The sequence below is a fragment of the Urocitellus parryii genome, chromosome 15 (genome assembly GCF_045843805.1).
Source record: "Urocitellus parryii isolate mUroPar1 chromosome 15, mUroPar1.hap1, whole genome shotgun sequence".
NCBI lineage: Eukaryota > Metazoa > Chordata > Mammalia > Rodentia > Sciuridae > Urocitellus > Urocitellus parryii.
The window spans coordinates 147097-216585 of NC_135545.1; the positions used below are offsets into that span (position 1 = coordinate 147097).

The 69489-nt window shown below is 47.2% G+C and overlaps 4 protein-coding genes and 1 non-coding gene across 11 annotated transcripts; 3 read left to right on the forward strand and 2 right to left on the reverse strand.

The window, feature by feature from the left end:
- The first annotated feature begins 25457 nt into the window (after positions 1-25457).
- On the forward strand, positions 25458-38505 carry Mzf1 (myeloid zinc finger 1). 6 transcript variants are annotated; one of them, XM_026379725.2, is made up of 6 exons: positions 25458-25898; positions 27421-27856; positions 28282-28465; positions 29149-29219; positions 29335-29455; positions 35345-38505. In XM_026379725.2, exons 2-6 carry the CDS (start codon positions 27461-27463, stop codon positions 36781-36783), a joined length of 2211 nt encoding a protein of 736 aa, XP_026235510.1. In that variant the 5' UTR covers positions 25458-25898; positions 27421-27460; the 3' UTR covers positions 36784-38505. The 6 variants fall into 6 exon arrangements, with proteins under 6 accessions (XP_026235510.1, XP_026235508.2, XP_026235511.1 ...); XM_026379723.2 differs by lacking the exon at positions 25458-25898 and adding an exon at positions 26033-26216; XM_026379726.2 differs by lacking the exon at positions 25458-25898 and having other exon boundaries at positions 27735-27788.
- On the reverse strand, positions 32279-32382 carry LOC113175509 (small nucleolar RNA U13). The gene has a single exon (XR_003299981.1). It is a non-coding gene; the product is annotated as a small nucleolar RNA U13 (small nucleolar RNA).
- A 2299-nt stretch (positions 38506-40804) lies between the features above and the next one.
- Positions 40805-44049, forward strand: Ube2m (ubiquitin conjugating enzyme E2 M). The gene is made up of 6 exons (XM_026379772.2): positions 40805-41505; positions 42645-42739; positions 42842-42880; positions 42982-43085; positions 43385-43448; positions 43532-44049. Exons 1-6 carry the CDS (start codon positions 41397-41399, stop codon positions 43670-43672), a joined length of 552 nt encoding a protein of 183 aa, XP_026235557.1. The 5' UTR covers positions 40805-41396; the 3' UTR covers positions 43673-44049.
- Positions 44050-44632: 583 nt separating this feature from the next.
- Chmp2a (charged multivesicular body protein 2A) lies at positions 44633-47777 on the forward strand. Of its 2 annotated transcripts, none has more exons than XM_026379768.2 (6): positions 44633-44769; positions 45363-45554; positions 46944-47123; positions 47200-47330; positions 47419-47480; positions 47565-47777. In XM_026379768.2, exons 2-6 carry the CDS (start codon positions 45387-45389, stop codon positions 47690-47692), a joined length of 669 nt encoding a protein of 222 aa, XP_026235553.1. In that variant the 5' UTR covers positions 44633-44769; positions 45363-45386; the 3' UTR covers positions 47693-47777. The 2 variants fall into 2 exon arrangements, with proteins under 2 accessions (XP_026235553.1, XP_026235554.1); XM_026379769.2 differs by lacking the exon at positions 44633-44769 and adding an exon at positions 44778-44801.
- A 588-nt stretch (positions 47778-48365) lies between these two features.
- Trim28 (tripartite motif containing 28) lies at positions 48366-54229 on the reverse strand. The gene is made up of 17 exons (XM_026379715.2): positions 53806-54229; positions 53420-53532; positions 53102-53234; positions 51401-51536; positions 51204-51320; positions 51016-51130; positions 50793-50939; positions 50585-50699; positions 50397-50503; positions 50278-50314; positions 50143-50188; positions 49817-50069; positions 49406-49725; positions 49202-49325; positions 49030-49116; positions 48800-48937; positions 48366-48708 (listed from the first exon to the last, which is right to left on the reverse strand). The coding sequence occupies exons 1-17, from the start codon at positions 54140-54142 to the stop codon at positions 48532-48534; spliced, it is 2502 nt and encodes an 833-aa protein (XP_026235500.2). The 5' UTR covers positions 54143-54229; the 3' UTR covers positions 48366-48531.
- Between the last annotated feature and the right edge of the window lie 15260 nt (positions 54230-69489).

The window sequence follows — 69489 nt, forward strand, 5'->3', positions numbered from 1 at the left end:
AGCCCAGTCTGAGTAGAAGGGAACTACAGGCCTACTTGGAGACGTGACCCAGGAAGGTCCACAGGCCTGGCATCTCCCTCAGGCTGCTGTAAGGAGGAGACCCCCACAAGGGTCCCCACACCAGACGTCTCCCTCAGGCTGCTCTGAGGGGAATGGATCTCCAGGAGTCCCCAGAGACACGACGCATGAGGGGGCCCACACCAGGTGTCTCTCTCAGGCTGCTGAGGAGAAGGGAACACCGGGCATCCTTAGAGACATGACTCACAAAAGTCCCTAAGCCAAGAGTCCCCTGAGGCTGCTCTGAGGAGAAGGGAGATCCGGAGTCCTTGGAGGCATGACCCACGAGTGTCCCCAACCTGGATGTCTCTCTCAATTTGTTCTGAGAAGGGAGCTCTGCCCCTCTCTGTGGAATGACCCAACACTCCCAGGACTGAGGCTCTCCTGGGTTGGTTCTGAGGGGGAAGCCAGCTCCTCAGTCTCAAGGAGATGGCAGTAAAAATGGTGGTGAGGCCCCGCCCCTGGTTGACCACGCCCCTGAGCAGGAGCTGCTCATGGCTCAGAGGTGGGGCCTCTCCCGGCTCCCTGGTGAATGTCAGCGCCTTCTTCCACCCTCAGCAGTTACTGCATAATAAAACATGTTCCCACTGCTCTAACTAGGTCTGCTATGGCACCATAAGGAGTGGTATGGTAGGAGAGGAGAAATGGAGTCCAGGAGACTCCCTCCCTGCATTCCACCAGGCCAAGTTCTACAGCAGCCTGAGACAGGCAGGCAGAGGCATACAGGTAGGCAGATTCAGGAAGTCTAATCCCTCTGCCCAAGGGCAGAGGCCAGAAACAGACCACCTCAGAGGCTTTTGGGACATGTAGTCTTTGAGACAGAGTGATTTAGCCAGGGACTGCTCCATTTTAGAATCAGGGGTTTTTAGGAAAATCTGTTAATTCCCAGCCCAGGGGGACCACTGTAGGAAGGTAGAAGAACCTGAGCTCAGACCAAATTCCCAGTAGCCTCTGAGAGCATTCTAGATCATTCAGTCTGTCCTGTCTGTCCAACTCTCACCATGGATGCCTCTGGGAGCTGCAGGCTACACAGATTAAGGGTTCTCAGGGATTCTGGACAGTGTAGTCTGGTGCTCTGCCCACACAGTCTTTGCCATTCAGGATCATGGAAGCTGTGTGCCATGTGCTGGCCCAGGTACCTTGGAGGACCCTGGCAGTGGAATCTGGTGTTCTACCCATGCAGCCCTCACCCCAGAAGCATAGGGGCTGCAAATAGCACATTTACCCTCATACCCCCAGGATTCTGGGTAGTGCAGTCTTGTATTCCATAATGCAGCCCAGCTGCAGAGGTCTCTGTGAGCTGCAGGCTACTCAGGCACACCTAGTGATTCTGAACAGTGTAGTCTGGCATTCTGCCCATTCAGCCCTCACTCCAGAAGCCTATGGGGACTTCAAGTAGCACATTCACCCTCATATCCCCAACCAGGATTCTGGGTAGTGCAATCCAATCTTCTACAATGCAGCCCCCTCTGCAGAGGTCTCTAGAAATTATAGGCTACACAGTCACCCAGGCATCCCTAGGGATTCTGGACAGTGTAGTCTGGTGTTCTGTCCATGCAGCATCACACTACAGTGGATTCTGGGAGCTGCAATCACGCAAGGATCATGGATATTATAGCCTGGTGCTATGTTCAACTATACAGTGACTACTTAGAGCTCGGAGCCCCCAGGAATTCTGAGTATTATAGTCAGTTCTACTCAGTCAGCCCTGACCACAGAGGTCTCTGAGAGCTATGAGCCATTGATTATTCTGGGTAGTGCAGTCCATCCTACCTAAGTGGACTTCACCATCAAACATCTGGGATCTGTGTTGCTCAAGCCTGCCTAGACACCCCTGAGGAGTCTGTGTAGTGCAATACAAAGCTTGCCCTGGCAGTACTCAAAAGGAAGGCATCTGGGAGCTGCAGGCCCCTAGGGATTCTGGGTAGTATAGTCTTGCCTTCTGCCTCCATAGTCATCACTGTGGAGACTTCCAGGCCACATGGACATGGGGCACCTCCAAGAATTCTAGGAAGTGTAGTTCAGCTCCCTGCCCAGCCACCCTCACTATTGCAGATCCTGGGGACTGCAATTCCCCCTGAGAATTGTGGATAAGGTAGTGCAGTGTTTTGCCTGCATGCCCCTACTGCAAGGACTATGAGAAATGAAGGCCACATGCTTGCCGTGGTACAGAAGACCTCACTGTTGAAGTCTTCTAGAATTGGAGGCAGCACATTTACTAGTGTGTCCCCAGGAATTGTAGGTAGTGTAGTCTGACCTGCATAATGCACAGCTCTCACTTGGGAGGCCTCTGGGAGTTGTAGTCTGCATACTCACCTGGGCAACACACCCCACCAAGGATTCTGGATACTGTAGTTAAGTTCTCAGTCCAACAGTCCTCACAACAGAGGATCCTGAGAGCTGCTGACACCGAGATTTGTGGATAATATAGTCCTGTGTTTTTCCTACTCACTGCAGAAAATTCTGAAACTAAAATTCCCCCTTAGGACTGTGGATAATGCAGTTCAATGGTTTGCCCACTCACCACAGAGGATTCTGGAAGCTGCAGTCCCTGAGGGTTCTAGATAATGCAGTCTTTTGTTTGGCCTGCACAGTCCTGCTGTGGATCACAGGAGCTGAAGACCCCATGCTTTCCCTGGTACCCTGGAGAGCCTAGGTAGTGTGCTCTACCAATACAACCATCACCATAGAAACCTCTGGGACTTACAGGGTTACAGGGTATGCAGGCATCCCCAGAGGTTCTGAGCATTGAAGTCTGGTATTCTGCCCTTGCAATTCTCATCCCATTGGCTCCTGGGCAGAGCAGGCACCCAAAAGTAATTGGCAGCATAGTTTGATGTTTTTTTGTCAGTACAGCCCTCTCTGCAGAGGTCTCTGCAAGCTGCAATTCCCCCAAATTATGGATAGCACAGTCTGTCATTTGACCCATGCTGCCCTCACTGCAGAAGGTTCTGGTAACTGCAATGAGGATTCTGCAGTTAACAAGGATTCAGGGTAGTGTAATCCATTATAATCTTTGCATCTCTCACCCTAGAGGCTCCTGAGAGCTTCTTGCTGCATTTTCATGAGCTCGTGCCCTCAGGCCCCTGTGAGACTCCAGGCACTGGGCCCTCCCTGCACCATCTTGAGGGGGCATTTGTGTCCTCAGACACTCAAGCCACATACCATGATAATGAGCACCAAAGCCTCAGTAAGAAATACTGTTGTAAAATAAGTTCTGCTAAAATATTACCTGAGAAAGTAAAGAACATGGCAGAACTTCCTTCTCAGCATATCAGGCAGTGCACAGGAAGCTTCTTCCTCATGTTTTCCTCACATGGACTTCAGTCATCCTGAATCCACAGTGGAGTCTCCATGGGTAAGTGCCAAGGAGAAGGAAGCTCTGGTCCTTACCATAGATGTATCCACCAGGCATCCCCAGGCCATGGTATCTTTCCAGGTGTGTCCCCAGGTAAAAAAAAAAAAAAAAAAAAAAAAAAAACTCTGGTTTACATCATAGATAGAGCCCCTAGGAGTCCCTAGATGTGGCATCTCTCAGGTGGGTCCCCAGGAGAAGGAAGTTTGATTAGGGCACAGAACACAGCCCCCAAAAGCAGTTGATCAGAGAAAGTTGTTCTGAATGCCCCCCTGCAGGCCACCATGGGCAGTGCAGGATGCTGGGTGTTCACTGTTCAGAGCTGCATCCCCTTGTGCTAGGCACAGTGAAGCTCTGAAATTCATAGTTCTGACTATTCCAGGTCATGATTTTGGAAATCAAAAAGCAATAGAGCCTACCATCCTATGTCTTGATTAGAATGGATGGAGATAGCAAGCAGCAAAGTACACGGCCCATAGACAAAGTTTCATTGATTTCAGCAATCATGTAGAGGAAACAGTGAAATTTGTAAACTGGAATAAGAAAAATTTTAAAGCATCAATATTTAAAACAGAGACCCCCAAATTAAACTACTTTCATGTAAGTCTTTTTTTTTAAGAGAGAGTGAGAGAGAGAGGGGGACAGAGAGAGAGAGAGAGAGAATTTTAACATTTATTTATTTTTTCTTAGTTCTCGGCGGACACAACATCTTCACCTGCATGTGGTGCTGAGGATCGAACCCGAGCCGCACGCATGCCAGGCGAGCGCACTACCACTTGAGCCACATCCCCAGCCCCTCATGTAAGTCTTAAAGTACAATCATACTTTCAGAAAATCTTGAAATGTTTAGAAAGAAATCAAATGAAATATAAATAAATGCAGTGATACTCTGTTCAGGTCTCAATATAATTAAGATGAAATTATCTCAAACCTGACCTGAAGATTCAGTGCAGTCCAGAAATTCTAAACAAGCTGTTTTTAAACCTAGACTAGACAGCACTGACTGCAAAAGGACATACTTCAAGAAGCCACACATATGGACACCAGAACCTAACAAAATACTCTCTAGAGTTGAATTTAAGATGGGAAACTGTAAAACTCTAGAAGATGTGCATGATCACATGTTTCATGATGAGGTTCTAAATACAGCTCCCCCCAAAAAAATCCATGAAAGCTGGGCATGTGGCTCAGTGGTTAAGCACCCCTGGGTTCAATCCCTGCTACCAAACAAACAAATAATAACAACAAAAAATCCATGAAAGAAAAACCTGATAATGTGGACTATATTAAATTACTCTATAAAAATCATATTAAGGAAATAAAAAGATAAGTCAAAGACTGGGGGAAACTTTGGAAAGTATATGTCTAAAACAAACTTGTGTACAAAATATAGTAAGACACTCAACAATAACACAATATAATGGGCAAAGATCTGATCAGACAATGCACAAGAAAGATACAAAATGGCAAAGAAGCATAGAAATGACTCTTAGTATACTTGTCATGAGAAAAGCACAAACTAAGACCCCAAGGTGTACTGCACAATTGCTAAGCTGCTAAAGTCTTTACTAAGTGTAGTACCAACCATGAGGATGATAAGCAAACACAGGCACTCTTGTACATTGCTGGTAGAACACACAACAGCTCACCACTATCAAAAAACTGGCCATTTTCCCCAAAGTTAGACATGGTGTCACCACAGGGTCCTAAAAATATAGACAACTGCCTCAAAAATGTATATCTACATAACAGCATGCCATTACATATAGTAGTTTTCTATTCACAATGCCCCAATACCTTAAGCAATCAGGATGCACTTCAATGGGTGAACAAATAGCATAACTGCTATGAATCTATGCCATGGAGGCCCTGGTTTCTCTGAGCTCCCCCATGTCTCTAGTCTGGTCTGGAACCTGGACTGCCCTTACCTTTGTACACCTCACAGAGGAAAAGTGAATTCTGAATAGAAACATATGTATATGCAGCTGATAAACTCAGACTCAGTATGCAGTTGCTGCCTATCGAAAGAGATTTCAAAGTTATGGATGTGGGTGGTAAACTCAGAAAAATGCAAGCACAACAACCCAGGCCTGCATCTTTGTCCAGCAATAGGAGCTTCCAGGGATACAACAGACAAACATGGAGGCAACTCCAGGATCCCCAAAGAACCACATCTAGGGGACCTGGATGTGGCTGCCATTAGGGTCCCTGTGACCCACTTCTGATTAGCTTAGAGGACATTAGCTTAGAGGACATACCCCCATCCCAACTTTTAATTTCATCTCTTTTCCACAGGTAGCAAATGCATCCTAAGCTTGGATTCTGTTGATTGATTAGCTTGTTTTGTGTTGTAGAGAGAGCTATGCCACTACCTAGTCCTGATGCACAACCTCTGAAATTCACTGTTCTGGTTATTCAACATACGTTTGCATATTTTAGCTAAAATGTAGTCCATCATCCCATGTTTTGATCTAAAAGGATGGTGCTATGGTTTGAATATTTTCCACCCATATTTTATGTTCTCAAAGCCCTGGCACCCAGAAAGTCCAGGGCTGAACAAACCACCCCTCATATTCTCTTTCAGCTCCTCTCTTGCCATCCACACCTTGGAACAGACCAAATATCTATTTTAATCTCAGCAGGGAGAGTCCATCAGGAATGTACAGAAGATGATACTCTACTTGGTCATGGTGTCTCACCTGTGCCCACTGGGCCCAGTTGGCCCTTTAAGGTTGTGAGCATAGAACAGGCTGGGAGACACACCCATAAGAGTGGTCCAGGACAAAGTCAGATGGGTGGAAGGTAAGGGATCTGGCTGTCAGTATACTGAGAGTAGACACCTTTCCCCATAGGGGCTGAGCACAGGGACTAAGTAGGGACCTCCTGCCTCCATCCAGATGACCTCTGGACACTGCACAGTTACCCCTTCCCAGGAGGTCCTATCCTACTCAAGGGTCAGCTGCAGGCACTTTAGTCCATTTTCCCCAAAAATTGTCATGATAATTCATTAGAAAAAAATCAAATCAAAACTACTCTAAGATTTTACATCATGTCAGTCTGAATGGCAGTTATCAAGAATACAGATAACAATAAATGTTGTTGAGGATGTGGGGGAAGAGGCACACTCATACACTGCTGGTGGGACTGCAAATTGGTGCAACCAATCTGGAAAGCAGTATGGAGGTTCCTTAGAAAACTTGGAATGGAACCACCATTTGACCCAACTATTTCACTCCTCAATCTATACCCAAAGGACCTAAAATCAGCATACTATAGTAATGCAGCCACATCAATGTTTATAGTAACTCAATTCACAATAGCTAAATTGTGGAAGCAACCTAGATGCCCTTCAATAGATGAATGGATAAAGAAACTGTGATATATATACAAAATGGAATAATATTCAGCATTATAAGAAAATAAAATTATGGTATTTGCATATAAATGGATGGAGTTGCAGAATATCATGCTAAGTGAAGTAAGCCAATCCCCAAAAAACAAAGGCCAAATGTTCTCTCTGATAAGTGGATGTTGATCCATATGGGATGGGGATGGGAAAAATGAAGGAACTTTAATTGGGCAAAGGAGATGTAGGCTTGGAGAGGGAGCATGGGGGCAGAAAAGGTGGTGGAATAAGGTGGACTTCATTACCCAAGTACATATATGACTGTACATATAGCGCAAGGCTACATCATATACAACCAGAGAAATGAAAAGTTTGTGCTGCAATTGTGTACAATGAATCAAAATGCATTTTGCTCTCATATATATCTAATTAAAATTAATTAATTAATTAATTTAAGAAAAGAAAAACAACCTTGTAGGTTACTAGCATCACATAAACATTTACATTTAGCCTGATTTTGTTTCTTGATTGTCATTCACTCCTGCATATCACAATCCTGGGAATCCAACCCCAGGCATCACATACTGTAGGGTAAGGCTCCACAACTGAGGTCCATGCACAACCCTGGGAGGTGAGCAGTTCAAGAATTGGAAGAATCCCACTGGGTATGGTAGCACACACCTGTAATCCCAGCAGGCTCAGGAGGCTAGACGGGAGAATCTTGAGTTCAAAGCCAGCCTCAGCAAAAACGAAAGACACTAAGCAACTCAGTGAGACCTTGTCTCAAAATATACAAGATGGCTGGGGGTGTGACTCAGTGGTTAAGCACCCCTGGGTTCAATCCCTGGTATCACACACACAAAAAAAAAGTATTGGAAGAATCCTTTTTTCCCCAACACCACTAAAACCAAGAGATACAACCTGAGGCACAAAAATTTATATAGCTATCAACAAGAGAAAGCCCATACTTCCTGTGGTACCTGTGTAAGCTGAGGCTAGCAAAAGGGAGGATGGCAGGTTCCAAGTGATCCTGGGCAGCCTCACAAGACTCTGTTTCATAAGGGGCTCAATCTGGTTCAGGCCCCTTGGTGGCTGGTGCAGGGTGGTGACCTTTTGTAAATTTGTGCACACAGTGCTTGCTGTAAGTGGTATAGAGCATGTGAGCCTCAGCCCTGGTGCTATGCCCAGGACCACTCTGCTTTCAATGTGAAAAGTCACAGAGAAACATGAGTGGGTAACAGAAAATGGCTTAAAAACAGTGGGAATCAGCAGTTTTGCACAGGTAGCTCTGGGAGATGTTATTTACTGTAGTTTATGTGCAGTTGAGACAAAAAAAAATTTTAAAGGGGGTTAATTTGGTGCTTTGGAAAGTGTGAAAGCTGCCAGTGAACACTGTTCCCCTCTATCAGGAGAAGTAACTGAAATTAGTGAGGCACTTGCAAAAAACCCAGGGCTTGTGAACAAACCTTGTTGTGGAGATGGCTGACCAAGGAAGATGACAAGTGATCTTTCAGAACTAGATGACTTAATGAGTGAAGAGGCATTTGAGAAATATGTGAAATCTATTGAGGAATGAAAATGGCACCCTAAATAAACTCATGTGAAATAGCTTCAGTACAGTTGTCATAGTTGGGGAGAGAATATTTTAAAAGGAACAACTCTCAACACTGCTACTGGGAAAGATACTCCCTTAACTTCCCAAGAATTGCAGATAAATACAACAATATGCATCTTTTTTACAATTCCTTATGATTTTATAGTAGGCTTTAGGCTCTGATATTCAGAATTCATGACATTGATCTATGGTTAAAACTACTTCTAAAATTATATAATCCAAGAACAATCTTGTTATAAGCCTTTATAGTATTGTATATTGTTGACAACCATCCCTGGATTGGGGTCAAGATACTTAATGATCTTCCCTTTGAAAAAAATTTGGGAGTGGAAAAACATGTTTGTCATACAGTGTAAGAAGAACAATACTGTCCTAATTTTATAATAGGCTGTATTTGCTGCTATTATTTTTATTCACTGAAGCAACAGATTTGCAGCAAAATAAGAACAAATAAAATATTCAATTTCAAAAAAAAAGCAAAAAGAGGCTGGGGCTGAGAGTGCTGAGGGCCATTACCAAGTAGGTATGACGCATCAAAATCTCCTTGCCAGCGTACCCCATGCTGCTTAGAGGACATTCGATGGGACATTGCATGTATGCTTTAGTAAGATGACCCTGCTCAAGGTGATCGAGGGTGGATCCAGGTTTGAGGAAGTATCCTGCAGGTTTGAGGAAGTATCCCGGTCCTTGGGTTTAGGGTGTTCCCGGTTTAAGGCGTTTCCCGGTTTAAGAATATGGGTTTTAGGGAAGTTGAGGTTGAAGATTATTGCTGCTGGGATTAGGGTGTTCCTGCTGCTTGTTCCCGTTGAGTTCTCGTGAGATTAAAATGGGATTTGGAAAAAGCCTCGTGGAGTAGGTGGATTGTGAGGGAGAACGAGACTGCCCCTGAACGTGTGTGGAGGCTGGTGTGAGATCCGGAATAAAGAATTGCTGTTTGAACCTACAAAGCTGTGTGGTGGCTCGTGATCTTGTGCCAAGCCGAGACATTGCACTTGGCTTCGGCATGAGAGGAAGCAAGCTCCTTGTTTTCACCCTTATTCCTTCCTTCCTTCCTTCCTTCCTTCCTTCCTTCCTTCCTTCCTTCCTTCCTTCCTTTCTTTCTTCCTTCCCTCCTTTCTTTCTTTCTTTCTTTCTTTCTTTCTTTCTTTCTTTCTTTCTTTCTTTCTTTTTTTTGTTGGGAGGTGGTACCAGGGATTAAACTCAGAGGCACTCAACCACTGAGCACTGAGCCACAACCCCAGCAATTTTTTGTATTTTATTTACAGACAGAGTCTCACTGAGTTGCTTAGTGCCTCTCTATTTCTGAGGCTGATTTTTTTTTATTGATTGTTCAAAACATTACAGAGCTCATGATATATCATCTTTCATACATTTGACTCAATTGGGTTTTGAACTCCCATTGTTACCCTAAATACAGATTGCAGAATCACATCTGTTACATTGTAAAGGTAAAACTTCTAAGCTGATTTTAAGCCACAGAGCCTGAGTTAAAGTGTAAAAGACCAGGCATCCTAAAGTTTCCAAAGTGCAGAGATTGGGTTAAAAAGTAAAAGACTAGGTATTGTTAGAGTCCCTCTGCTACCCCCAAAACCTGTAATCCCTGTAGCTGTTAGGACAATACTGGAACTGCCCAGTAAATATTTCCACTGACTTTCTGGTTGTTTAATAGCTAAGCGTTCCGAGTTGCTTGGCACGTAGGCATTGCAGGACCTAAACCAATCAGTTTGAATGTGTACCCCACTTAGGAGCACCAATCACCCCTGTCCAATCTGTTCCCGCCAATGTATGCACTAATCCTGACTCAGGGTTGTTGTTCAATTTTCCTGCGCCTCATGATGATTTGTTCTGATGTATGCAAAGCCCCCCACCCTCTCCAAAAAGTGTACTTAAGCTCTGCTTGAACTCTGCTCTGGGCTCTGGGCTGCTCTCCCTTCTTGAGTGAGCACAGAGTCCCAGCGCGCTGGAATGGATCCCCAATAAATCCCCTTTTGCCAATTGCATGGAGTCAGTCTCTTGGGTGGTCTCTCCCTCCAACGTTTCGCCGGACCCCCCTTACAACATACTCACATTTTTACATAATGGCATATTAGTGACTGTTGTATTCTGCTACCTTTCCTATCCCCTACTATCCCCCCTCTCCTCCCCTCCCCTCCCATCTTCCCTCTCTACCTCCTCTGCTATTGTTCAATTCTCTCCCCTTTTTCCCCCCCCCTTGCCCCTCATAACCTCTTATAATTTTGTGTATCATTGAAGGTCTCCTACCATTTCCATATGCTTTCCCTTCTCTCTCCCTTTCTCTCCCCCCATTCGTCTTTGTTTACTGTTAGTCTTTTCTCTGAGGCTGATTTTGAACTCACAATCCTCCTACCTCAGCCTCCCAAGCCACTGGGATTACAGGCATGCACCACTGTGTCCAGCCCATTCTTTCCTTTCTTTAAAGGCTGAATGAGATAAACTTGACTTTTCCTTCTCTTTCCTTTTCCTTCTCTTCCTTTTTCCATGACCTTTAATTCCTCTCAGCCCTTTTTTTCCTACAAAGTGCCCCAGCTGTGTTCCCCAAGGATGAGCCAGAACACCTGCACTTAGGTCAAACCCCAGCCTTGGCTTCTGGAATCATGGGTACCACAGACTGCCACACCTACCTCTTTCTGATTTGGGGGGTCTGAATTATCTTCCAAGTTATTCCTCCAGATCCCATAAGAGCCTTCTCTTTGAATATTTGACTGTCCACTTGAACATGTTTCTTCCAACACCAACCAGAGTAAACATCTCAGCTAGAAAACAATTTTGTGTTACTAGCTTCCCATACATGTTTTTGTTCTGACTGATTTTGTTTCTTTGGTTGTCACTCACTCCTTTGTTCATTCACTTTTTTATATCACAGTCCTGGGAATACAATCTTGGGCTTCAACACTCCAGGGAAAGCCTCCAGCACTCAACTCTATTCCAGCTCCAAGAAGTGAGCAGTTTGAGCGACAGAAGGCTTTGTGTTCCCATAAATATGGTCCCAGGGAATACAGCCTAAGGCACAAAGAATTTGGTTTTCTTCCTTAAACAGGGTGCAAATTTATTTGATACCCATTTTAAAGAAACTTCCCAGTGACTAGGGTAACTGAGATGGAAGAAAATTATCCTGGGCAGCCCATGAAACCCGGTCTCAAAATAAAACATAAAAGAGCCTGGAGCTGCAGGTACTGTGCACCTGAGTTCATTCCTCAGCTTCACAAATCATAAATTTATTTTGTGCTTCCTTTCCTTCCCTCTACTACTCTTTCTAGTTTTTCTCTTTAATGCTGCCTTTATTCCAGGAAGAAAAAGAAACTAGACATTCCCTTTTCTGTTTGTCCATAACTTTCTGTTCCTCTCTCCCCTTCTTTTTCTCCTCAGTTTCTCTGCTGTGTTGGCTGATAACAGGCCTGTAATTCCTGTACTCACATGATCCCCTGCCTCAGCTTCTGAAAAAGCTGGTACTACAGGCTACCACTACTCTTGCTGGCACCCCAGCCTACCACACATATATTTCTTCTGGCACCATTAGTAGTTAAATTCTCAACTAGAAAAAAAAATTATAGGTTACTAGCATCCCACAAAATGTTTTGCCTTATATTGTTTTATGGTTGTCATTTATTCATTCACTAATTTATACTGCAGTCCTTTGAATTCATTCCCAGGAATCACACATCCCAGGGAATGACTCTACCACTGAGCTCCATCCCCAGCCATGAGAGTTTAGTACCTCAAGATAGAGAAAACCCAATGTATTTAAGGCCAGAGGACAGCTAAATATTAGTTAAGATGCTATAGTTTAATTTTTTATTAAGATCAATGGCTACAAGGAAGATATTGTATCAGTTTCAGATGCTGTATTATGAATATTACATTGATATTAAATATCATAGTACAGCTATTACATTAGATTTAGATGCTATGATATGAATATTACATTAATATTAAAGGTCACAGGGCAGCTATTAGTTTTCAAAGATATAATGTGATACCATGTTAAGGGCCATAGAGCAGCTAATATATTGCTTTTAAATACTACTGTATGGGTATCATTTTATTGTGACAGAGCACTATTATATTAGTTTCATATGCTATACTACTGAAATCATATTAGTATTAAACGCCACATGGCAGATATTATATCAGTTTAAGGATACTGTCAAGAGGACAGCTATTGTACTAATTTTAGATGCTACAATATGGATATTATATCAGTTTCAAAGGCCACAGGGAATTGTCACAGAAATTCTAGATACTATAGTGAGGATATTATATAAGTATTAATGCCACAGAGCAGCTCTTATATTAGTATTAGATGCTACACTATCAATAATAGTATTAAAGGCCACAATAACAGCTATTACATTAGTTAAGATGCTATGGTATGGTCACAGGGCAGCACTATGTCAGCACTAAGTCAGTATTAGATGCTGTCATATGGATGTCCTATTAGTAATAAAGGCCATAGGCAGCTTTTGTGTTAGTTTTACATGCTAGCATATGGATATTAGAATCACAATAAAATCCAAAAAGCAGCTATTCTATAAGCTTCAAATGCAATAATATGGATATTATATTAGTACTAAAGACCACAGGGAAGCTTTAGATTTAGTATAGTTTTAGATATTATACTATGGATATTATATAAGTATCAAAGCCACAGGTCATATATTAGCATTAGATGCTACACTATAGAATTCATATTGGTATTAAAGACCAGTGTTAGCTATTGAATTAGTTTTACATATTATAATATGGAGATAATATTTATTGTAAAGGGTGGATAGCTATTATATTAGCTTTAGATGCTATAGTATGGTTATCATATTAGTATTAAAGGCCACAGCACCAGCTACTGCATTAATTTTAGCTGTTCTCCTGTGGACATCATATTCATATTCAGGGAAACTATTACACTGGTTTTAAAGGCTACAGGGCAGGATTGTGCTATCTTTAGAAGCTATAATATAATATTAATAATAAGAAAAGGGGACAGTTAGTATATTAACTGTAGTTGCTATAGTATAGATATCATGTTAGCATTTCAGGCCACATATAGCTATTATATTATGAATATCATGTTAGTATTTAAGGTAACAGGGAAACTAATGGAAAAGATGCTAAGGTATGGATATTACATCAATATTAAAGGCCAAAGTGCAGCTCTTATGGTAGTTTTAGATGCTAGTGCATGATATCAAAGTAATATTAAGGGCCACCAGACAGCTATTATGTTAGCTTTAGATATAACAGTATGAATAGCATATTAGGATTAATTGCCACAGGGAAAGTATTCTATTCATTCCAGATGCCATAGTCAACTGATACCACATTAGTATTAAAGGCCACAGGGAACCAATTAAATTAAGTTTAGATGATACACAATAGACATCATATTAGTATTAAAAGCGACATGGATTTTGGGAATCTAACTCAGCTGGTAAAGTGCTTACTTAGCATGCAAAAGGCCCTGCGTTCAATCCCCAGCACCACCAAAAAATATGTATGTATGTGACATGAAAGCTATTACACTAGTTTTGGAGGACACTCTATGAATATTTTCTTAGTAGTAAAGGCCACAGGGCAACAATTATACCTGTTTTACAGGCCACAGTATGATTATTAATGAAAAAGGGAAGTTATTATATTAATTATTGTTGCTATTATATCTATTCCACAGGACAGTGATTATATCAGCATTAAATGCTATACAAAAACTATTATATTAATATAAAAAGCCACAGGGAATTAATTAATATATCATTTTCAATGCTATTGTATGGATGTCACATTAGTATTAGAAGTCCCAGCACAGCTGTTGTATTGGAGTACCTATTATATTAGTAGTAGATGCTACACTATGGATATCATGTTATTACTAAGACACAGTACTAATTGCATTAGTTTCAGATGCTACAGTATGGATATTTCATCAGTATCAAAGGCCACAGGGAAGGTACCACATTAGTTTTAGATGCTATAGTATGGATGAGATATATATATATATAAATATCCAGGCAGTTATTATATTAGTATTAGATTAGCATTAGATGCTAATACTGTATCACTATGTGTAGCATATTAGTATTGAGTGCCACAATGCAGCTAATGTATTAGTTTTTCATGCTACAGTATGGATATCATATTAGTATAAAGAACACAGTGTAGCTATTGTATTAGTTTCAGATACTACTGCATGGATATTTTATTAACATTAAAGGCCACATGGCAGCTATTAGTTTTATATGGTATAGTATGAATATCATGTTAATATCAAAGACCACAGTAACAGACCGTAGTAACACAGGAAGTTCAGATGTGGTAGCTGCCTGAAGAGGAGGCCTGACACTGAAGAGGCTCAGGCCCTGACAGTGACAATGGTGGAAAGCCCAGAGGGCCTAAACCCACCCCATGCTGTTGAGGTAGATGTAGAAGGGTGAAGACAGTCATGGCACATTGGCAAGTGAGGAAGTAAGGGGCAGAACCAGATCAAAGGAGCATGGAAAGGTCAACTTCCCAGCTGATGAAAGTGTTCATGGACACAAGAGGGGAACATAATCGGACAGACACTTCTAGATTCATGCTCCTAAGCAGGGGATGCAATAGAAAAACTAAAATGGATTTGTGGACATGAGGGCACCAATGAATAATAGTGAGAGCATCAAAGAACAATAGTGAGAGAAAAGACAGGAGAGGAGATAAGGAAAGGAAAAATTCCAGGAACCATAAAAAGAACAAGCCATAGTTGGGCATGGTGGTGCATGTCTGTAAACCCAGTGGCTTGGGAGGCTGAAGCAGGAGGATCATGAGTTCAAAGCCAGCCTCAGCAACTTAGTGAGGCCCTAAGCAACTCAGGGAGACCCTGTCTCTAAACAAATTCAAAAAAGGGCTGGGGATGTGGCTCAGTGGTTAAGTGCCCCTGGATTCAATCCCCAGTACCAAAAAAAAAAAAAAAACAAGCCAAAACTTCCCCATTGGACTTCTAGCTCTGGGGTCTCTTTTTTTTCAGAGAAGTCTGTTACTGTCACTTTTGAAGTAAACCTGCTGCTTATTGCCTTCTCTGTGTCCTGCTCTTCAATTCTTTGCTGAGTGAAGACAATGAACCCAAGACCCATAGATGATAACAAAACTGGTGGCTCATCTGGATCAAAACCACTGACTCAAAGGTCAGTAACAGTCATGTTATATGGCTGATGACACCTGGAAAGTGATCATGGATCATTTGGCTTTTCTGTGGCTCTATAAGGCCAGGTAAGCCCCCAGCCACCACTAGCATGGCTGAATTCCCAGACACATGAGTAATAGGCCTCATTGTCCATGACAAAATTGACAACATTTCCTTTCCTCCTTGTGGCAACAGTTTGTCAATTGAGACAAGGTCAATCCTCATTTTTCTTTCCTATGCAGAGACTTTATCCTTTTGTCTGGATAGTTAGCCCTGGTCAAAAGGCCCTATCATGGAGGAACTCCCAATTTTTTTGAGACATTTGTGAAATCACCTATCTTCCTTGTGGCTAGATCATCCTGAACTAGCAAAGGATTGCAAACTTGACATTCAGATCTTAGCGACAGTCTGCTCCTCTAAACCAGATACCAAATCCCCAGAAAAGAAAAAACTAGAGAAAAAGGAACATTTACCAGTGGAACAGGAAATCCCCTCACCCCTATCTTAAGAAAAGATAATAGATCATAAGATCTCTTCCCCTTTATATCCTAATTGAAAAGGATTAGAGCCCAATCCTATTTATCTAGGGGCAAACTTCACCTATGGTCCCAGAATTGCTATAAAACCTGCTACTCAGGGCACTTTTCCACTCAGGACAATGCTGGGGGGGATTTAGGCCTGAGATGGTACATGTCCTTTTTTCATTAACTGAATTAAAGGACATGAAGAAAGACCTATGGCATGACACTGAAAACTCAGAGCAATATCTTTGGACCTTCCAACAGTTATCAAATCTTCATGAGTTAGCATGGAAGAATGTTATATTGCTTTTGAATCAGACTAATTTCCCTAGAAAAACAAAGGGTCTTAGAGAAGGCTCTAAAAACAGAAAATTACTAGAGGAAATAACTACTATACAGCAGAGAAAGTAACCATGGCTGGCAAGAGTTGGAGAATTCCCACTGAGAGTCAGGCAGTTCCCCTTACTGAACAAAAATTGGAATACTGACAAGAGATAGAGATTAATGGAATAGATGTCACTTTATATATATTGTGTTGGAAGGATGAAGAAGGGCCCAAGTCAAGCCTTTCAATTATGATCAATTAACAAATGTGGTTTAGGGAGAAGGGGAGCCATCAGTGACCTTATTACAGAGACTCTAGGAGGCTATTACTAAACATATTGATATGGTTAGCCAAAGTAACAGTCAGAGAAAATTATCCTTAAAAACAAATTCTTGAGGGGATGGGATTGTAGCTCAGTGGTTGAGTGCTTGCCGAGCATGTGTGAGGTATTGGGTTTGTCTCTCAGCACCACATATAAATAAACAAATTATAGTCCATTGACAACTAAAAAAATATTTAAAAAAAAAATTCTTGACCCAATCTACCCCAAGACAGGCAGAAAAAACTCTAAAAACTTGCTGTAGAACCAGGAAAAACCTTGGACAAATTAGTCTACAATAGTCTTTTATAATAGGGACCTAGAAAAAGAGTCAAAGGACAGACGACATGGAGAATTAGTGGCAGCCCTGCAGGTGGGTGTACCAGAATACTTCTCAGCTTTGTGTTTCTCTTGGGGAAGAAAGGCTGTTTTAAGAAGGAATGCTCCCAGAGGTGTGTATCCCCCGGGTCACTTCCTGGACATTGTCCATTATGTAGGGGAAACAAATGGCAGGATAGATGTCTTCAGAACCTATCAGAAGTGAGGCCATCACCTGTGAGTTCCCATTATGGGTCTCTAGGGCTTCCTTCATGGCTCCCTGACTGAAGTACAACTCAAGGAGTGCCAGGTGACCTTGCTTATGGATAGATAATAGATACACTTCCTCCTGGGCACAACAGCCTGATTTTCATTCCTATCCTTCTGTCCTGGACCTTGGTCCCATGATAAAGTAACTGTTCATAGCATATCAAGCCAGCCCCTTGAGCAATATTTTACTAGACCTATTGCTTATTCATGGGGTTATTTTCACTTATTATCTCAATTAAAGGTCAAATTACTGTTACTACCTGGGAAATATTAAATCGAAAACTTCTTCCTAAGATGTTTCTTTTTAACTCTGTTAATATCTGCAACCTGCTAGTTTCTGCTTCTGTAATCATGCTTGCTCAGCAGCTATGGCAGGAACCAGAGCTGCCTGGAGAAAGGGGGAGACATCAAGCCTACATATGAGAAAGTCTTAAAACCCAGATGTCTGTACTGTGTAAAAGATACTGAGAACAAAAGACAGTGTTCAACTTTTTTTTTCTTTCAGTAGCATTTTATATAAATCAACTTATTATAACTGACACAGAAAGACATAAAGTGCACAAATATGAAAAAAACACATCTACCAAATTTTTGTTTATGCAAATTTGAGCTTAAAAAGTTGTTTTAGTTAATTTTGTTTCTTTTCTTCAACAATATTTCTACAATAACACTTTAGTCTTAGTTTCTTCTTCAAACTATGGAACTTTGAGCATTTTTTACCACTTTTTCTCTTTCTTTTTTTTAAATTAAATTTTTATTTTTTTAGTCACACATGACAGCAGAATGTATTTTGACGTATAATACATATATGGAATGTACATACATCAATCAATCAGTGTTCAACTTTTGAAGAACACTCCACTAAGCCTTCACTGGTGCTAAATAAACTGTGACCTTCTACATCTCCAAGTGCTGCTTGTCTCTTCCCATTGCCATAATTTTCCACAATTATACAATTGTGTGCCTCTAATGGAAATTGATATAGATCCTACAGTCTGATCAGACAATAATATAGTGGAAAGAACACAAATTGCAACTCTTGTTAAAACATAGCTTAAGGTCCCCTTATACTTCCCTCATCAGAAGCAATATCCTTAAACTAGAAGCCAAGGAGGGATTAATACCCATTTTACTAAATTTGAAATGACAAGGACTTTTGATATAGCACCAAGAATACTCCTATATTTGGGGTCTCAAATTTCCCAACAAATGGAGATTAGTTCAAGACCTTTGTATAAAAAATGAAGCAATAGTCCCTTTGCATCCAGTGGTTCCAATTCTATATACTCTCCTTATCCAGATTCCCAAAGGAACTGCTTATTATACTGTCCTCATCCTAAAGGATGACTTTTTTATGGATTCCTCTATATCCAAGTAGCCAACCTCTATTTGCCTTTGAGGATGCTACTTATAAGTCTGTACAAATTACATGAACAGTCCTTCCTCAGGAATTTAAAGTTAGACAAACATTGGCACAAGACCTCATGGATACTAACCCTGAAACAGTGTTACATCAATATATAGATGACTTTCATTTATTTGGATCTTCAGAAAAATAGTTTCAGAGGGCACTGGCTCTCTAAATAAATAAAAGTATTGTGTCCAACTACAACTAAAAAATACATATTTTTTAAAAAAGATAAAAATACTCTAAAGTAAAACCTTAAGACATGTATTTTTTTGTCAAACACCTGCTTGTTTAATTATTTATACAGTTAATCACTTATAACTGAAATTCTTAGCTAATTCTATATTTTATCATAAGCTTTTTAATTTTTTTTTTATTTTTTAGTTACAGATGGACATAACTTTATTTTATTTATTTTTCATGTGGAGCTAAGGATCAAACTCCATGCCTCACATGTGCCAGGCAAATGCTCTACCACTAAGCCATAACCCCAGCCTTTATTATATACATTTATAACACAAAAATTAAATAATTCAAACTAACACATATTCAAGATATGGGCCACTTTTACATGTATATGTTGAAGTAATAACTTATATGTAAACATTATATTTTCATGCTCTCTCTAGGTCCTGGATTTGCCTTCTAAAAACTTGATCATTTTAAAGAAAAAAATAACATTTTAGAGACTCTATTTCAATTCATGGCTGAACTTTCTCAAAAGAGTCACTTTGTAAAAAAAAAAGAGAGAGAGAGAGACAGAGAGACAGAGAGACAGAGAGAGAGAAAAGAAAGAAAAAAAAAGTCCAATGGCATATTGACTCACTGTGATTGAATTACTTATCCCAAAGAGTCTTTGTCTTTATTTTGTTTCTATACATAACCTTTAGCAGTAATAGAATCAAATATTTGCCACTGGGACAAAAAGTCAAAGAAAACAGAAGGAGAAAGCAGATTGGTGACCGCAAAGAGTGACTCCTGAGCAAAAGACTATGAAGGTGGGGCTGGGGATGTGGCTCAAGTGGTAGTGCCCTCGCCTGGCATGCGTGCGGCTCAGGGTTCCATCTTCAGCACCACATACAACCAAAGATGTTGTGTCCGCCGAAAACTAAAAATAAATAAATAAATATTTTTAAGAAATTCTCTCTCTCTCTCTCCCTCTCTCACTCTCTCTTTAAAAAAAAAAAAAAAAAAGACTATAAAAGGACACAAACATCCATCTCCTCCATGGTGCCCTGCAGGAAGTAGTGAGCCCAGAGGAGCATAGGTAGCAGCTCAGCTCAGGAGTGACCTTAGATGCTGCTATATTATAAGAAAATTCTTTTTTTTTTTTAAAGAGAGAGTGAGAGAGGAGAGAGAGAGAGAGAGAGAGAGAGAGAGAGAGAATTTTTAATATTTATTTTTTAGTTCTTGGCGGACACAACATCTTTGTTGGTATGTGGTGCTGAGGATAGAACCCGGGTCGCACGCATGCCAGGTGAGCGCGCTACTGCCTGAGCCACATTCCCAGCCCCTATAGGAAAATTCTTTATCTTTTAGGAATCACAAAGAATTACTGGGTGCCCAAACTCTTGAATGCTTCCCAATTCAGCTAAACTTCTAAGTGATTTTATTATCACTCAAGCTAGTCATGAAGCTAATGATAACTAAAGGATCTATGGGACTGGGGATGCAGTGCAACGGAAGAGTGCTTGCCCAGCATGCAGGAGGCCTTGGGTTCAACCCCCAGCACCACAAAGGGAACAAAAAGAATTTGTGCCTTATTTGTGTAATCAAACAGAAAATGAATAATCACTGCCTCTAGGAAAATATGTTGGACCTGAAACACAGCTGAGATTATCAGAATCAAAATAATCTCCTTGCGGTGGCTTGCACAGCCAAACCATCATGAACAGCAGTGTCGCTTCACAAAGCATATTCACATTAAGCATAGAACAAAACAACAAAAAAAGGCTTTATTTACTGCTGAGAAGAAAAATGGACATAATATAGTTAGGAAATTATAAACACATTAGAAACACGTGATACTGACATCAAGATCCCCCAGGACACTACAGGCATTTTGATACATGCTTGTCATCCCAGTTACTTTGGAGGCTAAGGCAAGAGGATCCCAAATTTGAAGCCCACCTGAGCAATTTAACAAGACCCTGATTCAAAATAAAATTTATTAAAGGGATGGGGATGTATATAGCTTAGTGCATATGTGTACAACTCTGGGTTCAATCCCCAATGCCAAAAAATTCTCCAGGCCAGACATCTGATCAAAGACAACCACGTCAACCTCCCCAAAGTAATTAAACTAAACCTGCTCTTTGTTCAGCTCACAATACTAATATGTCTAATTTCTTCTTCTACAATTCACATGATAACCCTTTAAATAAAATGAAAAGTGTATGTCCATCTACAACTACCAAAAATTTTTTTTAAAGTTGGACAAGTTCTACTGCAAAGAACTAGAAACCCAGAGGACATGGGGGATTTCCTAGTAAATACAGACACTGCAACATGACTCTAAAATAAGGAAACTGTAAATCAATCAATTAGCCTAGAAAAACTTGGACTAGTGCTTAGAGGATCTCCCTCTGGACAAGAGCCCAGGATTACCAGGGCTCAAGGTTGAGTGTCACCTGACCTTTAACAAATTCTAATTTCAGGGGCTGGGGATGTGGCTCAAGCGGTAGCGCTCTCGCCTGGCATGCGTGCGGCCCGGGTTCGATTCCTCAGCACCACATACCAACAAAGATGTTGTGTCTGCCGAGAACTAAAAAATAAATATTAAAAAAAATTCTCTCTCTCTCTCTCTCCTCTCTCACTCTCTCTTTGAAAAAAAAAAAAACAAATTCTAATTTCAAATGTTCATGATCTACAGAAAAGAAAAGAGAAAGAAGTGAGTTTCCTAAATTCATTTTATGGTTAAGGTATTTCATCCAATGAAGGATGCCAATGTTTATACAACAGGCATTGTTGAGAGCCACAGCCAAAGGGGCCCCAGCAAACTTCCAGCTGCCAGCAAACTTCCAGCTGCCAGCTGATGATTGGCTCACAGCGGCCCCAGCAAACTTCTAGCTGCCAACTGATTGGCTCCTCTGCGGTGATGCTCATTGGGCTGTTTCCCTGCCCTTTCAGACCACAGAGCTGCTCATTGGGGGACTTTTTTTTTTTTTTACTTAAATTTTTTTTTATTGGTTGTTCAAAACATTACAAAGCTCTTGACATATCATATTTCATACATTAGATTCAAGTGGGTTATGAACTTCCATTTTTACCCCAAATACAGATTACAGAATCACATTGGTTACACATCCAGTCTTCCAAGTGGCTGGGATTACAGGAATTTGCCACAATCACCATTACAAATTTAAAGTAGTGCTTGATTGGTCTGTTGGTGGACTGGCTAGGGTGCCAAGGACAAATTCCCAGGGTCAGGAGCCTGGGAAGGCAGGGAAAGGCTCCTGCCTGTGTAACAGGGGTCCGTTTCATGCTTAGGACATAACCCTTGCTGCTTCTGTCTCTGTGGCTTACTTTTAAACTGATTCCCTCTCCCTCTCCCTAAACTTCTTCCCATACTAGGCCACATTATCTGTCCTTGAGCAAACCTGTACCACAGGAATGGAGTGATTCAGACTTCAGGGATGGCACCAGAAGATCTAAAAAATGACTGTCTCCTTCAGCAACAGTGAGGCATTAAGAAACTCAGTGAGACCTGTCTCTAAATAAAATACAAAATAGGGCTGGGGATGTGGCTCAGCAGTTGAATGCTCCTGAGTTCAATCCCCAGTACAAAAAAAAAAAAAAAAAAGTCTCCCAAGTCTACAAGTGAATTACAACCCCTAACAGGGCACACCTAGAATGTAGCCTTTGAATCATCTCTTTAAAAATCCCTCTGTTGCAGTACTTCATGGTGCATGTCTGCAATCCAGCAATTTGGAAGGCTAAGGCAGAAAGATCATTACAGCCAATCTCAGCAATTTAGTAAGGCCCTAAGCAACTTAACGAGATCCTGTCTCAAAATAAAATAAATACATTTTTTAAAGGGTTAGGATGTGGCTCAGTGATTAAGTGACCCTACATTCAATACCTGATATATATATATATATATATATATATATATATATATATATATATATATATATTGCCATCTCTTTCCCAAGAGGCAGAATCAGGCATCTGGAACAGGAGTTCCTATGTTTTGCCTTTGCTAGAAAATCAATAAAACTTATTTTTCCTTTTTTCTCAAAACCATGTCCTCATTATTGGATTGGTTTTAGGGACTAGGATAGAGTTTTCAGTAACACCTGAAAGGGGCCCCAGTCCTTCTGTCTCCTGTATCCATGCCTTGACCTGCTCACCCACAATTTTAATTTTGCTCATTTCCCCTCTCCCTCTCCGGAGTGGCTTCCCAGGCCCTCTTGACATGCAGATCTGAGTGGAAACGGCATCTCCCAGGACCCAGGAGCCCACAGCCACCAGGAAGATACCTGCAGTGGTGGCTGAGCAGGTGAGCCATCAGCCCAGGAGGACTGGGTGGCGCAGCCAGCCACTCTGGCCTCCTGCCTCCTTCCCCTCTGGCTTTTGCCTGTTTCTCCTCTCTGGCTGCCCTTCCAGAATGGGCTCCCTTCAAAATGTCAATGTGTGTATATACTCTGGGAGAAGGGGCTTTTTTTGTTTCTAGAGGGAAGGAGGCAAGACAGCCAAAAGGCAAGGTCTCAACACCCCTGCCCCACCCCTACTCCCCCATTGTAATTTTTTAAAATTACAAACAACTCTCAGGAAGCTTGTGTCAGAAACTCATGTACCTCACAGAGGAACCAGGGGTCCCAATACTGACATAAAAGCCCAAAGTCAGATGCAAAACTTCTTAGTGACCTAGCCAGCAATACACTGGACAGAAAGCATCAGCAGTCTTTCAGCCTTTTACAAGTTAGTCTCTAATAAACCACCTCTGGACCTTGACCAAAAGTAGTTAAGTGAAGGGTTGTTGTGTTTAGGGAGTCTAAAAGTGGGCTAAATAGTCAATGCTAGGGAATTTATGGCTTCCAGTCAACTTTTTGCCTTATTATCAAGTTTTAGATAAATTTTCCTAAAAACCAACTCTCCTTTTTTTTGTTGTTGTTTTTCTGTTTGTTTTGTACTGAGGATTGAACCCAGAGGCGCTTTACCACTGAGGTATATCCACAGCCCCCCCTTTTTTTTTTCTTTTCAAGAGAGAGAGAGAGGAGAGAGAGAATTTTAATACTTATTTTTCAGGTTTTGGTGGACACAACATCTTTGTTGGTATGTGGTGCTGAGGATCGAACCCGGGCCTCACGCATGCCAGGCGAGCGCGCTACCGCTTGAGCCACATCCCCAGCCCCAAACAGCCCTTTTTATTATGTTTTTTGATACAGGATCTCCTTAAACTGCTTAGGGCCTCAGTAAATTGCTGAGGCTGGCCTCAAACTTGTGATCCTCCTGCCTCAGCTTCCTGCAGCTTCCTTCATCTTTTTCCCAGTCTTCGAAAACTGTCAATCCATCTTACTGTATCTCTAATTTCTTCCCATGCCTTCTTTCTTACCTCTGTACTCCTGTACATCTCTTGAGTCTGGATGTCTGCACTTTTTTTTTAGAGCATTATATTTATAAACGGTAGTTGAGTTCATTTTGACAAAAATCATACATGCAATGGAATTTGATTTCAATCACTGTTTCTCCCCACCCCCTTTCCCAGGATGTAAAAGAGAAAGTCCAGTGGTCCATTTTCAGAATATAGCATTTAGCGTTAAATATAAAATTGGGATGTAAGTCAGTTGAAGGGGGGAGTAGAAAGTTACCAGCAGGCAACACCAGAATGAAAAATTCACAGCCCCTTGACAAACAGGAGGTGTGAAGTAAGGGGCCTGCCTGGCCAACAAAGATAAACTTCATAGGTGCCAAAATGCACTTCCCACCAGAAAGGCAGGTGGGAAGAAGGACTAAAGGTATTTTTATTTAAATAACCCAATAGACGACAGTAAAACCTAGGCAAAGTTCTGGGAGATTGTGTACGCCATAGTATTCAGCCACTGAGGAAGTGGGAGAAAGAACTTTGAGCTCTACAGGATAAAATACCAATTGTAATGGCTCTGGGGTGTGCCTGCTCCCACAGATACCCGACCTTGCAAAATTGTCGCTTTTTGCTATATCTTGTGTCTCTTAGTCCTTTCTTTGGGCTTGAACAGGTGAGCGAGCGTGTTTCTTACAGTCTTGTCTCCTTCCTTCCTCCCTCCCTCCCTCTCTCTCTCTCTCTCTCTCTCTCTCTCTCTCTCTCTCTCTCTTCCATCCGTTTCTGATCTTTCTGCCTCTAGGCAACAGTTCTGATTCTCTGACCCTCTCTAATTAGGTGAAATCCCTCTTTTAATCACATGGATTTTGCTGTTCACTTATTTTCACTGTCCCTCCTCAAGTCAAGAATCTGTCCTGGGTCTCTCTTCCCTGTCCTGCTTCTGTGTGTCTGTCTCTCTTCTCTCACCCTCGTCATCTCCCGGCCCCTAAATTCTCATCCCACCAGCCTCAAGGCCTTTCAAAAGCCTGCTGCTCGGGCTGTTGCCCTGGAGACGGCCAGGTGGATCCCTGGTTACTATGGAGACGCTCAGGCCCACCCACCCAAGAGTACAAAGGAGCCTCCTGACGCTGCGCACGCGCACACGGGGCCCTGCCAACTACATCTCCCAGAAAACATCGGACTGAGCCTTTCTCCCTTCAGAGGTCCGGGGTGGGGGGGGCGGCGGGAAGGCCCTCCCGGCCAGGGGTTGCCTGGGAAACGGAGAGGCTGACGGCGTCCTAGAGAGGCCGTGATTGGTGCAGAACCCTGCAAATCCAGGGAGGGCCCCTAGAGAATTGACGAAAATGTGGTAGGGGGCATGCGCGATCTGGAAGGCGGTACTGCCTTCCGTTGCCCCCAGAGAAGCTTACGCACGTCAACGGAGGCCGGACGCCTGGATTCGAGGCGGAGAGTGTGGGAAGAGACGGCCAGGAGTGCGACTTCATTATTGCGGCCACCACTATCCCCAGGGGACGGGAAGAGGGAGTAGAAACGGAGGCGAGGGTGGAGGAAGGGCAAGGAAGGCTCGAGCTGTGCGCGGAGCATTCTGGGAGACGTAGTCTCGCCGGGGACGGGGTGGACGGCAAGTGCGCATGCTCAGGAACGCGGGAGCGGCCCGCTGAGCGCTGAGGTGAGGGGGGGTGGGGTCTCTCAACCTGGAAGGCTCGGGAGGAGACCGGGGCGGTGGCCTGGACTCGGGGGTCCTAGACGTCTACCGAGACCGGGAGTGCGGGGCAGACGTCCGAGCACTCCCTCGGACGGCCCCTACGCGGAGGCCTGTCAATCACCGTTCATTGCGACAGGCTCTGGGAGCCTCGCTCCCGGTTGCCATGGCGGCGCCAGGACCTGCCTGGGCATCCCAGAGAGGATGTGGCCCGCCTAGACTGCTGGGAAATGTATTTCCGGAGCCTCCCCAGGGACTACCGGCTCCCAGAAGACCCAAGTTTCTGTAAGGGTCCCAGGTTTACTTGGAACTCTTAAGAAGCAGAGATTTGGCCCACCGGATCAGGCGATCCTCGAAATCTATGCCACCCACAGGGCATGGCTGGGACAACAACCCATTAATAAACTCAGATTTTCACAGAACCCCAGCTGCAAAAGGAGCATCTCGAGCGGGGAGGCCAGCCCCATTTGCAGATGGGGAGACTGCGGTTCTGAGAGGCACAGCGACTTGAAATGGGCGAAATCAGAATCTTGGTCCATCCTTTCATTCTCCTAGTCCGTGGCCTGGGGGCTTTTGCGGCCTTCCTAAATTCCCCCATCACCTCCAACCCCACTTAAATCAGGGTGCTGAAAATGGAGTATTGTGTTTTGTGCTGAGTTGGGCTCTGATGATAGGGCTGAATAGGAGAAGGGTGCTGCCTGGGAGCCGTGACACACAAAAGTGACTGAATAGATTGAGACAGGGGACCAGGTGAAGCCAGGCTGCCGCCTGGGATCAAACAAAAGAGGAATGATGTTGGGGCCCTAGTGAAGGGCCAAATCTGAGAGAGGCTGAGTGGGAGAGTAGACAGTAGTGAGGGGCTGGCTTTGGGTCAAGTGGAGTAGGAAGTAGTGGTGTTGATGCCTAGGTGGCAGGTGGCATACAGGCCATCCACCACGTAGAGGGAGAACTGCAGGCAGGAAAGGGTTGATTGTGTAGAAGGAGGGCAGGGTTATTTGGCACAGTGGTGTATACCTGAAATCCCAGTGACTCCTGAAGCTGAGAGACTGCAAGTGCAAGGACAGTCTTTGCAACTTAGCAAGATCCTTTCTCAAGAAAATTTTAAAAAGGACTTGGGAGGTAGCTCAGTGAGCAATCCTGGGTTCAATTCCCAGTACCAACAACTAAAATAAAATGAAGAAGAAAGGCATGATTTGGGTAGAGAGGAGGTGTTTTCTAGGCTTAAGAAGCAGGCTGTTTGGGGAGGGGGGCTACCAGAGGTTCTGCACAGGCCCAACAAGAGAGAGGGCCTGGGAAACAAGTGGCTCACCAGGGCTTCCAGCCCTACGGGTCCCTGGAGAGTGATCTGCCTATTGTGCCTCAGTTTCCTCATCTGCCTTCCAGGTGGAGCAGGTCTGAGGATCAAACAACACAGCATACAGTAGGTACTCAATAAGTGTCCACTGCCACTGTCTGTTATTGCACCAGGCTCATCCTGTTACTTCCCTAGGGACAGATACTGGCCTGGGAGACGTGACCTGGTACTCCTGATGAGACCCACTGTGCTGGGCTCCCCAGGGAACACCCCCCGAGAAGACGAGGAGCCTGTCATGGTGAAGCTAGAGGACTCTGAGGAGGAGGGGGAAGATACCTTGTGGGATCCAGGCCCTGAGGCTGCACACCTACGCTTCCGGTGCTTCCGCTATGAGGAGGCAATGGGTCCACGAGAAGCCCTGGCCCAGCTCCGCGAGCTGTGTCGCCAGTGGTTGCAGCCAGAAGTGCACTCTAAGGAGCAGATGCTGGAGCTCTTGGTGCTGGAACAGTTCCTGGGTGCACTGCCCCCTGAGATCCAGGCCCATGTACAGGAACAGCGGCCAGGTAACCCTGAAGAGGCTGCCACCTTGGTCGACAGGCTTCGCTGGGAACTGGGCGGGCCTCGGAGATGGGTGAGTCAGTGACCTTGAATGGAGGGTCAGGGTTGAAGCACTGTCCAGCTCTACCTCATCTTAGGGTGCTATGCTTGTCCAGACACACCCCGCCCCTCATGGTAAGGAAGTGGCCACCTGGGGGAGGCTGCTCAGGACAGGGTGTATTCTCACCAGGTCATTTCTGCATCACCTGGAGTCACATGGCTACATGGGCTGCAAGGTAAAGGAAAAGAGAGGGTAATAAGAGAGCAGCCCTGAGTGTAATAAGAGAGCCTCTGTACATTGTGCTCTCCCTGCTCAGGTCCTAGGGGAGGTAGACCCTTGGAGGATCTAGTCAGTATATAGAGACTAGACAGACCTCTGGGGGTCCTGTAATGCAATGGGTGCCCATGAACCCCAGGTTGTGCCCAATCCCACTCTACTTAATAGGGACATCTCCCCAGGTCACAGTCCAGGTGCAGGGCCAGGAGGTCCTATCAGAGAAGATGGAGGCCCCCAGTTTCCAGCCTCTACCTCAAACCAAGCCTCAACTTCCAGAACCTGGGCCTGAGATGCCCCCTGGAACAGTGCAGGAATTGCCACTGGGCCTTCAAGTGAAAGAGGAGCCAGAGGTTACCGAGAATCCAGGTGAGGCCAGGCAGGGTGGACAAACGGGGTGGGGGGTTGTTCCTGGCCTGAGCAGTCTGAAGTCTACTTGGCCAGGTCTCTACTAGATGGAGTGGTTCCCATATGCCACTGGCCCCCACCTCCCACCAAATCAAGTTCCCCTCCAGCAGAGCCAGCACTGTTACTATCTAACAAGCCAAGCCTGACTGCCATAGCTCATTTCCACAACTGTCCCCCAGCATGGAGCAGACTTTTGGGGTTTCCCTTTGTGAGAAAATGGGGATTCACTCCCAGTGAGGTCCACTGAGGGTGGCTGGGGATCAGGCTGATATACAGGTGAGTGTGCTGATATATAATGATGTGCCTCCCAGGGAGAGTACTTGACCAGCCACCTACACTCCACCGTTCCTATGTGGACCTTGTACAGCACCTCCTCACACACACATGACCGTCCTACCCCTGGCTCACACAGGGGTACAAAGTCACAGACCTGAGCCCACCTTATCCCACTGCAGCTCCACCATGGCTTTCTAGGTTGCCCTGTTCACCCTACTCCCTAGCAAGCCCTCAGCTGCCCTGCCCTCCCCAACCCAAGCCCATGTCTAGGCCCTCCTCTGCCTAGATCCTGGCACCTGTCATACCGTCAAGAAGGACAGCAGGGTGGGAAATCCCTTAGGCTACCTCACCCCACTCTTTCTCCCTAGAGTACCTGGAGTCTGGGCCTCTACCTGCTGCCCAAAAGGCTGTACCCGCCCTCTTACCTAAGGAGGCTCAGGTGAGCCCTGCACAGGACATGACCCATTCTCTGCCCTAGAAGCCTCAGTGGGTGGGTGTCAGGTCCCTCCCCAAGCCCAGTGGGCACAGATGAACAGTGAACACTGTGGTTTCAGGCCTATGGGACAGCGCTGGACCATGCCTATCCTCAGAGTGAGACTGGGCCTGAAGGGCCCTCATGGAGGGAGCACCCTGGGGCTCTGTGGCATGATGAAACTGGGAGCATCTTCTCCCCAGGTAAGTGAGACAAGACATGGTGGGGCTGGGTCCTCCTCATGGTCCACCACATCCATCAGCCCCACTCCTGGCCATAGTCAGGCAGCCCTCTCCAGTGTCTTCCCTCCCCCATTCTCTAGACTGTCCTCTCAGTGTTCAACCTCCTATAGCATCTTCTGCCCTCACCAACCCCACAGTTCCTCTAACTTCTGCTCCTAAACACCAGGAAACCTGCTGAGAGTGGAGTCTGTGTTCCCCCACCCACATCCCCTTCCAGTCCTGGCATCCTAGGAGAGTTGCAGACTCAAAGCTTGCCTCCTGCTGTCCTAGCATCAGGGCGAATAGCAGGCTAGCAGACAGGGCAGGAGAGACCTTCACACGGTACAGGGAGCCTTCCCAGTCACCCAAGTCTCCCTCTTCCTAGGTTTGCTTCCTTGTGTGATATTCTCATCTCTTCACTCCAGTTTTCCATCCTTGTGCATTTCCACTCCACTTGTGAAATTTTCTTACTTATATCTTCTATATAATCTGTTACATTTTCATTTCTGTTAGAAAACTTTTAATCTCTAAAAGTGTTTTCATTCTCTGAATTGTTCATTTTTATAGTTGCTTCCTATTGTTCCATCAGTTGTAACATCTTCCTTTATTTCTGTGAGGACAGCAATAACTTATTTTTTAAAGCTTTCTTTTCTCAATATAGTCTCTTTCCCTTCCAAATTGTTTGTTTACATATAAGATAGGGAGGACCCAGATTTAGCCAGGAGCTCTGAGCAAGAGGGTGAGGGGCTTATGGGTTGTAGCAAACAGGGCTGAGAGGAACATGGGGACTTACTCCACCAAGAAGATCCACCTTTTGGGGGTATGATTAAGTGACTGGAGTATGAGTAGATGCATTGAGAAATCCAGAGGACAGTCTGGTTGGGCTACTCCCTGCTATGAGCATCCTTAGTTTCTTCCTGAGTCCCCATTCAGCCTCCTGCCTACATGCTTGTGGAGAAGATGATGTCCTAGCACTTAATCCTTCTGCCTTTCTCAGTGTGGTCCTCCCACTTTCCAGTAAACAGTCACAGCAGTGCATACTGTTGGCCTGAATCTGTGCAGACAGTCCATAGCAGCAACATGATTGCCCCACTCATTCACCTATAGCCATAAGTACCTGGTATCTCCAACTCCGGAACTTTTAGAAGGTTCTTTGGAGTAAACCAGTGTGGTTTTTTCCAATATCTCATCTTTCTCACTGCTAGTTTAGTGTTTACCTTTTCCAGTCTGTAGCAGTTACCATTTGCCCATTTTTCCAGAGCAGAAAATGTCAAATGTTTGTTTACTTCTCTCTTGTCTTTAAAAAAAATAAGGTTGGGATTGTGGCTCAGCGGTAGAGCACTCTCCTCGCATGTGTGAGACCTGGGTTCAATCCTCAGCACCACATAAAAGTAAATAAGTGAAATAAAGGTATTGTGTCCAACTATAACTCAAAAATAAATATTTTTTAAAAAATAAATAAAATAAAATAAAGCTAAAATAGGCAGGCATAGTGGTGGCATGTGCTTGTAATCCTAGCAACTCAGAAGCTAAGTTTGAGGACAGCCTTGGCAACTTAAAATTGCCTTCTCAAAATTTTTTTAAAAACTCGAAGGCTGAGGCAGGAGGATCACAAGTTCAAAGCCAGCCTCAGCAATTTAGCAAAGCATTTAACAACTTAGAGAGACCCTGTCTCTAAATAAAATATAAAAAAAAGGGCTGGGGAATGTGGCTTAGGGATTAAGTGCCCTGGGTTCAATCCCCAGTACCAAATTGGGATAAATAAAGCTAAAACAAAAGGAACTTAAGTTGCCAAGACTTGTGATCTTCCTGCCTCAGCCTCCCTAGTGTCTGGAATTAGAGGCATGTACCACTGTGCCCAGCTTCTGCTGTTATTATTATTATTTTTTTTTTTTTTTTATCAGCTAGGATTCTAGCTGGTCATGGTGGTGCATGCCTATCATCCCAATGATTACAGGCAGGAGGATCAAAATTTCAAGGCCATCCTCAGCAACTTGGCAAGGCCCTTAGCAATTTAGTGGGACCCTGTATCAAAATTTTAAAAAATTAAAAAGTCTAGGGATGTGGCTCAGAGGTTAAGCACCCCTGGGTTCAATCCCCAGAATCAGAAAATAAATCAATAAATAAGGATTCTAACTCACTCTTTATTTATAATGTCCTTGTGTCATGGATGCTGATCCCTCCTTTTGAGGATTTGGAAATACTCATAGTATCCTTTGCAGACAGGCCAGTTTGCTATATCTTCAGGTGTGAAGTCTCCCACTGGCTGGGTTATTGACAGCCTGGCCTCTGAAGTTCTGGGAGCTTCTTGTTTCCCCTACTGTAAGCCTCATCGTAGGTGTGGGGCTGCTAAATGGCCCATCATAACCTTGAAGTAGAAGGATCATCTGGGACCTGGACCATTCAGTACAGACACCTCTGCCTGCAACCCAGCCAGAAGCAAGCAGCTCATTCTTGGCCAGGTTGGTGAGTAGACAACTAATCCAACCCATTTCCACAACCCCAGCTACATGAGGAAGCCTGGCTTCAGTCCAAAGGTCTCCACAGCCTAAGGGCTGCTTTAGAATTAACTGCTCTAGGCTGGGTTTTTTGTTTTTTGGTTTTTTGTTGTCATTGTTGTTTAAGTCACACTATATTGCCCAGCTGACCTCAAACTCTGGGCTCAGGCAATCTTCCTGCCTCAGCCTCCCAAGTAGTTGGGACCACAGGAATGCACCACTGTGCCCAACTGAACCAGGCTCTTGATTCCTGAATCTCACCAACTGCCCTTTCTTACTTCAGAGCTGCCCAAGATATTTTTTTCCATGCCAGAAGGGAAATATGCCAACATCATAAATAGGTTTGAGGGAGGCCTATTTCATGTAATGGCATGAAAACCCCATCAACAAATTTATAAACCACAGAAAGCTCTTCCCAAAATAGTTGTAAAGCCCTTCTTTCATTTTGTCTGCATTTTTGCACATTGGAGAAGAAAGTAGCATCCAGCACATGCCACTTCTGCTATTCCAGCCTTTAGCTGGCCTACCTGGGGCTGGCCTGTGCTGCATGGCTGACCACTTCCTCTAGCTTGAACCTGTTTCTCTTAATTCACAACCCCACAGTCTCTCTCATCTCAGACTCTGTCTCAGCACTGCCTCAGACTCCTTGGCTAGTTCCTTCTCTGTAGCCCATTCTCCTCAGGCCGCATGCAGACAAGCAGCTCTTAGCAGCACTCACTGATTCTTCAGTGAGTGCCTCTTTGGTACTCCTCTCAGACCTCTCAGCTGCTTCTCTTGTCCCCCAATTATGCCTCTTCTGGCAGCCAGAGAGTTCTTTTTCTTTTTTTCTTCTTTTTCCTTTGATGGTGAAGATTAAACCCTGGGTCTTGCCCATGCTAAGCATGAACTCTACCACTGATTTATCCCCTTAGCCAATCTTCTTTTTAATGTTATCATCATGAGAATACTCTGAATAGATAATGCAGTCACGTATTAGAAAATTCAAAAGGTCCAATAGAACATTCCAACAGCCAACATTACCAGTTTCTTCCAGAAGTTTCTGTATGTGTAGGATACATACATAGTCATGTGCCACATAGTGATCTTGGGCAATCTGGTCCACAAATCCAGTGGTGGTCTTATAAGGCTATATTGCTTACTGGAGTTAAGGAAGTAGCTCAGTGGTAGAGCATATGCTTAGCATGCGTGATGCCCTCAATTCAACCCCCAAAATGCAAGCACACACACACAGAAAAAATATATATATATTATATTGCCTACTGACATCATAGCCATCACTCTGATATTTACACAACAAAACCATGCAATACTTCTTAGAACCAATCTGAGAAACATAGTTTAGCAAAACATGACTATACAGTCATATGTTCATTTTCCTTCTTTAAAACATATGTGGGAAAAAGAAAAAAATTTAAAAACATATGACCAGTTGTGGTGGAACACACCTATAATCTCACTGACTTGGGAGACTAGAGGATTGCAAGTTCAAGAACAACCTGGGCAATTTAGTGAAACCCTGTTTCAAAAAGGTCTGGGGATGGCCAAGCACAGTGTCACATGTCTGTAATCCCAGCAGCTCGAGAGGCTGAGGCAGGAGGATCACAAGTTCAAAGTCAGCCTCTGCAAAAGTGAGGCACTAAGCAACTCAGTGAGACCTTGTCTCTAAATAAAACATAAAATAAGGCTCGGAGGATGTGGCTCAATGGTCAAATGCCCCTGAATTCAATCCCTGGTACCAAAAAAAAAAAAAAAGGTCTGGAGATGTAGCTCAGTGTTAAAGTGTCCCAGGATTCAATCCATAGTACAAAAGAAAAAAGAAAGGGAAAGGGAAGAGAGAAAAGAAAAAACTCACATATGGCTTATTTCCACCTGTTCCACACCTGGCATTGCCCACTTCAACAAACAGCAGGGGGCACCCTTGGACTTTGAATGCACATAGAAGTAGGCGCTGTGGCTTACTGTGGACACACCATCCAGGTTCTTACTGGCATTCCTTTGGGCTGCTTTTCATTAACTCCGAAAAACCTTAGGCTGGAGAGACTAGCCAACACAGGTAGGAATGCAACTGTTGGAGAAATGTCTGAAAATGGAATTACTAGGGCAAAAAGTGGTACATTTACTGTTTTTTTTTTTCTTTTTAAAGAGAGAGAGAGAGAATTTTAATATTTATTTTTTAGCTCTCGGCGGACACAACATCTTTGTTGGTATGTGGTGCTGAGGATCGAACCCGGGACGCACGCATGCCAGGAGAGCGCGCTACCGCTTGAGCCACATCCCCAGCCCACATTTACTGTTTTGATGCCGTTTTTTTAGTGGCTTCCCGTTTATGCTCACCAGTCATGCATGTGAACACTTGAGCCCCTGCATTGAGAATGTGGGAATGGTGAATGAGTTCAGCCCTACTGTGCATTTTCTTAGAGGATACAACTTGTTTTATGGGGTTTCTTCACATCCTTTGACCATGTGTCAAGTCATTAGTCTTTTTTGTTGATTTATTGAAGCTCTTTACCGAAGAAATTAATTAGCCCTTTGCCTCTGGAGAGTTTTTCAGTTTCCCATTATTTTGACTCCGTATTGTTTTTGTTAATTTCCTTTGATACATTCTAATATAACTGATGTTTATTTGAGGGCTTATTGATTTTCCATCACACACTATAATGCTCACCACTCTCAGTCTTCTTTATTTAACCTCCAGGATTCCCCTCTTTCCAGCTCATGCTTCTCAGTTGCCTTTGCTGACATCTCCTTCCTCACTCAGTGTCTTATCTCTGGATTGTTCACAGCCTGGCTACTTCTCTCCTCCACAAGACAGGCCTCTGTTAATCAAATGCAGGCACAGGGCTCTATATGACCTGTGTATACACCAGGCTCATGTTTCACCAAAGCCTGCATGAAGTCTATTCCTCCTGTGTGCCACAGGCAACTCAAGTCAGACACATCCAGTTCCAGGACCAAAGTCTAGGAGCTTGTCTTTCCTGCACCGCCCCCCATCCTTTCCTATGGGCTCCGCCTCCAGCCTTCCTCAGACCCACCCAATCTCTGCATGGCAGAGCCCATTACTGTCTACCGAGACAGAGCAAAGGCTGCCTGCCCACTGTTGCCCTAGAGCCCTTCCAGAACCAGGCTGGTTTTTTTCCTGCTTAAGTCAAGCCATGAAAGCCTTTTCACCTAGCCCAGTCTCTTCTCATTCTGGGGTCTGTCCCATCGTCACCTAGGGGAAACCTACACGGATAGAATCCCTGCTCCCGCCTTGCCACCTATCTGCTCCTTTGGTCTGTTTCAAGCCTCTTCTAATTCATACTGTATACCCAGGGCTGAAGTGGGTCGGGGCACAGAGGGCACTCTCATGAATAAGTGGTTCCCTCTTGTGCAGGGTTTGCGCTCCAGATGGACAGCCTCTCCACAGAGCCAGGTACTGTGAGCAACCACCTCCGTGTCCCCTGGGATATGGGCGTGGCCAGTCTCTCCAGCCGAATAGACTCTCCCTCCCACGAAGGTGGCTTTGTGCATGCGGTTGTGCTCCCCAGTGACCCAGGGAGTGAGCTGGACCCCACTATAGAGGCTGTCCGCCCCGGCATGGGACCTGCACTAGTTGCTGCCCGCTGGCGCACCCCAAGGGGCCGCAGCCGGGGCCGAGGCCGCCCCAGCACTGGGGCTGGGGCAGCACGGGGCGGCCGTTGCGACATGTGCGGCAAGGTATTCAGCCAGCGCAGCAACCTACTGAGGCACCAGAAGATCCACACAGGCGAGCGACCATTTGTGTGTGGCGAGTGTGGCAGAAGCTTCAGTCGCAGTTCGCACCTGCTCCGCCACCAACTCACGCACACCGAGGAGCGGCCATTCGTGTGCTGCGATTGTGGCCAGGGCTTCGTGCGCAGCGCGCGGCTGGAGGAGCACCGGCGAGTGCACACTGGGGAGCAGCCCTTTCGCTGTGACGAGTGCGGCCAAAGCTTCCGGCAGCGCTCCAACCTGCTGCAGCACCAGCGCATCCATGGTGACCCCCCAGGCCCAGGCTCTGCACCCCCTGCCCCTCCTGGCGCACCAGAGCCACCCGGTCCTTTTCCGTGCAGTGAATGTTGTGAGAGTTTCGCACGGCGCGCGGTGCTACTAGAGCACCAGGCCGTGCACACAGGTGATAAGTCCTTCGGCTGCGTAGAGTGCGGCGAGCGCTTTGGCCGCCGCTCGGTGCTGCTGCAGCACCGGCGCGTGCACAGCGGAGAGCGGCCCTTTGCCTGCACGGAGTGTGGCCAGAGCTTCCGACAGCGCTCCAACCTCACGCAGCATCGGCGCATCCACACGGGAGAGCGGCCCTTCGCCTGCGCGGAGTGCGGCAAGACTTTCCGCCAAAGGCCCACGCTCACGCAGCACTTGCGAGTGCACACCGGTGAGAAGCCCTTTGGCTGTCCGGAGTGTGGCCAGCGCTTCAGCCAGCGTCTAAAGCTCACACGCCACCAGAGGACACACACTGGCGAGAAACCCTACCACTGCGGCGAGTGCGGCCTGGGTTTCACGCAAGTCTCACGGCTCACTGAACACCAGCGCATCCACACGGGCGAGCGGCCCTTCGCCTGCCCCGAGTGTGGCCAGAGCTTCCGGCAGCACGCCAACCTCACCCAGCACCGGCGCATCCACACGGGGGAGCGACCCTATGCGTGCCCCGAGTGTGGCAAGGCCTTCCGCCAGCGGCCCACACTCACACAGCACCTTCGCACCCACCGGCGAGAGAAGCCCTTTGCTTGCCAGGACTGCGGCCGTCGCTTCCACCAAAGCACCAAGCTCATCCAGCACCAGCGTGTCCACAGCGCTGACTAGCTCCAGCCATGCACTCACTACTTAGTAAAACACCTACCTCACAGTGTTGTTGAGGCTGGCGGTGGCATAGGAGCAAGAGGGCCCTACCAGGGCCTGGCCCCCAGTAGGTGCTTAAGAAAAAGTGGACTGCCAAGCATGATGGTGCACACCTATAATCTAGCTACTTGGGAGACGGAGGCATTAGGATCAAGTTCAAGGCTTGCCTGGGCAGGACCCTGTCTCAAAAAGGGCTGTGATGTAGTTCAATAGTAAAGAGCCCCTGAGTTTAATCCCCAGTACCAAATAAGTAAATAATAAACAGTGTAGACAGCCATTGGGTCTGCCCACTCAGTGCCTCTGCGCCTGCTCATTCCCCTCTGCCCACCTCCATTCCTACGCTGGTACACTCCCTGTGCCTCTGCATGCCCCTGTGAAGGCCCTGCCACCCCTAGGTGGCTCCGAACATAACCATCCCCTCTGTGGGACAGCCCTTTTATATGCCTCTGGCTACACAGAAGAAACACCCAGCAGGTCTTCCAGACCCACAGAGGAGAAAATGTTCTCTGTATCTGCCACACAGTGCCTGACCATCAATCGGGGTCTAGTCCAGAAATAGTCACAGCAGATATTTTAACAGAGCTGCTAATAGGCATGAAGTGATTAGTGATTATTGCAGGTAGTCAAGCTCAAGGAGAGACCATCCTTGTGGGGCTTCTCAGACTCCCTTAGTAGAGTCCCAGCACTTCTGACAGCTATAAGCCCAAGATTCATCCCACTTGAGCCCACCAGGATCCCTCCCGTGTTGGTGGGTGGTACTGAGCCTGGATTGTGATGCCTGACACCTGTACACCCAAGATCATCAGATGCCACAAAACTGGCCACTGGCAGGCCACATACTGCCTGAAGACACATTTGTGAGACTCCTTTATACTTGGGAAGCCTAAGTTTGAAAGCTGGAAAGTTTTACCCTGAAATTCACATATTTCAAGACTTCCCTATTCCCATGTGTTTACAACCATAGTACCGAGTGGAGGATTCTATAGAAGGGACTCCAACTAGTTTGGAAAGCACAGACTACAGGCCCAGGTCCAGTTCCTCCATCCTCTGGTCATAATGTTCCCATCATTCCAGCCACAGGAGTAGTTCCTCCCACTCTGGCCCTGTGCACAGCCTGACAAGACTCCTCAACACTGGGAAGCTCCCATCAGGAATGCATTCAGTGGGGATTGGGGATGTAGCCCAGTAGTAGGCCACTTACTAGCATGCAAAAAGCCTTGGATTAAACCCAAAGAAAGAAAAGGAGGGGAAGAAAAATAAAACAATGCATTCAGTGACAAGTCACAGAAAATGTAGCTGACAGCAGCTTACACGTGCAGGTGCACATTCAGAACATTGCAGACTTCAGACCTGATGTTTCCAGGACACTGTGCCGTTGGCTCTGTTAACCTAGCCATCTTCTGCTTCCACATATTGACCAAGCCCTTGATAGAGCCCCTCCTCCCTAACCCCACTGGTGGGTGCCTTGGGTTCAGGTAACACGGATTAAAGGATTCAGGTGCAGGGGGTGGGGTTGTGGCCCAGGAAGAGTGCTTGCCTAGCATGCGTGAGGCACTGAGTTCAATCCTCAGCATCACATAATAAAATAAAGGTATTGGATCCACCAACAATTAACAAATTTTTTTTTAAAAAAAGGGTTCTTGGGCTGGAGATGTGGCTCAAGCAGTATCACGCTCGCCTGACATGCACGGGACGCTGGGTTCGATCCTCAGCACCACATAAAAATAAAGATGTTGTGTCCACCGAGAACTAAAAAATAAATATTGAAAAATTCCCTCTCTCTCTCTCTCTCTCAAAAAAAAGGGGGGGTTCTGGTACAGCATGATCCAGTTTGAGCCCTAAGTCCCAGTCAGGGCATGAGTCAGCCTGGCCCTGACCTGGCACTTCCAGGAACAGCAACTTGGGCCTGTGTGTCCAAGCTTTTACAGGGACATAGCTGTACCTTTCCCTTCCACTTGAAGTCATTTCAACCTTCAAAACTGGGGCCCTGGCCTATAAGCCTATAAGCCAACCTGAGCCAGAGGCCACTCCTGTGACACAAGAGGGGTCATCCATCCCTATGATGACATTCACTATCCCTTCTGACCCCCAGAAACTGGGCAGAATCCAAATAAGAAGAGTGGTCACTGGACCCTCAGCAGGCAAGTGTTGTCATACTGTCAGCAGGGACAAGGGCCTGAACAGAACAGCTCAGCCCCACACAGTCATAGCCATAAAAGAAATCTGGCAAAGAAGTCCAGAAAGCCCTAGCAAGCGGGAACAGCGAAAAAATGCCTGGCCTGCCTGTCCCTGAGCCAGTGGCTGGCCATACTGTTCACTCCCAAGCCCAGCACTCTGCTCTCAATGCTGATTCATGCAGTTATTCTCACCCCAGCCCTTCTATACACCTTCTACACTCCTTAGCATTGCTGATTCTAGCCTCATCTCTGACCTAGAACCTACAGCCTCCCTTCCCTGCCTACTCCTGCCCCTTCTCCAAAACAAACCTGTCTTCCAACCTCCCAGAAGCTACAGTAAACACCCACAGTTGCACACACAGCCCAGCTCCTGACTTCAGTTCAACCATCCCCTTCTCCCTAGTCTGCACTCCAGGACCCAATTCTTCCCATGTTGTTGCAGGACTGATGGTCCTTCACTGGATGGTGACATGTGAGATCACAGACCATACAAGTCCAGCTTTGGCTAATTCAGCATCAACTCTCTGGGGGACCAATACCCCATTCCTAGGTGGATCATCAGTAGATGGGCTTCAGCAACTAACTGGAGGATGGACACATGAACCAGGCTGGCCAGTAAGAACCACCCAGAGACTGTACTTAAACAGTCATCAACTCTCTTGAGGAAATGATCTCTATGAAAACAATCAGCCACAGAGCGGTGTGGCTAAGAATGGTGAGTATGAAAGAAGAGGAGGGGACAGAGAGAGAGAGAGAGAGAGACAGAGAGAGGGGGGAAAAGGATAGGGAGAGTCTGGAGGGCCCTTGTGAGTCCCAGAACTAGCCACGAGAAGCCTGAGGAAACAGATGGACAAGTCCTGCTGGCACCACACCCAAGCTGTCTGAGCGTCCATCCTTGCCCCCCAATCCTTTCCAAGACTCAGCTCTCAAGGGAAAGGCAAAAGAGGATGCCGGGGGTTTATGACCGGGTCAACCAGTAGGCTGGAGGGGCGAATCCGCCGAGGTGAGGGCTGCGGGCCAGTCCGGCAGGCTGGTGCTGCTGCCCTTTGGCAGAGGGCTAAGAAGTACACTAGCTGAGATCCCCCACGCGGCGCCGCCCCCGGTTTCCTTGGTGACGGCCGGAAGTCCCTGACTGGCGCGCACCGTTTCCTCCCGCCCTCCTGGCAGGCGGAGCTGTGATTGGGTCAGAGGTAACCACGCCTGCGGAACCCCGAAAGCGGTGGGGAGGTACCAAGGAGGCGGTGCCCTTTGGCGAGTCCCGGCGAGCGAAGAGTGCCCCATCCCCCAAGGTCCACTCTGGCCTGTAAACCTATACAGTAACCACCACTTTGTGGCACAATGTTTGTCTTTAAGAGACGGGATGTTGCTTTTATCGCCCGTAACTCCTGGGCTCAAGAGATCCTCCTGCTTCAGCCTCCGAACAATACGAATTTTCTGTTAATTTACCTCAATTGAATTTCCATGAGGAGACCTTTGGATTTGCCTTAGGACACTGAGGGTGCTCGACCCTGTCCTCGCCCAAGTTCTACCTTTGTCTGTGACCTTTTGGGGGCAAGGATCTAGTCTGACCCACCACTATTGCGCTCCACTTGAATGCAACATTAAAGGAACTCAGGAAGAGCCAGGAGAAAGCATCTGCCCCACTCAAAGTTGGCTACAAGCATCACTTCCTGTACGGCCCGGCGAGGGTTCCCGGAAGTGAGCCCGGGACCGCTTAATGTCACCTGCACGAACGGAAATACCCGAGCCCAGCCGGAAAAGCCCGAACCCCAAGCCCCAACGCTGAGCAACGAGGGCTGCGGAACTGCGCACGCGCACAGCGCAGGCCCGGCAAGAAGAGCCGAAGCGGGCAGGCGGCGGAAACATCCGAAGCCGTGGGGTGCCGGAGGCCGTTGCCAATCTCTGCGCCAAAGCCGCTGCTACCGCGGAAGCCGAGCCTCCACCGGTACACGGCTACCACCACCGTGGCTGCCGCTCCCTCGTTCCATCCCGAGCCTCAACCCTTTGCAGAGGGAGCGAGTGAGCTCTGACCCGCGGGGACCAGGAAGCCCGGCATCTGCAGCCTTAGCTGGGCCTCAGAAGACCTGAGCGGGCGAGGGGGAGGAGGGAGCGGCCGGGAGAAGGTGGGGCGGGGCCGATCGGGCCCGAGAATAGCCGAATCTGCCCGAACGCCGCCGAGCGAGACCGAGGCGCTGGGCCAGGCCAGAGCCGGACTACGGGAGCCGAGGCGGGCCGCGCGGTGGGCGCGGAGCAGCGCGGCAGGCCGGGCGGGCGGCGGCAGCAGAGGAGGAGGCCGCGGCAGCGGGTCCAAGGAGCGGAAGAGGCGCGGACGGCAGCGGGGGGCCGGGTGGCCGGGGTCCCGGGCCCCGCAGCGGCGGCGGCAGCGGCGGCGGCGGCAGGATGATCAAGCTGTTCTCGCTGAAGCAGCAGAAGAAGGAGGAGGAGTCGGCCGGCGGCACCAAGGGCAGCAGCAAGAAGGCGTCGGCGGCGCAGCTGCGAATCCAGAAGGGTATTGGTCGGGGGATGGGGGTTGGGGCCGGGGAGGGGGGAGTCGGAGGACAGGGCCCAAGGGAGGGCAATGAGGGAGTCAGGAATGGGGAAATGTGGCCACCGAGGGTCAGGGATGGTGGGCCGCGGATGTGGCGTGTCGGAGGTCAGAACTTGAGGACTGTGATGCCGAAAGTGGGGTTAGGGTAAGGCGGCCACTAGGGAGGGTCACAGAAGAGACCCGGTAGCGGGGGCTTGGGATTTTGAAGGCCTGACGCCTGGTATTAGGGCCCTTGAATCTGAGTATAAGGTGGGGGTGCGGGGGCTCGCGAGTCTGGAGGTCAGACCAGAACTTGGCTTTGGGGTGAAGGTCCAGAGGGATAGCGAGCACCGAGAATTGGGGAAATGAGTAAGACACAGTTTAGTATATGATGCTGGGATCTCTGGGAATCTGAGTCAGAAAAGGGCCCAGACTCATGGGTTTGGGGGTTAGACAGCAGTTTGGAGTTTGTGGAGCTGGAAGGGATAGTGGGTGTCAGAGGCTGAAGAGGGGAAATTTAGACTATCATGCTGAGAATCTCAAGAGTCACAGGGAGTGGGAAGGTGAGCACTTGAAAGTGTGAGGGTCAGATGGGAACCTGGGTTTGAGATGAGGAGGAGGGGTGTTTTGATACAGAGGGGATGATTTAGGGTATGGTGAGCCAGGGTCGTTGAGTTTGAATGGATGAATAAACACTGTGGAGAGTGGAAGTCATGACTGGGGAGCCTGGGGTTAGGATGTTCAGAGGCTGTTAGATGCCTGGACTTTTAGAATGAGGGCCACATGAGAGTGGAGTCACTTGGGGAACTGAGTTTGGGGGTATTTAGGGCTGTGAATTTAGTAGAATTAGTGTTCACCTTGGCCCAGGAGGTGGGACAATTAAAGATGCATGTTTTCGGTGTGCTGTGTATCCAGAAGAGCCCACCTAGAGACTGGAACAGAGAAAGCAGAGAATACAGGATGGGTTAGAGGTGAGGTGTGGAAACATAGCGCAAGACAGAGCCCATAGAGTCTGTGATGAATCCATCAGGACTTTTCTGACACCTGTGCAGAGCTCCCTCCTTTCTCTCATGAGCCTCTTCCTCCCTCTTCTGGCCTCTTTCTCTGCTGCCCAAATGCAGACATAAACGAGCTGAACCTGCCCAAAACCTGTGACATCAGCTTCTCAGACCCAGACGACCTCCTCAACTTCAAGCTGGTTATCTGTCCTGATGAGGTAAGTGTGGCCCAACTTGTACTGGCCAGACTCCCAAGAACAGAGCAGGGATACTTTGGCTCTGCAGGATGGGGCCCTACCACCTTCTCTCTTCCCTCCCAGGGCTTCTACAAGAGTGGGAAGTTTGTGTTCAGTTTTAAGGTGAGTCCCAAATGGGCAGAGGTAGCTCCATGGACTGAGGAGGCAGCATCTGAGGCCCTGTCAGGCACCTACCCACCTCCTTTTTCTTTTCCTGGAGCCAGGTGGGCCAGGGTTACCCACATGATCCCCCCAAGGTGAAGTGTGAGACGATGGTTTATCACCCCAATATTGACCTCGAGGGCAACGTCTGCCTCAACATCCTCAGGTAAGGTTACTGGCCCTCCACTTCCTTCCCCAGCCCTACCTGCCAGTCCCCCTTATAGCTTACTGCATCACTCTCCGTCCCTTCTCTCCCCATTATGGCCTGCATCCCTCTGTCCCGTTATCTCCAAGTCATCTTCCTAATGGCCCAACCCAACTTTTTCCATGGCCTGTCCTGCTCCCTGCCTCCCTAGTTTCTCAAATCCTCACTCCTGCATGCCCTGACCCTGACCTATTCAGTACCACCAGAGCCTGTAGTGGCCTCCCACTCACCAGCCTGACCCTGATGCTCTCTGTCCACAGAGAGGACTGGAAGCCAGTCCTTACGATAAACTCCATAATTTATGGCCTGCAGTATCTCTTCTTGGTGAGTAGGAGTGGGCATTTGGGACTTGGGGAGGTTGGCTTTCTTCCTCTCTGGCCTGTTGACCCCACTTGTACTGGTCACAGGAGCCCAACCCTGAAGACCCACTGAACAAGGAGGCTGCGGAAGTCCTGCAGAACAACCGGCGGCTGTTTGAACAGAATGTGCAGCGCTCCATGAGAGGTGGCTACATCGGCTCCACCTATTTCGAGCGCTGCCTGAAATAGGGTTGGCGTATACCTGCCCCTGCCAGGGCCACCAGCCCAGGCATTCCCTGCAAATATTTATTGGGGGCCACGGGGTGGGGGGTGGGGGCAACCGGTGGGGGGAATCCTCTGCCTTGGCCTTGCCTCCCCTCTCTGCTACCTGCCCCTAGTTATTTTTTTTTAACCATCACGTGATTATGGTCGGCGCTGTCTCCCCCCGACCTGCTCAGCGATGGGAAATGAATTGGCTTGTCTAGCCCCCCCGCTGGGTGCTGTCCAGCCCCCCACTCTGGGCTGTGGGGTGGGTGGGCAAGGGGCCCCGGTAACTGGGCCCAGGCAACCCACCTCTCCACCACCGGAGGTCCCACCAGGCTATTAAAGGGGAATGTTACTGCATGGCCTCTGCCTCTTCCTTCTGTGGGATGGGAGGGGCAGGTAAGGTCCTTCAGGGGTCTGAAGGGGGTGAGGGCAGTGGAAAATGGATGGTCGCAGGTGAGGTGGCATTTGGTCACCCTACAAAGACTGGCTGGTACCTGGGATGGTCTTGGGTTGGGTGGGATGACGCTTGCTCTGGGGTGAGGAGGGCAGGCCTCTAATCTGTGGCTTCCTGGCACCTGTCGGCGCATAGCATCTCCAGCTTTGCCCCTTTTTGCCATGTGCGGGACACAGGGGGCTCCTGTTTGGCGCTGTCCGAGGCCTCAGGCAGAAGTCAGGGTTGCACGAATGAACTGTGCCCTAAGCGGTGGCACGGGGGCCCTCCAGAATGTCTAGACTGAAGGCACCCAGAGATGCACTTCTCGGCTGCCGACGCAACCCGCGCCCTAGCTCGGTTCACTAGGGCGGGACTCTGACCCAGGGAACGCCCTCGGACCTTTGGCAAAGACACGGGAACTGGTGCGCAGGCGCTTGGGCGCCGGCCTGTCTTACTGCGCGTGCGCGCCAGCTACTTCCCAGCATTCCGGGTGTGGGTGGGGCCTGTGACGTCAAGTCGTTTAATCCGGAAACGGCGGCGGCGGCGGAGACGACAGAACCGAGAGGCCTTCGTTAGTGGGCACGCCAGGGATCTGAGCAAGAGGCGCGTGACCCGGAAGCGGAAGCAAGTCCCTGTGCCAGCTCCGGTGAGTGGCTCCTGCTGGGCCGCAGGTCCCGGGTGGGTGGCGGTGTACGAAGGTTTCTCTAGGCTTAGGTGTCCAGGGTCAGGCTCCTCCCTGGGACCCAGTCCTCGTCATCTGGGCCCCCCACACACACCGCCTTGCCCTCGTTGCGACGGGGCCCCCGACGTTCCAGACCCGGCCCTCGGTGTACAGGGTGCCAGTGCTTCCGACTGCCCTCCGGAGTTTCCTCAGCAGTCGGGAACCCCAATCCTGGTGCCATTGTCCACCCTCAGAGCCTCCAGATCCACCTTGTTCGGGGCTTTCACCCATCCTGCCCTCTTGTGCTCAGCGTCCTTCTTATCCCGGCATACCCATTCACCCATTTCCAGTCTCAGTCCGTGGAAAACCCCAGGCCACACCCCTGCGCCTGAAAGGGGAGCCCAAACTTCCACACCCTGAATTGCTGACTGTCCCTGAGGGGCATTCTAAAGCTCCTATCTCTGAGGCTTTGTTCACACCTCCTGTCCTCACTCCAGTCTCCCTATGTGAGCCTGTTCTGCCTCTTGCCCTCCTTCTGGGCACAACAACCCTACAGCTGCCCCTCACATCTGTCCCAGGCCTGCCAGCGGGCTCCAACCACCATGGACCTGTTGTTTGGGCGCCGGAAGACACCAGAGGAGCTACTGCGGCAGAACCAGCGGGCCCTGAACCGCGCCATGCGGGAGCTGGACCGGGAGAGACAGAAACTAGAGACCCAGGAGAAGAAAATCATTGCAGATATCAAAAAGATGGCCAAGCAGGGCCAGATGGTAAGTGCCAATGATCAGGGGCAAAATGCCAGCTCTCAGCCAGATACTGTTGTGATGGACAAGACAGGACACCAGAAAACAAGTCCTTTAAGGAATGCTGAGTAAAGGATGAAGAGGGCTCCCTTAGTTTGGGGATCTGGAAAAGTCTTATCTATGCAAGTGTTGTCAGCCGAAGTGTGAACAATGAGTAGGTCTTCAGATCTGGCAAGGGAGTGTATCCAGCACACATTGGAGAGCCTTAGCAAACTGGGGGCCAGACTGCTCAGAATTAGCTCTATGAAGGGTAGAGCACAAGAGTAATATTTGGCCAAAAGAAAGGAAGTTAACTAGTAGGGAGAGCACTAAGAAGGGAGCAGAGCCTTTGAGGGGTGACTGTTTCTGAGCAGCTGTAAAGCAGCTGCTGTTTCCTGGGAAGCACGAGGAAGATGTTTAGTCTTAGTTTTGTAGTACTTGAGAATCAAACTTAGAGGTGTTTTGAGACCGGTTCTAGCTAACTTGCTGAGGCTAGCCTCAAACTTGGGATCCTTCAGCCTTGACCTTCCAAGTCAATGGGATTACAGATGTGCACCACTATGTTTGGCTTGGTGTATTTCAGGACACAGCCTTCGCTGTAGGCTTTAAGTGAAAGAGGCAAGAGTTTTTGATGTTTTGTTGTGCACTGAGAATTAAACCCAGGGTCACTTTGATCACTGAGCTGCTACATCCCCAGTCCTTTGAGACAGGGTCTTGTCAAATTGCTGCAGTTGGCCTCAAACTTGCAATCCTACTGCCTCAGCCTCCTTAGTGCTGGGATTACAGTTGTGCACCACTACAATTGGCTATGCAGGTTATTTTTGCCCTGGTAGGGATCCAAGCCTTGTGTGTGCTAGTAGGCAAGCACTCTGTGAGGGCTCCATCCCCAGCAATGAGGCAGATTCTTTGTGTAGAGTGAATTAAAGGAAGTCTGGGCCTGCCTTCAAACATTTAGGGATCAGGAAGACCTTACATGATAGAAGGGTAAGCTGGGCATGGTAATGCATGCCTATAATCCCAGCAGCTCAAGAGGCCGAGGTAGGTGGATCATGAGTTCAAAGCCAGCCTCAGCAAAAGTGAGCATTATGCAATTCAGACCCTATCTCTAAATAAAATGCAAAAAAGGACTAGAGATGTGGCTCCTACCCTGCCTCCCAGTTCAATCCCTGATATCTAGCCCCTGCTTTAAAAAAAAAGCTTCAAAAAAAAAAAAAAACATTAAAGAGGGCTAGGGATGTACCTCAGTGATAAAGGCCCCCAGGTTTAAATCCCTGGTTAAAAAAAGTGACTCTTTTTAGCCACATAAAGATCTTTGGAGACCCCAATATTAAAACATAATTTCATGACCTCATCTTTGATAACTCCCCTATTCCGCAGGATGCTGTGCGCATCATGGCAAAAGACTTGGTGCGTACCAGGCGCTATGTACGCAAGTTTGTGTTGATGCGCGCCAATATCCAGGCTGTGTCCCTCAAGATACAGACATTGAAGTCGAACAACTCAATGGCACAAGCCATGAAGGGTGTTACCAAGGCCATGGGCACCATGAACAGACAGGTATTTCTTTCCCAATTTCTCTTTCCACCCCACCCCCACTGACCCCACTGACCCCAGTCACCCTACCTACTTCCAGCTGAAATTGCCCCAGATCCAGAAGATCATGATGGAGTTTGAGCGGCAGGCAGAGATCATGGACATGAAGGAGGAGATGATGAATGATGCCATTGATGATGCCATGGGGGACGAGGAGGATGAAGAGGAGAGGTGTGGGGAACTGGGTTTTTAAGGTGGGGATGTTTTCCTGATCCTCAACCTGTGCGTGGTTCTCAACAAGTTCCTCCTCTTCCCCTAGTGATGCTGTTGTGTCCCAGGTCCTGGATGAGCTGGGACTAAGCCTGACAGATGAACTGTCAAGTGAGTGCTGCAAACCCTCAAGATTTCCCACCCACAGCCCTTGGCCATTCTCCCTACTCTAACCCTAACTCTTCCCCTTTTCAGATCTCCCCTCCACTGGAGGCTCACTGAGTGTGGCTGCTGGTGGGAAGAAGGCAGAGGCCACAGCTTCAGCCCTGGCTGATGCAGACGCAGATCTGGAAGAGAGACTCAAGAACCTAAGAAGGGACTGACAGATCCCACTGCCAAGGGGGATGTCCAGAACAGACACCCAGGGTCTTTACTATGCCCTCTGTAATAAAATTGGACACTTAAACCTGTGTGAGTAGCCTCACATGGGGTTAGGCCTATGTCCTTGGGACCCAAATTCCATACTGGTTGGGGTTTGGCACAAGGTTGGACAAGCAGCTGACCTGGCATACTCAGGGATTTGGGGTCCCTGCTGTCTCTGACCCAATGGCAAACTCCCTAAACAGTGTAACACCCAATAAGGTTTGACCTGGAAGTGGCTTGATGAGAACTATAGACAGTGGGCTCCACTGGAATGCACCCAGAGAGTAGCTTGAGTCTTAGGACTAGTGTCAAGAGGCTAAGCAAAAGAAAAAACTGGGACACACTGGAAATCTCAACACACCAGGTTGGCTATGGAACCCCAATTGACAATGGCTATAAGCTCAAAAGTACTCAGAAGCAAGCTGCCCCAGGCCTGCAGCCCTTGTCAGACACTAGTGTATATCCACACCCTGTACATATGACCTCTTCAGCCAATGCCAAGAAAAGCCTGAGGGATGTTCTTCACCACACCCAATTCAGGCCCTGGGAGCAAAGTGCTTGATGGAAGTAAGGAGTATATGCAGGCAGAGACCAGGCCCCAGGACTATAGCCCCCAATCAGCCAAGGCCTGAGGAACTGGTGAAGTTTTTATTAAATCCATAGAAGTAAAAACCATTTTTTGTGAGGGACTGGGGATGGGGCCACCAAGGAGTAGGAGTTAGGCCACCAGGGTTGGGATAGGGATGGGGTTAACAGGACAGATCAGAGCTGGGCTGGCCAGGCCATAAGGGCCCCAGCTTCAGGGGCCATCACCAGGGCCTCCAGACAGCTCCTGGGAACTTAGGCCAGCACTGGGCAGGCTCAGCGGCGGGGGCTCCACCAGCACAGCAGAAAACTTGGTGTCACCGAAGGCCTCATTCATGCGCGTCTCGAAGAAGCGCTGCAGACCGATGATGGACTGCACATCCGCCTTGTCCTGGGACAGGCAAGAGTGCACAATGGGTGGGTAGTCCCTGACTTCCTCCTCCCACTTCCCCCACACCCATGCCCTCATTCTACAGGCTCACCTCTGTCAACTTGTTGAACTGCTTGAACATGCGACCCACATCCTGGGCAAACTCTTGGGGGGAGCTGTAAGGGGGTGACAATTTCTCCTGGAGGCGAGCACGAATCAAGGTCAGGTCCAGGGTGCCACCAGGTTGCTCCTACAGGCAAGAGACAACATACACCTCTGACCTTTGACAGTGGAAATCCAGCATACTCCACCTCTACTCTTAGACCCTAGGAGTCAACATACCAGAGAGAAAGTAGAATCGGTAGCCAGCTGGTGCAGGGGGCGGCAGGGCTCATGGCAGAATAGTGCCAGGAGGACACGCTCACATTTCTACAATAGATGTCAGAGCTATAATATAGAACACAGGAAGATCAAACCCACTGTGCCAACCATAGCTCAGTAGCTCAGCCCTTACCCTCTGGTTGGCTGGTGAGAGCTTAGCAACCACGCCAGTGTTGTCGGCACCATCCAGGCTAAGGCTGCCATCCTCCTCCTTCAGGTCAGGGAGCACATGGCAGAGGGAGCAACTCCACTCCTCCCTGGGGTGAAAAGGAGGGAATTCACAGGAACCTGCCCAGTTATCATGCCTTACTCAGACCCCACCCAGCCTCATACACACCCTGGCACATCCTGCAAGGCAGGCAGGTGGCAGTCCAGATGGAAGCAAAACTCGCACTGGTTGCACATGACCAAGTCACCTGGCTTCTGGCATACACGGCAAATGGTGGCACTGTCATCCAGGGTACCTGGGCCACCAGCTGGGGCTGAAGTACCCTCTGGAGCCACCACCTCTAGGCCTGAGCTGGTGCTGCCACTAGGTGAGGCCAAGCGGGGACCTTCAGTGCCAGAGCCCTCAGCCAGAGCCATCAGCACAGGCTTGGTCTCAGGGCCCTCAGTGGCAGCAGGAGGGGCTCCAATAGCAGCCTCCGTCTCTTCCTCCTACAAGGCAGTGAAGGGTGTTCAAGAGAAAAACCAGCCAGACCCCGGTGACCAAATGCCACCTTCCAATGGTCCCTTGGGACAAGCTCACCTTAACAATAGCCATGCCAGGCAGGGGCGGTGCACCAGGGGCTCCTGGAGGCATGCTCCCTGGTTGACCAGCAGCCGCTGCAGCAGCACCACGTTCAATAACTATGAGGTTGTAGTCCTCAGTGGTGCTGCCTGGAAAGACCTTGAAGACGGGTGGCTGGCTATCAGCTGTAAGGTCCAGGTCCAGGCGTTCGAGGCTCACCCGTGGCACCTTCCGCATGAGGCCGCTCACCTCACCCTCACCTGAGCGGGCTCTGTAAGTAGACCTTGGCTTAAGCATCCACTTGTCCCTATCCCTCACCCACCCTACTAAGGACAGCCACTCACCGCTTCATGCCTGATACATGTGGTTCTGCACTTGAATAGGGATCATCTATTGAGAACACAAATATGAAGATGACAAAGGGGTAGACACAGGGCATTATCGTGTCCTCTCACCCTGCCCCCAGAAAGATCACTCACCTGACCCAAAGCCATAACCTTCCTGTACCTCCATTGGCTGCAACAGAGCAGAGCAAGAGGACCTCAGTCTCAGTTCGACCCTATGCCCTGCCTCTCCCTGGGTCCTCTCCCCTGCTCACCTGGCCACTACCAGAGCCTTGCTTGCTCAGAGGCCCTGGAGCTCTTGGAGGAGCCATGGGCGCAGGGCCCGTGGAATTGCTACCAGGACGCTCAGCCACAATCTTGCCTGAAGAAAAGAAAAAGCTAAGTAGGTACAGAGTCTCTAGGGTGGCACCAAAGTAGAACAAGGGCAAAAACTGGAACCCACCAAATGCCTCGGCACTCTTGGTCCAGGCGTTGAGGTCCCACTGAAACTTCATCTCACCGTGTGGCTCCACGGGATCCACAATCATCTTGAGGGCTCGGTGCAACTGAAAATAGATCTGGTGGGACAAGTAAGTGGGACATTAACACTGGACAACAAATAGAACCCCAGAGTGCAGGGGTCCACCCCACTGTAGACCACCACCACACACCAGCTTCTTAGAAAGCAGTAGAGCTGTGTTGTTGTCACTTTCCAAAGCCCAAGAGGCAAAGCGCAGGATATGCTCCTGATGCTTCTGGATCTTGGTCATGGTCCAGTGCTGCCTCTCCAGACGCTCCTGCTGCCCTTCAGTCACTTTCTGTGGGTAAAAGGGAACAAGGTCAGCAAGGAAAGCAGTGGGTACCCAGGTACTCCTCCACCTGCACAAGGTTTACCTGGGCATCATTGACCAGCACACGGCCACGCTTGTTAAGCTCCTTCATGATCTGCAGGATGGCCATCTTGACATCCACCTGCACACGCTTCTGCACATCAGATACCTGGCGGATCCTAGAGGACAAGGTAGGTCAAGCTGGGAAGTGTCTTACCCAGGGTTCCCCACACCTCTCACATCCACACTTACGAGCTGCGAACCTCCTTGGTGCTCTTCTGCAATGTGGCATGTTTGTCCCCAAGGCGCTTCACCAATGAGGCCAGGAGCTTGCGCTGGTTCCTCACTGCATCCTCCAGGAACTGGTACCTGAGAGCAAAAAAGGTTTACCTGAATGCTGAGCCCAAGAAGAAGTGGCATCCACCCACCCGCTGTGCTCTGGGACTCACTGGTGGTCCTTGTGGGCGTTGAGCTGGCAGTCCCGGCAGGTGAGGGTATCACAGCTCTCACAGAACAGCACAAGGGGTTCATGCTTATGCACATTGCAATACACAGTACGTTCACCATCCCGAGACTTGGCCGGCCCTGAGAAGTTAAGAACCATGAGGCTGGACCCTACTCTTGGCCAATTCTAACTGGGCCAGTAGACAGAGCTTGGGATATTTCCTGTCTATTCTATTGAGAAAGCCTAGATGGCACATGGCAGTGGTTGCTCCTTGCTCCCCAAACAATCTCCCCCAGCTTGCTCAAGAAAAAACTCCATTTCTATTAGCTTCCATGAGTGACAATAAAAAATTAATGATGACAGCCTGTCAGGGCTGGGGTTGTGGCTCAGTGGTGGAGTGCTTGCCTGGTATGTGATGCACTGGGTTCAATTCTCAGCACATTAAAATAAATAAAGGCCGAGATTGTGACTCTGAGGTAGAGCTCATGCCTGGCATGCATGGGGCACTAGATTCGATCCTCAGCACCACGTAAAACTAAAGATATTGTGTCCATCTACAACTCAAAATTAAATATTTATTATTTTACATTATTTATTTGCAAACAAATAAGTGGCTGGGGATGGGGCTCAGCAGCAGCGCACTTGCCTGGCATGTGTGGGGCACTGGGTTCATTCTCAGTACCACAAATTAACACGTAAAAAAAAAAAAGATGACAGCTCATCAATAGAGAACTCATTACTCTCTCTACTTGAAACTTACCCGGGTGATTGTTCAGTGTTCTGCCCACCTACAAACCATCTTCCAATTGGCTACCTTTCTCCTCTTTCATTGTTGTCCTCCCTCTTCCCTAACAAAAAGAATTCCTTACAAATGAAAGACCCTTAGGATACCCAGCTGAACTTCTCAAAGATAAAATGTTACACTGGGACTCTCAGAATGTGGGGCAGGGTACTGGTGTTAAGAGTAATACCACTAAAAACCAACAAGCCAATAACTCCCACACCAGTCTCCCCATTACAAAATCAGACACATCAGTCTCTTTCCTGCTCAACAGTAATCAAGTCCTAACTATACTGATCTGGCCTAAATTATGTAGCACATAACAGAGATCAATCAGACCTAGGCTTCTGTGCAGCCCACCTCCATCAACATTGGCCAAGAACCTGAAAGCTAGGACCTTTGCAGAACCCTGCCCATTCCTCCCAGTTCAGCTCCTCAGGATCCACAGCTATCAAACTCCACTATCACACAAACCCCTTTCCAACCCAAACCCACATACTCACAAAAACCTACAAATACATAACTAAGCTTTAGGTAGGATACGTCAGCCTCAACAGCTGACATATTCCAGTACTACCATCAATGATGGTCCAGAAACCCCACTTTCCCCAGTCCAAGTCTAAAGCTAAGTGCCAGGGAGCCCAAAACCCTATGTTCAGCCCTTCACCAACCTGGGCCCTCTCTAACAGAGTGCTTCCAAGAAGACCTTCTTGAATCCTCGGTACCCCTGTAGCTGAGGGCCCCTATGCCTCCCCTACCCATGGCCTTTTTTTTCCTTCCACCTAGGCCCCCAGAGAGATTGCAAACCAGAGCCTAGGGAGTTCTGCCCTCAGGCTTTTTGGAAGGTACCACCCTAGAACCCACCTCCAGATGAAAACCAGCACTAGAAGCAACTAAAGACATACATACAACCCCACCACATACCAGTAGAGCGCACAGTGTGGTCCTTGGTGTACTTCACCCGCTGGTGAGCCTCCACACATGTCTCACAGAGTGGCTCCGAGCACTCCACACAGTAGCTGGTGGCTGGAGCATTATCCTCACAGCTAGTGCAGCACTGTCAGGGAAAAGACAGGATCACAAAGGCAGGACAACCCGATAGATCCGGGTTTACCTCCCAGGAAATACATCGCGAGAATATGGTGGGTCCGTTCCTCAACCTAGGCAACCCACCAGGGCTGTGATATTACCTAGAAAGTAACAACTGGAGCTGGTACTAGGTTCCTCTAAAGCAGAACGCACCTGGTTCGCATCCTGGGCATCGGAGGAAGCCTTGCTGCCACTATCCCGCATGAAGTAATTCTCCACGATGTCTTTGGAGAAGCACTGTTGCTTGCACACCGGACAGTCCACCACTGTGAAAGGCGGAGAGGCAGGGATTTGAGAACGACGATCGCTTGCACCTAGGCTGAACCCCCATTCTCCAGCGGAAGCGACCCTCCACTCCCGGAGCCAGATTGCCTCCAACTCCAGTCAGACGCCCCTCTCAGGGCCCACTGTTACCACGAAGGCCCACAACCCTGTCGCGGCCCCGGCACGCTCGCACAGGCGCAGTCCAGGGTCTCGGCGGCGCGTCCGGATCAGGGGTGGCGGGGAGGGGGAGGGGCGCCCCGCCACCCGGTACTCACCGGCGCCGTCGCCCGCGGCGCCGCCATCCCCCGAGCTATTGGGGGCGGCCGGCGCTGCGGGCCCGAGGCAGGCACTACAGGCCGAGTGCAAGCAGGGGAGCAGTCGCGGCTCCCTCTCCGGACGCAGGCGCTCCCGGCACACGCCGCAGTGCTCCAGCAGCTCCAGAGCTTCGCCACCGCCCCCCGCAGGCGAGGACGCAGAGGCCGAGGCCGAGGCCGAGGCCGAAGAGGCGGAGGAGCGCTTCTCGCCGCCCGCCGAGCCTTCGCCTGGGCCAGGACTGCCCGAGGCAGCCGAGGCCGCGGCCGCTGAGGCCGCCGCCGCCGCCGAGGCCGCCATTCACACGCCGCCGGGGGCGCCCAGGGGGGAGGAGGGGCGCGGGGCCCGCCGCGCAGGCGCAGACCCACTCGCCGCCAACGGCTGGGCCGCCGCCGACGCCGCGAGGCCGAGCGCCGCCACGCGTCTCTGGGGGCTGCCGCTGGCCGCGTGCGGGGCGCTGGTGAGGCAGGGCCGGCTGCTGCCTGATCACCTCACAACGGCTCCACTCAAGCCTCCTCAGCCACCGCCGAGACACGCGCCACCAGCTCCGCGTACAACCGCTCGACCGCGCGCCCGCTCGCAGAAAGAGCCGCGGTTTGGGGGCGGGACAGAAATAACTGGCGCCGACGCAGACGCGCACGCGTGGTGAGCGCCGAACGCCCGGGGGCGGGGCTCAAGCCGGGCGCCGGGGGCAAGCCCGCGAGTACGCACGCGCCCGCGCGGGGTCGGCCCACCACGGCCAACCCTACTTCGGCACGACCTGGAAGGGGGCGTGGTTTCTTTGACGTCACCGCCGCAACTGAATTCGCGAGCAGGGCGTCTGCACCGTTAGCGGAGCGTGATTTCTGCCTAGCTCCACGTCCCCACCGAACGCGCGGTGGTGGGCTGCGTTCTCGAGCTTGGGCATGGCATACCTCCACTCAATCCCCGCCCTTCGGTTGGGGGTGAGACGTCTGCCGCTACGTCCCCATTGCTTCTGGAGAGGGGGCGGGCCCAACGTGCAGTGGGTGTGGCGCAGGTGGAGGGGCGTTTGGCTAGGTTCTGCCTCGGGGTGGAGGCAATTGTAACCTCAGTTTTGTTGAATTTTGGAAACTGGAGATCCACTCAGTCAAATGCAGGCCAGTTCGTAAAGTTCTGCCCAAACCCCAAAGACTCCTTGGGTTTTAGCCAGCCCTATGTCTTTTTTCCCATGTGGGCCAACTAAACCTCTAAAGTGAGGAGAGGGCCCGGTGTGGTGGTGCCTGCCTGCAATCCCAGCGGCTCTGGAGGCTGAGGCAGGAGGATCCTGAGTTAAAAGCCAGCCTCAGCAATTTAGGGAGGCCCTAAGCAACTCAGTGAGACTATTTCTAAATAAAATGCAAAAAAGGCTGGGGATGTGACTGAGGGGTTAAGCGCCCCTGGGTACATTCCCCAGTACCAAAAAAATAGAGTGGGTAGAGAAGCAGGTTCTGTGTCGATTATTTTCTTGGGAGAAAAAAAGGGTCTGGAGGAGAGCAATCCCACAGAGGGGAGCAGGATCTGGCGGGGAAGATTCCGGGTCAAGGCGCGAGCTTGCGACTAAAGCTATCTCGGGAGCAGCGGGACCCGAGGAAAGGGGACCCTGCAGGAACTCGGCACGAAGAAACGCCATGGTCTGCGGCTTTCTGCAGAGCGCTGGAGACAAGGTCTCCGGGGCTGGCCGCCAGGCCAACGTGGCCTTTATCGCGGCGAAGCTGGGGACCGCGGGCTTGTCCCCGCCCCTGCCTTTGTTCTGGCCCTGCTGGGCTTCTCAGTGCCCTCCCCAGTGCTGCCCCGCCGCCACGACCCGGCAGGGACCCTGGCTGGCGACTTGGACAGTCGCAGAGCAGCGCACGAGCGTCCTCCAGCCACTTGGGCGGCTGAGGCAGGAGCATCCAAAGTTCCAGGCCAGCCTGAGCAACCCAGCGAGATTCTGTAGCCCAAAAAAGAGTGCAAGATGGTAGTGGCTAGCCCTGGAGCTGCCCCCAAACATCTGCACAGGAAGAACAGTTCAGGCAAAAACAAATGCAAAGATTCTGAGGCAGACTAGGATAAGCAACTGGTAAAGTGAAAAGCAGTGAAGTGAGGGGTCTGTAGGAATTGCCCAGAGAGGTGACTGTACTTCCAGCAGGTCCTAGAGAGAGGTTGGGTCCCCTGGCACCCTATGTTGGCTGTCCCTTTACAGGCCTTCCCCTGGCAGAGCCCCCCATTCCCATCTCCTAGGTCCCCAGTGTGAACCTTCATCCCCAGTGTGGGGCAACCACACAAGCTGGTGACATGCAGTATCAATAGCAGGCCTTGGACCATCCCCTCACCACCAGGCACCAGGCTGCTGTCTCTGTATTATCCAGATGAGGAAAATGAAGCTTTGGAAAGTGCTAGGACAGCACTGGAGGAAGGGAGAGCAGGCAATCCCAAGAAGAGTCCAGGGATTGGCCAAACAGGGCCAGGGCAAGACCTTTACTCAGGTCTTGTCTGAGAAAAGCTGGACAGCCAGAGGTCCAGAGGTATATGACAGGACAGGAGTTTGCCTTGGCTCTTTCCCCAGGGAACCAAGCCCTTGCACTCTGTACTCCTTGCTCACCCTCTAAAAAGGCTCACTCCTTGGTCCACCAGGAATAATCTGGCCTTGCAGACAGGGCTTCAAGGGGGGGGAAACAATGTGCAGGGGCTGCTCAGACTGCATCCAGAGCAGCTGATGACTGCCCACCACCCCAGTTGAAGACCTGGCCACGGATAGCCACCTCACCTCTCTTCCTTCCCTAAACTCCACACCTGGTCTGGTTCTCCCTTCTACCCTTAGGCATCACCCCAAACCCATGCTAAGGAGGTCTTGTGGCTGCATCACTGAATGTGTCTCTGTTTTTTACAGGAACGCTCATCATTGGATTTCGGGCCTATCTGGATAAACCAAAATGATCTAATCTTGGTATGTTGAATTTTATCTGCAAAGACCCTTTCTAAAGTTTATATTACAGGTGTATCTTCTTACGGGATACAAATTCAACTCACTATGCCCCTATCTTGTGCTTATTTGTGTCTCCAAAAAGATATTTTGAAGTACCTGTGAATATGAAGTTATTTAGAAATAGGGCCTTTGCAGATTTTTTTTTTAAAGAGAGAGAGAGAGAGAGAGAAATGTTTTTAATATTTATTTTTTAGTTTTCGGTGGACACAACATCTTTGTTTGTATGTGGTGCTGAGGATCGAACCCGGGCCGCACGCATGCCAGGCAAGTGCGCTACCACTTGAGCCACATCCCCAGCCCGCCTTTGCAGATTTTAAGTAATGATGAGGTCATACTGAAGTAGGCTAGTTTTTTTTTTTTTTTTTTTTTTTTTTTGTACCTGGAATTGAACCCAGGGGCACTTAAGCACTGAGCCACATCCCCAGCCCAGCCCCAGCCCTTTTTATATTTTATTTAGAGATAGGGTCTCACTGTGTTGCAGAGGCTGGCTTTGAAATTTGTGATCCTCCTGCCTCAGCCTCCCAAGTCTCTTGGGTTACCAGCATATGCCACTGAATCCAATTGGAATAGAGTAAATCTTAATCTAATATGACTGGTACCTTTAGAAGAAGATATGTGTACACAGGGAAAACATTTGTAAAAAGATAGAAGCAGAATCCTGAGCATGTAATCCTAGCTACTTGGGAGAATGAGACAGGAGGATGGCAAATTCAAGGCTAGCCTCAGCAATTTAGTGAAAGCCTGTGTCAAAAATAAAAAGGACTGGGGATGTAGCTCAATCAAAAACATCCATGGGTTCAATCCTCAGTACAAAAATAACAATAATAGTAAAGAGCTGGGGATGTGGTTCAGTGGTAGAGCACCCCTGGGTTCAATCTTCAGTATCCAGTACTGAAAAGGGGAGCAGACAGAGATTGGAATTATGTGTTTGGAGGCAAAGAAATGTTGGCCATCAGACAGGCATGGGACACAATCTCCCCCCATAAATTCCCAAAGAAACCAATGAAAGGGTAAAGTTTCTAAGCGGGAAAGCTTGAATGTAAAAGATTAGGTATTATTAAGTTCCTCTGTTACACCCAGATTCCTGAGATAGTTAAAACAACGCCCTACTGGCCGTTTAGCCTAGGGCAGTTCCTCACAGGGCCGGAACCAATCAGTTTGAATGTGTAACCCGCTTACGAATGACCAATCACCCTCGCCCGCCAATGAATGTGCCAATCACGTCTCAGAGTTGTTGTTCAATTTTCCCACGCCTCATGATGATTTGTTCTGATGTATGCAAAGACTCCCGCCCTCCCCAAAAAGTGTACTTAAGCTCTGTTTGAACCTCTGCTCGGGGCTCTGAGCTGCGCTCCCTTCTTGAGTGGGCACAGAGTCCCAGCGCGCTGGAATGGATCCCCAATAAATCCCCTTTTGCCAATTGCATGGAGTAAGTCTCTTGTGTATGGTCTCTCCCTCCGACGCTCCGCCGGACCCCTCTTACACCAACACTACCAAAAACTATAATTCAGATTTCTGGCCTGTGGAACTCTGAGAGAATAAATTTTTGTTGTTTCTAAAAACGCAGTTTTTAAAATTCTTTTTTTTTTTTTTTTAAGAGAGAGAATTTTTTTTTATTTATTTTTTAGTTTTTTCGGCGGACACAACATCTTTGTTGGTATGTGGTGCTGAGGATCGAACCCGGGTCGCACGCATGCCAGGCGAGCGCGCTACCGCTTGAGCCACATCTCCAGCCCAAAAAAACGCAGTTTTTAGTATTTTGTTTTGGGAACCCTAGGAAACTCACAGCCTCTCCTCTCAGTCACTGACACTCACTGTTCACTATGGATTTGCCAATTCTAGAGATTCCCCTATGAGTAGTTTTTCTTTTCATTTTTAAAAAATTCATTGCTGTTATTGCTGTCCCCCCCCCCCTTTTTTTCCATTTTGTTTTGTTTTTGGTGTTGGTGTTGTTTTCATACTAGGGATTGAACCTCTGAGCTATACTCAGCCACTGAATCACATCCCCAGCCTTATTTTGTATTTTATTTAGAGACAGGGTCTCACTGAATTACTTAGTGCCTCACTTTTGCCGAGGCTAACTTTGAACTCATGATCCTCCTGCCTCAGCCTCCTGAGCTGCAGGGATTACAGGTATGCACCACCACGCCCAGCTTGTACTTTTTTAAAAAAATATTTTTTTAGTTGTCAATGGACCTTTATTTTTCTTCAATATTTTTAGTTGTTTAGGGCACTTACCACTGAGCCACAGCCCCAGTCCCCCACCTATACTTTATTATGCCATTTTCCTTCCTTAATTGCCCATACTGTCCCTACTGCCTCCTTTTCTTCATCCTTTCTTTCTGGACTCCTGAGAGTCCTCTGGCAGGATTGATGCATGGAAACCTCTGAATGGCCATGGCTTAGACTACCCCCTGCTACTCAACAGGGAGGTTCCATGACAGGCCTTCCTGGTGGACTCATTGCCCAGTGAAGACCCCAGGCAGCCACTCTCCACCTGTGCTCCCTGTGATACTGTGATATACAGCCTTACACAGGCAGGATACCCTTGCTGGCATCTCTCTGGGCTTATACCTAGAAAGGGAATTGTATATGTCAGTTTGACTAGGCCAAGGTGGTCCCCAGGTATTTAGTCAAATACTATTCTAGATATTTTTGGTTTGGGGTGTTTTTGTTTGGTATTTTTTTTTTTTTTAAAGAGAGAGAGAGAGAATTTTAATATTTATTTTTTAGTTCTCGGCGGACACAACATCTTTGTTTGTATGTGGTGCTGAGGATCGAACCCGGGCCGCACGCATGCCAGGCGAGCGCGCTACCGCTTGAGCCACATCCCCAGCCCTGTTTGGTATTTTTTGTTTGTGCTATTTGGTTTTGTTTGTGGTGCTAGGGATTGAACCCAGAGCTATTCAGTACTTTTATTTTTTGAGACAGCTTCTTGTTGCCAAATGCTCCATCCTTGTTCCCGATGCCAATCCAATAACAAGGACATGGTTTTGAGTAAAAGGAAAATGGTTTATTGCTTTGCTAGCAAAGGAAAAACGTGTATGTGTGTGTGTGTGTGCTAAAGAGGTGACTCAGAGTTCTCAGACTAGAGTTGTTAATTCACTTGTTAATTTGGGAGGTATTAATTTCTGTGATCTTCCTGTATCATCCCCAAAGTCTGTATTACTTTGTTCCGGTGATGGGTGTGTGTACTCAAGGACAGATAATTCTGCTTAGGTTGGGAAAGAAAGGTAATTTTCCCGGAGGTTAGGGAGTAGGGAGTAATTAGGGAGGAGCAGGGACAGAGGAAAAGAAAGAAATGTGCCCACTTTAAAAGTAAGTTGGTGGGGGGAGGGGGCTGGGGTTGTGGCTCAGTTTTAGAGCTAGCTTGCCTAGCACCTGTGAGGCTGTAGGTTCAATTCTCTGCACCACATATAAATAAAATAAATATATTTTGTGTAACTACAACTTAATAATAATTATTTTTTAAAAAATAGGTTTTTTTAAACCTATTTATCCCCAGCAGGGCTGGGGATATATAGCTCAGTTGATACAGTGCTTGCCTTGCATGCCCAAGTCCCTGGGTTAAATCCTCAGCACTACTAAATAAGTAAATAAACAGATTGCAATTTTAAAGCATAAAGTAGACCACTGTTATTGCTTTGGTAGCAAAGGAGAAACACGGTTGAAGCTGCCCTGGAACTTGCGATCTTCCCATACAGGTATGTGCCACCATGCCGAGCTCACTTTAAAGTCTACATCTAGTCTGAAGCTAGAGAATCACAAGTTCAAAGTCAGTCTCAGCAGTTCAGCCAGTCCCTAAGTAATTTAGTGAGATCTGTCTCAAAATAAAAAATAAGAAGAGCTGGGGATGTGGTTCAGGGGTTAATCCCTCCCTAGGTTCAATTTCTGGTACCAAAATAAATAAATAAAATATACACTGGTAGCACATGGTGGAGCATACCACATAATCCCAGCAATTCGGGTTGGGGCAGAAGTATCAGCCTCAACAATTTAGTGGGGTCATAAGCAACTTAGCAAGACCCTGTCTCAAAATAAAAAATAAAAAGAGCTGGAAATGTGGCTCAGTGGTTAAGTGCCCCTGACTTCTGTCGAAGGAAGGAAGGAAGGAGGGAGGGAGGGAGGTAGGAAGGAAAGAAGCGTGGGCTGGGATGTAGCTCAATGGTTAAGCACCCACAGATTCAATTCTGAGTACCCAAAATAACAAAAATAAATACATTCACAATATCGTGCAACCACCAACTCTTATCCAGTTTTAAAATATTTTCATCATCCCAAAGAGAAACTCCAGGGGCTAGGGTAGAGAGCACTTGCCTAGCACAAAGGGTTTGATCCTCAGAACCATATAAAAATAAATTTTAAAAAATAAAGGTATATTGTGTCCATGTACAACTTAAGAAAAGTGGGGGGAAATTCCATACCTGTCAGCAATTACTCCCCATTCTGCTCTCTTATTAACCCCTGGCAAATACTACTGTGCTTTCTGTCTCTGCTGGACTTTGGGGTGGAAAGTGTTGTTTTCTGGTTCTTTGGGTTCTTTTTGGAAGAGTTAATTTTGTTTCTAGGTTTGTTTTGTTTTGTTTTGTTTGTAGTATCAGGGATCAACCCAGGGCATATGTTAAGCAAACTCTATCATTGAGCTATATCTCCAACCTGGGTCTATGGACTTTTTTCTTTCTTTTATTTATTTAATTTTTTTCTTCCTATTGTAGGTAGATGGTTTAGCCTTGAGCAGGTGATTAGGGGTAGGGGATGGACATATATGTATGTTGTACTGCGTTTTACAGGCGGTACAACATACATATATATCAAAGAGAGTTCATAAGTCACAGGACTGGGAATCACAGGGAACTTTATCACAAAAGGCAAATATCTGGAAAATGGAAATTGGTGAGCCAAACCTTGCCCAGCAATAGTTAATTATAACTCTTTAAGGAAAGGATTGTTTCAAGGTCATGTCACACCAACCCCTTGTGATCAGATCCTCACAACCCTCACATTGTGACCAGGTCATCTGAACCCTCACCAGGGAAATTGGCTGAAGGCTGTACAAAGGCTAAGAAAAGCCAGGTGGCTCACCCTGGCTCTGGAGGCTGAGGCACTAAGTAACTCCATGAAACCCTGTCTCTAAAATGAATACAAAATAGGTCTGAGGATGTAGCTCAGTTGTCAAGTGCCCCTGAGGTCAATCCCTGGTACCTCACAAAATAAAAAGGGTAAAAAACACACATAAAGAGGGAATGAGAAACTAAGGTAAGAAACCAAAACCCTTAAAAACCCCAGACTCCGTAAAAGCCATTCCATTCTCTGAGGCTGGGTTTATGGCTCAGCGGTAGAGCACTCACCTAGCGCGTGAGAGGCCCCATGTTCAATCCTCAGCACCCCATAAAAATAAATAAATAAATTGGGGCTGGGGTTGTGCCTCAGAGGTAGAGCGCTCCCCTAACACCCATGAGGCACTGGGTTCGATCCTCAGCACCACATAAAAAGAAAATAAAGATATGTGTCCATCTATAACTAAAAAGTAAATATTTTATAAATAAATAAATAAAGGTATTGTGTCCAACTACAACTAAAAAATAAATATTAAAAAAAGGGGGGGGGGCTGGGGATGTGGCTCAAGCGGTAGCGCGCTCGCCTGGCATGCGTGCGGCCCGGGTTCGATCCTCAGCACCACATACCAACAAAGATGTTGTGTCCGCCGAGAACTAAAAAATTAAAAAATAAAAAAAAAATTCTCTCTCTCTCTCTCTCTCTCTCTCTCTCTCTCTCATCTCTCTCTCTCTTTAAAAAAAAGAAAAAGCCACTCCATTCTCTTCAGAGGCCGTCTGTGCAGTGCCCTACAGTGTACCTGATCCTCATTTTTTTTTTTTATTTATTTTTTTTAGTTCTCAGCGGACACAACATCCTTGTTGGTATGTGGTGCTGAGGATGGAACCCGGGCCGCACGCATGCCAGGCGAGCGCGCTACCGCTGAGCCACATCTCCAGCCCCGTGATCCTCATTTTTCTAATAAATTCATGTCTATACTTTGTGCGCCTCTGTTGAATTCTTCCTAGGGGACCACAAGAACTGGTGTTTTTGAACACCTCCCCTACCCCAACCCCGCCACACGCACAGCTGCTTTGGCTTCATCTTCTGCCACAGGACTAGGGACTAAAACCTTGTGCTCTACCAGTGAGCTACATCCCTGGGTTTGTTTTTTTTCCTTTTCCTTTTTTTTTTTTTTTTTTTTTTTGGTACCACCAAGGATTGAACTCAGGGCATTTAACACCTGAGCCACATCCCCAGCCATTTTTAATTCCGGGTCTTACAGTTGCTTAGGACCTTGCTAAACTGCTGAGGTTGGCTTTGAACTCATGATCCTTCTGCCTCAGCCTCCTGAGTCACCAGAAATACAGGCTTGCACCACCAGGCCTGGCCATAACTCTCCTTTTTATTTCTTATTTTATGAGAGAGTCTTGTTAAGTTGCCAAGGCTGGACTTAAACTTACAATCCTCCAGCCTTAGTCTTAAGAATTCCAGTGGTAGAGCTCAGTGGTAGAGCGCTTGCCTAGCACATGTGAGGCACTGGGTTCAATCCTTAGCACCACATAAAAATAAATAAAATAGGGGCTGGGGTTGTAGCTCAGTGGTTGAGCGCTTGCCTGGCATGCATGAGGCACTGGGTTGGGTTCAATCCGCAGCACCACATAAATACATAAATAAATAAAATAAAGATATTGTGTCCATCTACAACTAAAAAAATTCTTAAATAAATAAAAAATGCATTCTATCTATATACAACTACATAAAAATAGATTTTTTTAATTGAAAAATAAAAATAAAGAATTGCTGGGAATCCAGGCATGGGCCACCATGCCTGGCAATTGTTTAACCTTTTGATGGAGGTTTATGATATGTAGAAATATATATAGTGAGTACCCCAGAAAACCAGCTTTGATATTAAAAACATTACTGGCTGTCATGAGCCCTTCATTCCCCTATAGCTGTCATCCTGACCTCCTAGAAAAATGTGCCCATTCATGAACACACATGGGGTTTTCACTTCTCTGCCTGGCTTCTACCCTAAATGCACATCCATGTGGCCCATGTGGCCCTAGTTCCTTCCCTGCCCTGCATGTGTACGGTCTCATTATATAAACACCCTGCAGTTTACATTTTTTTTTTTTAAAGGAGAGAGTGAGAGAGAGGGGACAGAGAGAGAGAGAGAGAATTTTAATATTTATTTATTTTTTTCTTAGTTCTCGGCAGACACAACATCTTCGTTTGTATATGGTGCTGAGGATCGAACCCGGGCCGCACGCATGCCAGGCGAGCGTGCTACCGCTTGAGCCACATCCCCATCCCCCTGCAGTTTACATTTTTAAAAAATATTTTTGTTTTGAAACTGTCTCAATGTGTTGCCCAGTCTGGACTTGATCTCCTGGGCTCAAGCAGTCTTCTGGCTTCAGCCTCCCAAGTAGCTAGGGATACAAGCAGGCCCAGCCTGCACTTCCTTTGACTGCATTTGGGTTTCCCTCCTGCTTGTATTGATATAAATGCAGTTACTATGTGCAGTATCATACACAGTTTTTGATTGAGTATTTCTCAAGTTGTAATGAGGAGCTGGCAGGTTTTAGCAGAGGGAGGCATATCTGATTGCCATTTCAAGGTTTCATGTTGGTGATATATAGGTGGGAGTAAGGTGGAAAACAAAAGATTATTGTCCCTGTAGGTTGTTGGAGAAAGCACTGGCTCTTTTCATTTACTCTTTGGAATCTCTGTGGTTCCTCCACTCGTTTCTTGTGGCTTCTCTAACACTACCACAAACTTGATAGCTGGAAACAAAAAATTGGTCTCTCACACTTCTGGAAGCCAAAAGAAGATTATCTCTGCCTCTTGCAGCTTCTGGTAGCTTTAGGCATTCCTGGGCTTGTGATTGTATCACTCTGATCTTTAACACCACCATCTTCAAATCTGGGTTCTGACTCCAAATGCATCTTCTTCTGCGTGTCAGTGGTATGGATTAAATTATCTCCCCAGTCATTCATATGGTAAATCCCTAATTCCTAATGTGATAGTATTTGTAATAATTGGGTTAGATAAAGTCAAGTGGGTGGGGGCCTCATGATGAGATTAATGTCTTTATAAGAAGAAGATCTGAGGGCTGGGGATGTGGCTCAAGCAGTAGCACGCTCGCCTGGCATGCGTGCGGCCCGGGTTCGTTCCTCAGCACCACATACAAACAAAGATGTTGTGTCTGCCGAAAACTAAAAAATAAATATTAAAAAATTCTTTCTCTCCTCCCTCTCTCTCTCTTAAAAAAAAAAAAAAAAAAAAGAAGATCTGAGAGCTCTCACCTCCCACTGCAATATGCAAGGAGAAGAATCCTCAAAATCAAACCTACCTTGCCACCACCTTGATTTTAGATTTCACTTCTAGAACTGTGAGTCTATATTTTCACAGCCTCTCTATTATAAGAATGCATGTCAATTTACATTTAGGGCCCACCAAATAATTCTGATGATGTCCCCTTTTCAAGATACTTAATCATTATTACAAAGACCATTATTTCTAATAAAGTGACACTTAAAGGTTCCAGGAATTAGAGTCATTTTCAGTTTAGTGCAGTTGCTATATCCCAGATGGGAAACCCAATTCTAGAGAGGAAAAGTGGTCCATCAGAGCGCCTTGGCCTGTATGAATCCAGCCCACTCCTGGACCTATGGGGTGTCTTCACCTCTTCTGTCTACTGCCTTCCCAAAGAAGCTATGTCTTCCATGAAGGGCAAGGATAGAAAGGGACAGTAGACACCGAGTTTTGTACTTTCCCCTGCAGAGAGGAAGCAGGGCACCTGGGAGAGAAGGCATATTTGAGGATTCCAGGCAATGTCTGAGATGAATCTGAAATACCTCGATACGAAATAAAGTTAAGACATGCCTCAAAATGGTAGGGATATGTTAAAAGGACACAGAAGCGAAATTTGAGGATACAACTTCAGCATCAGAAAGAACTGTGACCAAGCTGGGAGCCATGGGCACACTTGTAATCTCAGGTTCTTGGAGGCTGAAGCAGGAAAACTGCAAGTTCAAGGAGAGTCTAGGCAATTTAGTGAGACTCTGTCTCAAAATAAAAAATAAAAAGGGCTGGGGATCTGGCTCAGTGGTAGAGCTTTTGTCTAGCATGTTCAAGGCCATGTGTTTGAGCCCCAGCACTGCAAAAACAGAGAGAAAGAGTCTGAAACATATACCCATCTGTTACCATATGATGCTGCCTTTTAGCTACTCTTCATTCTGAGAACTTGGCATCAATCTTGCCTTTCGGGAGGGAACTCTATTTCAGGGGAACACATGGCCCCAGCTCTTGCTTATAGAAGAATGCATCCTGAAATTAGATGCTAAAATATGAAAAACATAATTTCTCAAGCCAAATTCCCCAGGGCATGCCTGAATTATCTACTTATGTTTACACAGGAGGCTCCTGGTATTAATATGGCTGCCTTGGGTACCTGAGCAGGCAGAGCATACTCAGATGTACATACCTATCATAAAATTTAATTTATCCATTGGGCAGAAATTAATAAAAAAGAACAATTATACTTTTTTTGAGAGAGAGAGAGAGAATTTTTTTAATATTTACTTTTTAGTTTTCGGTGGACACAACATCTTTATTTTATTTATTTATTTTTTTATGTGGTGCTGAGGATCGAATCCAGTGCCCCGTGCCTGCCAGGCGAGTGCACTACCTGAGCCACATCCCCAGCCCCCAAAAAATAACAATTATAATAATATTCTGTAATAAAATTGTCAGCATTAATACTCTTTTTTTTTTTTTTGTACTGAGGATTGAACTCAGGGGCATTTAAACACTGAGCCACATCCTCAGCCCTTTATTTTTAATTTATTTTTATTTATTTATTTTAGTTATAGATGGACACAATTCCTTTATTTTATTTTATATATTATTTTAATGTGGTACTGAGGATTGAATCCAGTGCCTCACACATTCTAGGCAAGAACTCTAACACCAGTCTGTATTTTTGTTTTTATTTTAGACTTTTTTAAGTTAAGTTGCTTAGGGCCCCACTAAGTTGCTAAGGCTGGCCTCAAACTTGTGGTCCTCCTGCCTTAGCCTCCCAAGCTACTGGGATGACAGGCCTGCACCACTGTATCCAGCATCAGCATCACTAATCTTGAGCTTTGGGGCAATTTTTACACAAAACAAAATTATGTGAACACAAGCACAGTGATAACCAAGATAGCTATGGACAACTAAGGGGCAGGATGTGTACATTGCTAAATGTCAGACAAAGGAACAATTCATGTCCCAAGCAGGACAGCTGGAATTTTATCCCACTACTCATAATGACATTCAATTTAAACTTATGAATCCTTGCAGCTGGGCACGATGGTACAGGATTATAATCCTAGCAGCTTGGGTAATCCTAGCAGGAGGATTGTGAGTTCAAAGCCAGCCTCTGCAACTCAGCGAGACCCTGAGGAACTCAGCAGATCCTGTCTCTAAATAAAATATAAAAAAGGCTGGGGATGTGGCTTAGTGGTTAAGCATCCCGGGGTTCAATTCCTTGTACCAAAATAAATAAGTAAGTAAATAAATAAATAAAAATAAAATGGTTTCTTTCCCCCCAGCCACTCTGGAGGCTAAAGCAGGAGGATCACAAGTTCAAGGAAAACCTGAGCAAATCAGTGAGACCCTGTCTCAAAATAAAAATAAAAAGGTGGAGGATGTGATTCAGTGATAGAGTACTTGCCTGGCATGCACAAGGTGCTGGGTTTAATACCCAGTACTGAAAAAATAATCAAAGCCCCAGGAGGGGCTGGGGATGTGGCTCAAGCGGTAGCGCGCTCGCCTGGCATGCGTGCAGCCCGGGTTCGATCCTCAGCACCACATACAAACAAAGATGTTGTGTCCGCCGAGAACTAAAAAATAAATATTAAAAAAAAAATTCTCTCTCTCTCTCTTTAAAAAAAAAAAAAGAAGTACTTTCAAATTAGAAATCCATCAAATGAATTAACCCACAGATTATGTTACAGTTCTTATAACCTAATCATTTCAACTCCTGTATTAACATACAGTTTGGGGGATAGCTCATCCAAACCACAACATTCCACCTCTGGGTCCCCAAAACTCATGTCCATTTCATAATGCAAAATGCATGTGGTCCATTTTCAAGAGTCCCCATAGTTTTAACAGCTCCAGTTTTGCCCAAAAGTCCAAGTCCAAAGTCTCATCTGAGGCTCAAGGCAAACTTTTGATTATGAGCCCCTGTAAAGATCAAAGGCAAGTTGCATATATCTAATATATATTGGCACAAAGTAAGCATCCCTATTCCAAAAGGAAGAAATGGGGGCATAAAAAAAAGTGATGGGTCCAACACAAGACCAAAAAAATCCAGCTAGGTAAACAAGTCCTGTAGCTCCAAGTTCTGTATTCAGTGCGCATAAGGGCAAAATCTGATCTTCAAAGGGCTTGTGCAGCTCCACCCCTATGGCCTTGCCAGTTGCAGGCAAATGGCCTTTCTCTTAAGCTGGCTCTGTCCACAGCCAGCCTCTTCCCCCAGCAGATGTTCCATGTTGTTGGCATCTCTCTTTTTTTTTTTTTTTTAAAGAGAGAGTGAGAGAGGAGAGAGAGAGAGAATTTTTTTTTTTAATATTTATTTTTTAGTTCTCGGCAGACACAACATCTTTGTTGGTATGTGGTGCTGAGGATCGAACCCGGGTCGCACGCATGCCAGGCAAGCACGCTACCGCTTGAGCCACATCTCCAGCCCTTGTTGGCATCTCTTAATCCAGAGTGTCTGCAGTGCATCTTTGGCTTCCTTCTCAGAGCCTCTGCATTGATCTTTCAGGGGCTGCCCGCAGGGATTCTAACCTGCTGCACTTTCCCTGGCCTCCCAGGCCTTTCTCTGAAATTTCAGTGTAAACTTCCAGCACCCCTTAATTCCAGCGTCCTGCATCCATGCAGAACTAGCACCCTGTGAATGATGCTGAGGTCTGAAGTCAGCTCAAGCTGTAGCCTGGCCCCCTTAGACCATTACTGCAGTGACCTCTGAATGCCTGGACAATCAAACACAGTGAAATGAATCCTGGGGAAACTTCTTTCTAGGCCACCTATGCAAGCATAGGTCCAATCTCTCAAACAAGTTTTCATTTCTACACCCTTAAGCCTGCAATGGGTGTGGTTTTGCAGACTCCTGAGATGCCCTCAGGATATCTTTCCTTTGTCTCAGCAAAGTACTTAACTTCTCTTTTTTTTTTTTTTAAATACTTGAGTTAGATCTTTTTTTTTTTTTTTAAAGAGAGAGTGAGAGAGGGGAGAGAGAGAGAGAATTTTTAATATTTATTTTTTTTAGTTCGTGGCGGACACAACATCCCTGTTGGCATGTGGTGCTGAGGATCGAACCCGGGTCGCACGCATGCCAGGCGAGCGAGCTCCGCTTGAGCCACATCCCCAGCCCCCTTAACTTCTCTTTATTGATGACCCTCTTTACAGTAAATTCCTTGGCCCCAATTATACCTGGGATTCTTTGACCAACAAAGTTTTTCAAGTCTCTCTGCTTCCAATTCTCACAGTAGACCTAGCTAAAGTCTGCCAGCAACACCCAGGCCACCCAGGCCTGAATGCTGTGCTTCCTTGAAATTTCTTCCACCAGATTATTAGTCCATTGCCTTTAAAT

Excerpts from the sequence above, each read along its gene's own strand:
- Mzf1 (XM_026379723.2), top strand. The coding sequence starts at position 26,098 with ATGGCGGCGCCAGGACCTGCCTGGGCATCCCAGAGAGGATGTGGCCCG. Across the intron at positions 26,217-27,420 it reads CCCAGAAGACCCAAGTTTCT|GGACAGATACTGGCCTGGGA; the intron begins GTAAGGGTCCCA and ends TTACTTCCCTAG. Across the intron at positions 28,466-29,148 it reads AGAGGTTACCGAGAATCCAG|AGTACCTGGAGTCTGGGCCT; the intron begins GTGAGGCCAGGC and ends CTTTCTCCCTAG.
- Ube2m (XM_026379772.2), top strand. The coding sequence starts at position 41,397 with ATGATCAAGCTGTTCTCGCTGAAGCAGCAGAAGAAGGAGGAGGAGTCG. Across the intron at positions 42,740-42,841 it reads TGGTTATCTGTCCTGATGAG|GGCTTCTACAAGAGTGGGAA; the intron begins GTAAGTGTGGCC and ends CTTCCCTCCCAG. Across the intron at positions 42,881-42,981 it reads AGTTTGTGTTCAGTTTTAAG|GTGGGCCAGGGTTACCCACA; the intron begins GTGAGTCCCAAA and ends TCCTGGAGCCAG.
- Chmp2a (XM_026379768.2), top strand. The coding sequence starts at position 45,387 with ATGGACCTGTTGTTTGGGCGCCGGAAGACACCAGAGGAGCTACTGCGG. Across the intron at positions 47,124-47,199 it reads TGGGCACCATGAACAGACAG|CTGAAATTGCCCCAGATCCA; the intron begins GTATTTCTTTCC and ends ACCTACTTCCAG. Across the intron at positions 47,481-47,564 it reads CCTGACAGATGAACTGTCAA|ATCTCCCCTCCACTGGAGGC; the intron begins GTGAGTGCTGCA and ends TCCCCTTTTCAG.
- Trim28 (XM_026379715.2), bottom strand. The coding sequence starts at position 54,142 with ATGGCGGCCTCGGCGGCGGCGGCGGCCTCAGCGGCCGCGGCCTCGGCT. Across the intron at positions 50,070-50,142 it reads CATGTATCAGGCATGAAGCG|AGCCCGCTCAGGTGAGGGTG; the intron begins GTGAGTGGCTGT and ends GTCTACTTACAG. Across the intron at positions 49,117-49,201 it reads TCTCACCAGCCAACCAGAGG|AAATGTGAGCGTGTCCTCCT; the intron begins GTAAGGGCTGAG and ends CATCTATTGTAG.